General features: G+C 36.3%; 1 long non-coding RNA gene across 2 annotated transcripts; it reads left to right on the forward strand.

The window, feature by feature from the left end:
* Positions 1 to 8,406: 8,406 nt before the first annotated feature.
* Positions 8,407 to 58,412, forward strand: LOC129779911 (uncharacterized). 2 transcript variants are annotated; one of them, XR_008743798.1, is made up of 3 exons: positions 8,407 to 9,342; positions 42,500 to 42,573; positions 58,229 to 58,412. It is a non-coding gene; the product is annotated as an uncharacterized LOC129779911 (long non-coding RNA). The 2 variants fall into 2 exon arrangements; XR_008743797.1 differs by lacking the exon at positions 58,229 to 58,412 and adding an exon at positions 42,724 to 42,880.
* Positions 58,413 to 72,089: the final 13,677 nt, after the last annotated feature.

Consider the following 72,089-nt stretch of genomic DNA (forward strand, 5'->3'; position numbering starts at 1 on the left):
TTGTAATAGGAACATTAATTTCGAGGTATGCTTAAGGCAGTATTCTTGTCTAGAAATTTGAAAAAAAAATAAAAAATTCTTTCCTTCATATTTCTGTAGTTTAGGCACTCAAGAATATACTCCAGAAAGGACATATCGAAAATCTTATTATTTACCGAGTTACAGCCGTTTTAATGATGCAGTATCTAACCTGGTACGGTCATAACAATGAACTTCAAACGCGTTTTTCTCGAAACAAGTTTTTTCAAACTGCCGTACACGATATTTCAAGTTCTACTGAACCGAGTCATGTCGAATTTATATCGATACAATCTGCAGGCATCTCGCTATCGCATGAACCTCTAATATATGATATTTTTTAAGTTTCACAATTTTTTTAAAGATCGAGAAACGTAAGAAAAAAAAACTGCATTTTGTTTTTCAAGCGCCATTTTGTCAAAAAAGATGTTTTTGGTTTCTCCGAGGTTCATGTGATAGCGGCATCTTTACCGATTCAGAATCTGTTCGATTTTTTTTTTTTCAAATAACCAGAAGGGCTGGAATCGTGTACGCCATGGTACAACTTTTTTTTCAACCCTTTCACTTCATGAGCTCTTAACTATTCTAGTTATGAATATTTTTTTCCGTTCAATTTCTGTATTTATGTTTCAATGTTTTAATGTTTTACTGTTTAAATGTTATTATGATATAATGGATACTAAAAGTATTCTTTGTTTTATTTTTACGAGGCTCGACAAAATGTCCGAAATTCGTGACTCTACACTAGAATACCCCCTTAACTATTGAACCTGTAGAGTGATGGAATCAATGTTTATGTAGTCTGCATGTATCCATGATTGGTAGGAAGTAGTTTCCGGGACTTATTTCAGATTTAATAAACGCAGGTTGTGAATAAATGTGTGTTTACAGTCCGATTACAACAAATAGTAAAGTACACTAAGAGAGCAAAATAGCTAATTTACACGCCTCACTGTTGGAGCCCATAAATTGAATATATAAGCTGCATTTTTCATTAAAACACCATTTTCGTTACGTTTTCACAGTGCCAATAAGCAAAGAACGAAATATGACTAGGACCAACGAACGAATGGTTTAAATCAGCCCTCGAAGTCGAAGCCATTAAGATAGGAAGATAAACCAAACAGAGTAAAGCGTTCATGCTGCCAATATCAGCTTTAGTTTTATCTTTCATCTAATCCTTGGATGAATGCCGAAATAATAGTCATATATTGACTTCTAGCAAGCCACTGAAACTACATACAGTAGAACTCCGATTATCCGCGAAAGTGAAATTCGTAGTAATTCTATAGAGCTTCCCGAAATTTGTAGTGAAAGGTAAGCACTTGCGCTTTGGTTCGGTCATGGTATTCAGATTATCTGACCTTTCAGATCTTCTTCTTCTTCTTAAATGGCTCTAACGTTCCTAGAGGAACATCGCCGTCTTAGTACTTAGTTGAGATTTCTATGCCAAACGTATGCACGTCTTGAATGCATTCTGAGTGGCAAGTTCTACAATACGCGTGACCACAGTGCAAGTCGGAGAAAATTCTCCCGACCAGAATTGGAAACGAACCGAACCCCCGGCATGATCATGTGTGACGCTAACCACTCGGCAACGGGAGCACAATAACCTTACAGATGGATAGTTTAATGATTTCTATATTTATAAAACATTGTTTTAATGCTGAAATATTTTTATTTCGTGTTTGCACCTCATTTTTAGTCCTTTATCGCGTTATCCGCGATTTGCGTTAGGTGTGGTGACCTTTGCCAAACTATACCGCGGATAATTGGGGTTCTACTGTACTTCATAGACGTAAATGCAAGAACGAAGCATCCTTCGCCACCCTCCCTTCTACGGAGGGCAGGGTATGACGAAAATACATCATAAATATACCTTGTTATCTTCGATTTTTTTATTACGTTGAAAGGACCCGATCGCCTGTAACCCAACGGTGTGATACAATGTCGTTATCGGCTCCCGGGGGATCCAAAATAGGAGCTACACCCGAAGTGGTACGATTTCATTTTTTTTCTTGGGTTCAGCGAAATTGGGCATGTGGGGATAGAATATTGTCGATTTAGACAAAGATTCATAGTAACAAAAAAAATTCGCTATAGGATCATCATTTTGTAACATGTCGAATGAAGGTACTTCTGATTAGGTCTCTGTACACCATAGATAAAAACATAATACGAAAATGGTTATGGATTTTCAGGTGGATTAACACAATCCTATATCTTAGATCTTCTATATCAGGAGTGGCCAACGCGCCGACTACGGGCGACTGAACGCCTGAGTAGACATTGCCACCTGTCTGACATGTAGTGTTTTTTTCTTCAAATATTCGTATACAACGAGAGCGGCCGCTTTTTTGAAAACATTGTTCTAAAATTGAAAATTTACTGTTTTGGTACATCGCTGTCTATTTTTCAAATTATAGCCCGTGGTGCTGCCAAGTTTGGCCATCTCTTTTTTGTATGAATTAAAATGGCTAAAATGGGAAAATTTGGAAAATTGAATTCCTATATGTCCTGAAGTAACATCGTTAAAGGCGCTGTTCTTCTTGAATGGCGTTAACGTTCCCTGTAGAACTTTTGCCGTCTCAACGTATGCATTAACTAGTGTCATTTATTAATACTCAGTTGAGATTTCTTAAGCCAAATAACACGCCTTGAATGTATTCCGAGGGGCAAGCTCTTGAATTATCGTGATCACAGTGCAAGTTGAAGGTAATTTCTTTGACGAAAAATCCCCCGGCCAGAACGGGAATCGAACCCGAACACCCGGCGTTGAACGCGTTGTTAGTCCCATTGAAATTCGAGTTGACGGAATTGTTTTTCATGTTGCGTTGATGTAAAGCGCAAATGGTGATGGATTGTCAGTAAAAGATGGTGATGGATTGTTAGAGAAAGAGAACATTCTAAAACGGCCAATAAAAAGTCCAATTAATCAACAGTTCTAGGATTGAACACATGTTCGTGCTTTATAAAAAAAATTTCAATGTTCGAATGTTTTCATATAAAAAAATCATTTTAAGCGGGACGAAGTTCGCCAAGTCATCTAGTATTATTATATTATTTTGTTATTTGTTTCTCCATCTTTTAACAACTCACTATTCTTTAAGAACTCAACGAAAAATGTTTTTTTTTTGTTTTTCTAAATAATTTATTATAAAATCCAAATAAACTTATCAATCAGCCGTTTGATCCGTGACACGTTGCTGTAGAACCTCGAACATATGAGAAGCTTAGAAGGGAAGGGATGTAAATGACTTGATCGATTATCTCTTCCTCATCTTTTTCTTTCGTGAATAACTCTGTTGCATAAAACGTTCCAATTTGAATTTAGTCTAGAAACCAATAAAATACCAATTGTCCAAATTGTCACATACAGCTTGGAATGGGTTTGCAGCTAAGTTATGACCAAAACAGAGAGTCGATGTAGAGAAAATCAAGCATGTCACTTAGACATACTATATTTATCAGTGTGATGATCTCACACTGTGATGAACGTTCTTCTTATGGCGCTAACGTTCCCAGTGGAACTTTTGCCTTCCCACGTAAGTATTACTTGCGTCATTTTTATGAGCAGTACTTAGTTAAGATTGTTATGCCGAAAAAACGCCTTGAATGTATTCTGGACAGTGTTTGCCGATTGACCCTTTCACTGAATAATTTGCTTTCGTTTGTTCAAATATGATCTTACAGAAATCATTTCCCCCAGTGGCATTCTTTTGCTTTTACGTGCTACAAATCATGACACAAAAGAGAACGAAGCAACTCTGCTTTGGTTCACACTTCATGATACACGAGCCAGCAAACCAAAACCGTCGGTTTTGGTGCAGAAAGTTTATATTCTTCTTTACCTCTAATGGCGGGTTTACATTCGGGAGATCTATAGCTATAGATCGATTTATTCACCCGAAAATAGATGTAAACGAGTGAGAATATATATGATACACTTCTTGGAGATATATATGTATAGAATAAATTCAGGCATATGTAAACGCAGGTGAATTTCTCACTGGTGAGAAATCACTAAAGTTGGGTGCTGTTCTATTTCGGGTGAATAAATTCTCCGAAAAAAAAAATCTATTAATATTTTTATTATATAAGTTCTCGCGATGATGCGATTTCTATAAATTTCATCATATTTCTTCATTAGCTATTGACATTAACTTAATTGGCAACTATGCAAATCAGTTCTAACATGTAAGTTTAAAAAGGTAGTGGATGTTGGATGCAGAAAATAATTACCTGAATTTATAGACCGCTCTGCCATCGGACATTGCAGAATGGTAACGCTCCTATGGTGAAACATGTACGCGTTGAGGCTAGCCTTTCGTTTCAGCCATTCTAGAAAATACTGGGATAGCAAGTGGAGCATCATAGATCATAGATTTTCATCAAAAAGTACAGACTGGTACAGATTTTTCCCGCGTGTGATATTTGTTACATTTAAAAAAAAGCTATATTAAAGTACATGATGACTATTACGCCGCAGTATCGCTTGGTGCTGCTGATCATAAAAGCATTTACGGTATGCATGCGGTAATGCGATCAATTTCATGAGGACAGAATTCCATACAAGGATCGTCTGAAGGGGTTCGTGTCGGACGGTGGGGCCGTGATGATGGGGGTTTCGGATTCCGTAATGTGCTTGCTAAAAATCGATTGCCCGGTTCTAGTAATCGTCAAATGTACATGTCATTCACTGGCAGAAATTAGACTGTTTGCGATATATTGATTGCCTCCAAAGATTTAATGACAAAACCTCTGTTACTTTTTTGGAGTGTGATTAGCCCCAAATCAACAGATTGAATCATTTCTTCCAGACTGTAAAATCTGAATACTCGATGCTACATGAAGAGCTGAAAGATTTTTATTTGATCATTCTCACTAATATCTGCGAGGAATCTCACGTTATTTCAATGTCCAATACTATTAAATTTGAGGATCATTTAAAAGTATTAAGAATGTTTAGGTTGGAATGGCTGCAGAAGAAACTATCATAACAATGAACAACGGAGTGTAACGTTTCCAGTGTTCTACGATGGTAAATAAACCCTGAAGGTAAAATTGCTCCGTAAGGAAATCTTGGCTTCAAAAAAAATAGATGCCTAAAAAGAATTGACGATTTGCTCGCATTTTCTGCGCTTCGATGACTTGTTTGTAACGTTCTCATTATGCCTCACTCCTCGGCAACTATCGAGCGAATAAGCATCGAAATTGGCTCTGCAAAGATAAGATGAACGCTATTTTGAGATCGAAAGAATTGATTAAACATCGTTGTGGTACCTCGAACATTTTAATGAATGATACTCTGCAATCTAGATTCGCAAAAACTATGTATAAGTACACATGAACGACATGTTAGGTTATACGAGGGTCACTATTTATATTTCGGGAATTGGCAACACTGATGTCATGTGAGTCCATCTGACGGTTCCATCGTAAAGTTTGACATTTTTGACGATACACGTACTCAGAACATTTTGTCATACGGACGCTATTTGTTTATTTTATATTTAGTTGAAAGTTTGGTCTCGGCAAAAAAATGGAACTGAATCGTGAACATTTTCGTGCGATGATTTTTTACGACTTTCGACATGTTTTATCACAACAAGAGTGCGTCAATCAACTTAATTTGACTTTTGGCGATGAAGCTCCATCAAAAACCACTGTGTATCGCTGGTATAGTGAATTCAATCGTGGTCGTAGTTCGCTGTCCGACGAGTTTCGTGAAGGTCGTCCAAAATCGACTGTAGTGCCAGAAAACATCGATGCTGTGCACGAAGTGATTAAGCAAGATCGTCATGTAACCTATTGTGAGATTGAGGCATCCCTAAGCATTAGTTCCACCAACATATATGCGATTTTACATGAAAACTTAGTTGTGCGATAATTATGTTCACGTTGGATCCCACATAATTTGACAATCGCTCAAAAAAAAGGCTCGTGTCGATTGGAATAAATGCTTTGAAAATTGGTTTAAGCACATGCAAAAGTGTATCGTGGCGAGTACTTTGAAAAACAATAAAAATATATTCGCAGCTTAACTATTTGTTTTTGTTCCTATTCCCGAAATATAAATAGTGACCCTCGTATATACGTGAATAGTTGCTTGCATGACATATTGTGTATCATTCAATATTGACAGATATCCAAACACTGATTCTGGAGTGGCAAGCTCTTAGAATACGCGTGACCACAGTGCATATCGGAAGAAATTTCTCGGGAACGGGAATCGAACCCAAATCCATGGCATGATAATGTGTGACACTAACCACAAGGCCACGGGAGCACTGATGAACGTTAGTGTAGCTATTAATCACCATCTCATTTTATAACCCTGAAACCGATGTTCAGAGGTTCAGATTACTATGAGGTCTGCAACATCATTCTCCGTTTGGTGGGCAGAGTGCGATATACTCTTGAAATTTGAGATAGTTAAAATTGTTTTTGAAAATTTGGAGGAGGCATATGCATTTTGAGATGAATAAAAATCTAGATGAACTGTTTACCCAGACTGAGAGTTTACAAGATCAAATGTCTCCATTAGAACGCAGACTTTACGCTTAAGCGATGGTACTCTTGAGTTGAGAATCAATTCAATTCGATCCCAATTGGAGGTTTCTATCGTTTTAGTATAGCATAAAATCGAACATATAATTGTAATTTTCAATGTTTGAATGTATGAATGTTTAAAGGTTCCGACATGCAAAAAATGGACCTCGATATTTAAATTAATACTTTTATCTACAAATTCATTTTAATCTGAAAAAACCAAAATTATTCAATGAATATTTTCTAAATCATTTCAATTTTTAATCAACGTTTATCAATCTTCAATCATTCCATTAGTACGAGCATTCAGAAAATAAATTTCTGCCAAACGTTCTGAAAAGCTTGAACACATTCCCGCAATGGAATAATACGTTTGACAAACCCTTACTTGTCTTACTGCTTCCGTCGCTTCCAACGTTTGAGATGGTATCTAGTTCCTATTGTGCACACAGGAAACGGGATAAAAATAAAACACAGAAAGAAACAGCGGAAATGCATAATGGTGCGGAATCATTCAGCTTCGTGCTCTGATGGACGCTTTTCTTTTTTACCGTCTCCTATCACCTCCGGAAGGATTAACGAATAAGCAGACGCGCGGACAACAATAGACAATTCAAGATGCAAGATGAAATAAGTTTTACCCGTTGGCTCATTGAAAACCGGATAAGTAATATGCAAACCTGCACCAAGTTGCCGGGATAAAGCAGTGAACATGGAAAGTTGTGAAGATAGAATGCATTCCTAGAATTTGTACAGGAATGCAGCTAAGCTTTGCTATACTTTTTCACAGTCAATAGGTTAAGATAATATTGAATGGCTTAAGTCAATATCTGTGAGATATTGTAATAAATCAAGTTTTTTTTTCTGTGAGAAATTTGACGGCAGACTTTTTTCATTTAAGTTTTGAAACCTTTTCTTACACCTTATACAAGACTGGTTTGAGAGCAGGAACCAAATGGTGGAGCAGGACTTGGCAAGAATCGGGGCAGCCGAAAGTTGGAGAAAGCTATGAACCGAGTGCATTCGGTTTTTTACGCGTTTTCTTACGAGGTACGTATCCCCCGCGTGAAAACACCTGGGTGTAATAACAAAATAATTCAACTGTTAAATAAAAGTCACAGTTTCGATTTTCATAAGACAAAGTTGCTGTAAAAATTGAAAACACTAAATCATACAACAACATTCGCCACTTTATAGGTAGTTGAATTCAAAAATGGCCAAGTTATCGAATGAACCGACAGTATATACCTGATCCTGCCACACCACTAGCTACAAAATGCTAGTATCAGCCGAAACGAAGCTAGATGGCAGCACCCATCTCTAAAAATTACACAATTTCTCTACGTTGTATGTCCTTATGTCCATCGTTAGCTGCCGTACGAATTTCCCCTCACAAAGCCCCTATTTATGAAGAAACGAAGTTCAAGAGCAAACATCAAGTTAACGAGATAATGCGCATGTACGGGAAATTTTCCCCGCCTTGTTTCGTTATTGTGAGTCTACCAGAACCACAGCCAATTCCGGGATTGTTACACCACATCCGAACGGCATAGGGATGTCAGTGCACTTGGGCCTGGGTTGAATTGAACACAAAACAACCGACCTACTCATGTGTGATCGCTTCCGAGAAGCTGTGCGAGAGAACCTTAACGTTCAGAGCTTTGGGAGAGGTCAGAATATATATATGTTGCGAGAGGTGGATAAAGGCAAGCGTATACTTATAAGAGACGAAGAGAAGAGATGAAAATTATGATGAGAGAACGAGGACGTTTTCAATGATTGTTGGGAAAATCCGTTGATAATTTTCCGAGATTCTCAGTACTCTCGTATCACTGATTGCGAACGCTCGTTAAAGAGGATGTCGAGCCGCTGATTTCGGCACAATTTTGTGACGCAAAGCGCTCTTCCGTGTTCGTTTGGTTGACGTATTCCAGATGCTTCTTTTGAACCCACGCGGAAATCTATTCGGCATCAAATCTTTCAGGTTGGATTGTGAACTTCATGATAATTGGTGTTCACGTGGACTAATTGATTGATGTACTTCGCTGAAATTTCATTACGAATAGATTCCTAGGACTTTTGACACGTTTTAAGCATTTCCGACGTATAATAAGCAATATATGAAAAGCTATGTTTCGCAGAAGGCCGAGTAAAAAACCGTTTCACGAGTAGCGTTACTCTTCGAATTGGTTTTATCAGCTTTATCAACAGTGAGCATAAATTTGCACACATGAATAAGGCTCACATAGACGTTGTGCAATAAATTGTGGTCTGAAATGTACATATAAAGTGGTACGAATCGTTATGTGAATAGCGAACCGTCATTCCGAGGGTCTCGTGACAATACTCGTAAAGAGACATAAAGTAGATTGTGGGATTCAGTGATGAAACATCGAGAAGTCAGATTCCGTACATAAGGTTTAACGAGTGTACAGATCTTTAGTGCTTGGTATTTATCGTAGTGCTAGTCAGCTGGTGTGGCAAGATGCCATTGATTTGAAACAGTCGAAGGTCAAGCAAAAAAAACAATATTATGCTGATGAAATATTGTAAGTTGTGACCGACAGATAACACAACAAATTTGAGCAGTTGGCTTAGCTGAGGTACAGCTCCGAGATAACAAGAAAGCGATAGACGAGGGTGCAAAAATTAAATACGATTAAATACGCAAACCAATCACCAGTATCTGCCACAAATGGGTTAGGTATAAGCACCGCTGTGCTCTCCCTTCGTTCCTGGAATAAATTCCCGTGAAATGGAAGGATTTTTCAGGTAAGTCTGGCCCGTGTCAATTATCTTTATCACTTCTGTAAACGAATATAATTGAATTTGCAGCTCCATTTCCACCTCGGGCCTTCGTTAGACCGCATCGAGATTTAACATTGCAAGACATCATATTACCTTGCTCCATCGAATGTGATCAAACCTTTATATTTTACGCTATGGGTTTATAACAGTATTTCGACGTAGGACTACGTCTTACAATAAGGGTACCAAATCAGAAAACAGATCACGTTTTTATGAAATAAAGTGAACATTAATAACTATTTTTGCTGCGAACGGATTTTAACGATTTGCATTCCAAAAATCGGAAATTTTCTAAGATTTGTTTGATATGCTATACATTACAATGCCATAGTCTGTATAAGGGTTGAATTGATGAAAATTGGAAGCATTCCCATTTCCCCATACATTTGTTATGTCCATATGTGTGCTTCCTCGAACAGAGCTGTCAATAACGGGCAACTTATACTAGAATAGAAACAACAAGGAAGATAGCGAAAAAAGAATATTTGCGAAGGTAACTCCACCATTACATAGTAAGTAAGTTGTCGCTAGCGTATAAGTATTGCATCTCCTCTTTGGAAAATTCTCAGAAACTTTCTGTGTCCGAAACAACAAAGGTCGCTTATTCTGCTCGTTTTGTCTTTTATGTTTCCCTTTGAACTGTGAACGCTAGCGAATATTTCACTTGAAGTGCATCTGGCATTGCAATAAACAACCATCCGAGCCATGGCAAAGCAGGCGAAACAAGAGAAGAGTGCAAATGATTTTAAGTCGCTTCTAGCCATCAGTGTTTGGCTTTGTGTATGTTGCTTGTTTTCGTTGCGCGAAACTTAGAACTTGTGCATTCCCTGTACATGTGAATAGTACACCTTCGATACTTTTAGTTGCCATTCGTATTTGCTCTCGTGTGCATCGGCTCTGTTCTGATGCAATGAGCTCCTTGCTTTGTTGACGGTTTTGACCGAGAGTCGAGAAACGATTTTTCATAAACGGTCACTCTCGCGATGTTTCATTTTTATCGCTGCAACAGTGTGCATCTATTAGACGCGTGTTTGATGCTTGTTGAATGGCGATGCACGGAAGAAGCCTCTCGTTAAATACTAAGTGCAATGCGTGCAACAAATTTTAAAAAAAAAAGGTTGCGTAGTCCTACGTCTCAAGCAGTCGTGTCTCGGATGCAACCCCTCGATTTTTTTTCCCTTTGGAGGTTTCCGATAATAAAACATGAATGCACTAGGTGTAGAAGTTGAAATTATCCAGTGTTTTCGATAATAATCTATATATATAAAAATGGAGTGATGTCTGTCTGTCTGTCTGATTCTTATAGACTCGGAAACTACTGAACCGATCGACATGAAAATTGGTATGTAGGGGTTTTTGGGGCCGGGGAAGGTTTTCGTGATATTTTGAGACCCCTCCCCCCTCTCTAAGGTGGGGCTGCCATACAAATGAAACACAAATTTCTGCATTACTCGGAAATTAACCAAGCAAACGAAACCAAAGATGGCATGTGAAAGTTTTAGGGTGCAATAAATGTTTCTATGATGGTTAGACAGTCCTTCCCCCACTCAAAGGGGGGGGCTGCCATACAAATGAAACACAAATTTCTGCATTACCCGAGAATTAATCAAGCAAATGAAACCAAATTTGGCATGTGGAGGTTTTAGGATGCAATAAATGTTTCTATGGTGATAAGATACTCCTTCCCCCTCTCTTAGAGGGGGCTGCCATACAAATGAAACACAATGTTTTGCATTACTCGGAAATTAATCAATCAAACGAAACCAAAGTTGGCATGTGAAAGTTTTAGGGTGCAATAAATGTTTCTATGATGGTTAGACAGTCCTTCCCCGACTCAAAGGGGGGGCTGCCATACAAATGAAACACAAATTTCTGCATTACTCGAGAATTAATCAAGCAAATGAAACCAAATTTGGCATGTGGAGGTTTTAGGATGCAATAAATGTTTCTATGGTGTTAAGATACTCCTTCCCCCTCTCTTAGAGGGGGCTGCCGTACAAATGAAACACAAATTTTTGCATTACCCGAGAATTAATCAAGCAAATTAAACCAAATTAGGCATATGGAAACTTTAGGATGCAATGAATGTTTCTATGGTGGTTAGATACCCCTCCCCCCTCTCTTAGGGGTGGCTGCCATACAAATAAAACACAAATTTTTGCATTACTCGAGAATTCCTATTCAAGTAAATGGGCGGGACGAAGTTTGCCGGGTTAGCTAGTGTATAATATTTTACATTTCGCCCATCTATCTCCAAAATTGGGGATTCCTTTCCAAAAAAACCTTTTCTTTATTTTCACGTAAACTATCCACCATCCCATTTTTGGACATCTTTATATCCGCGAAGTGCTGCTCTGCAAGTGCATATTTCATTGAAGCAATAAGGTGATAATCTGACTGGTCAGATCTGGAGAACGTGACGATTGTGGTAACGTTTCCCAGTTAAAGCAGTAGTCTAATCTAGAAATTTGAAAAAAATCATTTTTTTTCCTTCATATTTATTTAGTTTAGGCAATCAAGAATATACCCCAGAAAAGACTTATCAAAAATCCTATTATTTACCGAATTAGATCCATTTTGTGATGCGGTATCTAACCTGTTATTGCCATAACAATGAACTTCAAACTCGTTTTTTTGGAAACTTATTTTTTCAAACTAGCGTACACGATATCTCAAGTTCTACTGAACCGATTCATGTCGAATTTATATGAATACAATCTGCACGCAGTTCTCTATCATATGAACATCTAATAAAAATATTTTTTAAATTTTACTATTTAAAAAAATTGAAACCGTGCGAAAACCCGTTTTAAATCGCACTTTGTTCTTCTAACGGCCGGCATTTTGTCAAAAAAATATTTTTGACTTGTCCGAGGTTCATGCGATAGCGGCATCTTTACTGATTCAGAATCTGTTCAATTTTTCGTTTCAGATAACTAGAAGGGCTGGAATCGTGTACGCCATGGCACAACTTTTTTTTGAACCCCCTCACTTCATCAGTTCTTAGCTATTCTAGTTATGAATATTTTTTCTCCATTCAATTTTTGTTTTATCGTCAAAAGATAGATGAACAAATAATGATACAATGGATAGTAAACATATTATTTGTTTTATTTTTACGGAGCTCGAAAAAATGTCCGAAATTCGTGTCTCTACACTAGAATACCCCTTTAAGGGTTTTTATTACATTCTTTACGGCTTTAGCGGTGTTCGCCGGTGGGTTATCATGCTGTAATATCACCTTACCGTGTGTTCGGACCCATTTTGGTCTTATTTCCATCCATGCAAAGCTTAAATCTATCACTTGTTGTCGGTAGGGATAACAAAATAATGAAAAATAGAGATAACTATTTTCATTGGCACCCTAAACCATACGTTTTGCCTCGTATTCCGAAAAAAAACGATCCCATAGTGTCGATTTTTGACGAATTATTTATTTCGGCTCATAAGCATTTTAGCTGTAACAAAGCCGGGTTTTAATCTTGTACATGTTACATGTTTATGGTTTCTATCAATTGTAAATTAAACAGTAGTAGTAGCCATTCAGGCGTATTTTATCTGTTCCATTACATTATTTCATTGTTCTTCCATTGTTCAGCAGACAGCGGAGACAGTAGATATGATAATTGTTGTGTTGTTTATAGCACAACAGCCCGATGCTTCTTGTCGAGCAGAGTAGTTGTATGAATGAATCGATGTTCCCTTAGTTTTTAACTCACGATCGATCGCTTAGTAAGCGAACGCGCGACCAATGTGGCCCCATTTTAAAACATTTGGCATCAAAAAAAATTGAAAATTTCATGCGGGGGAGAACCTCGAATGATTTCGGTTTTCAAAAAACTCAAACTTTAACGACTGTGCGAAACTAGTAAATGAACTGAAATTTTGCATTTTTGAATCTTTTAAGAAATTCATCCGATATACACCAGGTTTATAGATTTTTACAAGCAAACCTGTTTTTGTGCGACTCTTTTTTGTCCGATATTTTATTTGTGCGATCCTTTTCGTGCGTTTTTATCATCAAATCGAAACTCGAATCACACATACCCATCGAACAAATAATAAAATCACACAAAAAATGCCGCACAAATAAGAAATCTCACAAAAGCGAATCGCCGAAGAACAGGTTTGCCTGTTTGAGAATTTTTTTTTATTTTCACACAGTTTTTCCGATTCACTGAAACGGAGATATAAATTTGCAATAATTGATCAGATTTGAATACTTTGCAAAATCGTAACCATTTAAGAAAATTTATATAGAACTAGCTGACCCGACAAACATTGATCTACCATATGAATTAGTTCTAGCGAATATTTTGGTTCAACGGATTACAGAATGCAAAAATTCGTTTGGGTGATTCTGACTTGATAGGATTTCAAAATACGGGTGAGTAGTTGATCAGTAAACGGATTTGAAATTTCCGAGGCAATTACACTATCGATTTCATCAGGTCGATTTTTTTCCACTAACCGAACTGAAAATGTGTGTATGAAGTAATACTCGCGATTGCCATTTGACCGAATACATTCAGCAACATATAGGACTGAATACGTCTAATGTTGTTATAAAGCTCATGAAAGACTTCATTTTTTGTTTGAACGCGCGTGCTCTAATGTCATGTGCATTGTGTTTCGGCCTGGCAATAGCAAAGGCTGTGTCATCATTGCTCATGATAGCGTCTCGACGACGAAATGTATTCTTCCTCATGCGGCTCCTGTTTATTGTGTCGTAAGATTCGCAGCCACTCGCTCTCTGCCTCTACCTTGGTACTGCTCACGACAATGACGTGGAATGACGTTGTTCTGCCCGCATCGAATAATCATACGATACTTCGAGCTCATTCCAATCTCTTGTTTGTGTCTTCTCCTTCAACCGCATGCTCGTAAATATTAATACAAAATGCGGAACAATACCTGTGGCGGGGTCTCGTTGTGCAATGTTTATGTAATATTCGTTGAGGTCCGTCAGTAAGGCTGGGGGATTTTTCGTCAAAAAACCCTTCTGACTTGCACTATATTCACATGTAGTCTAGAGCTTGCCACTCAGAATATTCAAGGCGTATTGCTTGGTATAAAAATCTCAACTAAGTACTAATAAAATGACTTAAGTAATACTAAGTTAAGAAGGCGAACGTTGAGAACGTTGGCAGCGTTAGTGGCATTGAAGAAGATTATGTAGAGAGTCGTATGAACGGTGTGTGTCAGCGCTGAATTCCAGAATATTGTTTTTTTCTTCAAATCACAATTTCTCGCGTCACTGTGCAATCGTCTTCTAAGATTCCAGCAACGCTTGCGCATTGAATCTCCACACGTACTCTCCAACTGGTGTCTTATCAGGATTGACGACAATAGCCTGTTCCTCATTTTGCAATCCAAGCAAGTGTGATTTGAAGAGCATTAATAATTCATTGTGCTCATTGAAAAAGGCTTCAAGCTCGCCGACGATGCGTCTGGCTTTAGACGAATTGAGGTTACTTGCGCATGTGTGGATGAAAGTTCGATGAGGCGGACGTAGCGCTATCTGTTATTTAACAACAACGTCAATATATTAGTTCTGTATGACGAACGAATGACGCTTGAATTATTTGAATAAAGTTTTACAAACATTCTGAAATCGCGATTAATATTAGGAAAGGGGGGGGGTTCAAATTTGGGGTTATATGTATGGTATGGAGCCTAACTTGAGAAAAATAAAATTATTCAGAATTTTTGTTTTGTTTTTTGTATAGTCCCCTTTATTCGGCGCGGCGAATGACGTGATATGGCAAAGTTTTTCTCTTTATTATGGAAGCCATCTTACTTTTCAGCTTCTGTTTGGTACCCGAGTCGATAACATATGAGGACACGACTTCAAATCCTAAATGACCTAAATGACAAACTATAGTCGCGCCATTCGCCAGTGGGCACATCGTGGCTTGAATCATCTCACGTCACTCACCGCGCGGAATGAAGGGGAGTGCCACCCTAATCAGTATTAAACATATGGTAATCGGTATCCTAGTCAAAATCGATCGAACCGTTTGAGAGGAGTTCGACCACGAACATCGTGACACGGGATATTTATACATTTAGATATTGAATCTATATGCAATTCTTCCTAAAAATCTATCCAGGGGAACTGGAGGAAAACAGACAACAGGCGGAAATTTGTATTTTCCAAAAATTAAATCCAGTTTTTCCAATTCAACATACTGATCTGCGAAATAATCCGTCAAATGTGGCACAAAAAAGTGTTCGATTGTTTTTTACTGAAATAAAAACAGGTAGATTTAACATTTTTTGTGGTTTAGTCCAAACATTTTGGCAATTTGGCAGGGGTAAAACGAACAGGTAATGTAATATACAAATCGTAGAAAGGTTATCGATCGTTATAAGGTTATACCTTCACCCTTCTAGTCGACCGCGAGTAATCGGTTTCCTATTTTATTAACCTTAGAATTAAGGAAACATGTTAATATATGCTAGTATAAATATAGTTAGGAGTTTGGCTCCTTTAAACTTATGTAACTGAGCCTGTAAAAATAAACGATTAAATAAAAAAAAAGGTTATACCTTAGTTCCAACAAAGCTATGAAACCATTTCGAATATTCATGAAATGATGGAAAACTTAATTTGGAGGCGGAACACACTTATTTGTCAGCTGATTCAATCCACTCATCAGTCGCACAAATTATGAAGCATGTTGCTCGTGGAGAGGTTCATAATTAATAAGACTTTGTTGAGCGTGTTAAAAAGTCCGGGGGCACCATTGAACCACAGGTTTGTGAAATGCAACCCTCAGATTTCTTCGAGTGTTCAGTTCAATTTAAAAATCAGATTTGAATAACCTTAAAAATATTTCAAAGATACCTAATATAAATCAAATCATCTTCTCAAAGGCCTCTCTTGAAACGAATTATCTCTGTGATTACATTGAGGTTTTGAAACACTTGAATTGCTTACGAAGAATCAGCTAAAGGAAGTTTCAAAACCTTTACATGACATTCAAAAGTCACGGCAAGATTTCCCGCCGAAACAACCAATCCGGAATATGTAAAAGTGACCATAGTAAATCTATAAACACTTGAAGCGACTGTAAAAGAGCTAATGGAAAATTGCCAAATTTGACATCCATATTATGAATTTTAGGGTTTCTCTTGTATATGACCTCGGAACTTGTTTCAGCAGTTTCTTCGGAACCTGCAGAATTCGATCCCAAAATAATTCAGGACTGTGGGTTATTTATTATACAAAAAACAGTCTGTGAAGTTGAAAATATGGTTAACTCTGACCTTTTTTAAACGAATTTCCATCTGTTAGAAGCGACGTCATTATTGCGTACAATTGGCTGTTACGTAAAAATGTTTTTTTCAATAATTCTCAATTGTTTTCGAACAAACATACTGTTTTTATATGTTTCGCGTATATACCAACATAGTTAAGAATTTGAATCAGTAAAAAAGTGGATTTTGGTCATATTGGCGCTTACGTCAACCATGTATAGTTGGACAGTCGACTAAGGCTTTATTAAGGGGGGCCCCGGTCTGGAAAGTCCGAAAAATCGATTTTTTTTTTCATTTTTGGGAAGCTTATGCCCTCCGATATATTGTCCTAAAAGTATGAGGTCACCTCAACGGATATAGTATTGCTGTTTTTTTTCGAGATTTTTGAAACGCGTTTGTTTTTTCAGCTGTTGGTATCAATATCTCAGGATCCACACGATCGATTTGGCTGAAATTTTTTATCAGCATGTAAAAATGAATTATCGAAAGCGTTAAATAGCCGATTTATGATATCTCTTTCTTTCTATTTTTTTAAGAACAGCGAAATAGCGATCTCCATGAAAAATAACTCATTTTTAGAAAAAATGGCCACCATTTTGGAAATTTTTCGAGTTTTCAACAACCTTATGTAACGCTTAAGGTATTATTCCTAGTTTCAAAATATTCACCCCGTTGCTTCAGAACCGATATCGCGAGCAAGGTACCGATTTTCATACAGCATTTACGCATTCAGCTGTCAACAGCGAAATAATCATTAATCGTGCACTCAAAAAATGGAAAATACATCTTCTAATATACCGCAAACAATAACCAAAATACCCGAACACTTCACTGTATTCCTAAGATCCGAAAAAAAATCACGAAAATTCAATATTTTCCAGACTATCGGAAATTTAATAACTATCCAAGAAAATAACTTCTTTCGGGTACTAGAGAATGTAGATTTAAAGCTCAAAAATTGATGCTTTGATTAATTCCTAAAATGTGGGCATAGTATCCAATAGTTGAGTTCCTATTCGCAGTCAACAAATCGATTCCAGCTGAACAGAGAAACTCACCATGCTTTTGAAATAATGGTGCTTATAGCAATAAGCTAAACGACATTAAAAAAAACCTGAGGCGCTTTCAGTTTCTATACGACTATCCAAAAGCGACATTATAAGCTTCCTCACGGTCACGCTAACTGCGGCTGTTCTTTTTGTGTGCCAAGCATAGGGAGGGAAATTGGTATTGGGAAAAACATCTGTCGGAAACGAGCTGTGCGGACCATTGTGAGTGACGATTATTTTTCGCTGTTGCTTTCTTCACGATACATTTATATGGCTTTCACGAAGGGACGCCGTTATGTTGGTCTGCCACTTCTTGGCACCCGAGCCACTCTTTTCTATAATTGCTGTGATAATGAGCTCTTGTGACGAAGTGTCCCGTCTGTGAGGAAACCGGAAAACTTCCAAAGTAAACAAACTTTCACTTTGTGACAACACCTTTTCCATCATAATGACACTGAGAAATGTTTTGACGCTCGCAACAAGGTGTCCGTTATAAAGTCTTCGTTTTTCTGTCACTAAGAAGATGATAATTGAACACCTTGTTGAAAAAAAAGTAAAAAGTGAGAGGAATAATGCTATAGAGATTGCATAAAACTGAACGATGTTGAAATAAAATCCCAATTAAAAGGAAAACTTTGTCGACAATATGTAAATGCACAATTTTGATTTTTTGTTTCACTTTAACATTCAAATCGTTTTAAATTCAAATTGTTTTCATGACGTTCTGTCTCATATGAAAATACAGGCTTATTCCGAATTTTTTTTTCCAGTCGACTAGAATTGTTTTTATTTTACCTTATTCTCACCGTCTGTATCAAACAGAATAACAAGGTTTGTAAATTTGGGCAATGAACAAATATACTTTCGATTCAGCCCTTCGAAAAAAATGCCCCTCTTCCGTCACAATTGTATCACTTCAATCAAGTTGATGGAACATCAATCCGATTTCCGAGAAGCAAAACTGAAGTTTTCCCAAGCTAATAATATGGCACGTGATATGAAACACACATTCCGAGCAACGCTTCTCAACAATCCCAGGACGAAGACAGTTCCAGAATAGAATAAAAATTAATTAGCCCAAACAAACGCCCAAAATCTCACCCGACTGTCACAAGCCATGCTTTGGTTCGTTGATTTGTAGCGAGCTGCTCCGGATGTTTGTTGTCATATCGTACCAATGACAGTAAATTTTATTCCGGTGGCGTAGGAACTTTTTGCTTACGCCGCTTTCACCTTTGCCCTACGAACCCTCCCCCGAGTCAATTGGCTGGGTTGCTATTTCGGCACGCGTTACGGATAAGCAATGAGAGGTACTTTCCAACAAGTATCCATTTCACCGGTACTGGTAGAAATAAATGGGTTTTCGGAAAATGTTGTGGCGGATAAACAGAACCAAGAGTCGCTCAACGCTTCAGAATACATATATCCGGAAGCGTTGAAGAGCTCCATAAGTAGAGTTTTCTATCCCCAAATTCAATAAAATTTGTACTGGGACTGCTCGATTGTCGGTAGACTTCAGGTTAACGAGAAGGCCACGTAATGGGCAAGAATTTCGAAATATCGAAATAGAGTTTGTAAATTTCCAAGATATTTCAACAGTAGAACGATACAATAACATAGGATTAATTTTGCTGTAACTACGATTCTAAACATACGTTATCAGACAGAATATACCACATCCATCAATCCAGCTAATTCAATGCATGCTTCAAAAATTAGTCGCTAATGGACATTACCTATCCCACAGTTATGCCAGAAGTACCCAAACCCAAGCGTTTGCTCATTACTATCATCCTTATCAAGCAGGATCCAAGCTTCCATATTCAAATTATGTTCAAATAATTTTTAAAAGTCACCAGTATATTTTCTACTTAATTGCCTTGCCCCGTGCGAATTACCAGTTGTATTAGCTGTGGTTAATTATTTATTCTGTACGCAAAGAGGTTTACCTGTACACACCCACACATCGATTGAAGCCAATTAAGTTTCCGCACTCATTAGCTAGAATGTTTACCTACAAACCTCAAAATTCACATATCAAAATAATTACCACGTATAAATTCTACATAGGACGAACGTGACAGACGAATGGGGATCAAAACACTTTCCCTTCTCCATGCTGGATTAGCAGCATACGCAAGATGCGAATAGAGAACGGGGAAATTCAATTTACTACCCGGGTCGGGTCGGTCCGGAGGGATGCTGACCTGGGAAAAACCCTACATCTTCCCATCTACCCGAAGGAAGAAGGTGTTCGTGGAAACATTCCAGATTGTGAATTGTCCTTTTGACGGTAGACTGAAAAGTTTGCTCCTAGCTGGAAAATGTCCCGGAACATTTGCGAAAAAGGATTATGTTGTATAGATGCTACGTCAGCAATCCACATATCTGTTTTATGTTGAAGGGCATAAGGGAATGTTGCAGATGTAAGGTTATCATTGGAATAAAAGGATCGACGGTGGATACATACGTTCATCAATCTTGACCATAAAAGTGGGAAATGGGGATCTTAAGTCCGGAGGGAGCCTATCGGATTAACAGAACTACATGAGTGCCAACTAGCGTATCGAGAAATTTATCGCATCGCTGAGCTCGAATCAATTTGAAAATGAAAGGAAAAATACTGGCTGGATGTTACGACCTTTATGTGCCAGAGTGAACTTTGGAATTACATAAATAGATGTCATGGACAGCACATTAGATGAAATGAAAAATTTCAAAGAAATGAATGTGTTACCTCTCGTTCCGCATTCGCTAGTCATTGATCCTTTGAACTTTCACTTTTCACGGCCGTTGAACTATAGGGTCGCTGTGACTTATGACATGTCTTTCGGGAACATATTTGGGGTAAAAATTGAAAAACTGAAAAGCAATAGCAGCACGAAAATTGTCCAATTTCGAGCACTTATTGATCAGTCATTTCCTGATGGTTTTACTAGAGTTTAGTATCAATCAAATTGGGCACTTCCTAATAATCTAGAGATGAAAAATAAATATTTTGCTGAATTAACTATCGAACAAATGAAAAATGCATTATCTAAACCCGTGTTCTTATTGGTCGATTGGCACAAGCAATCTGTACTCAACTAGTTATTTATTTATTTACCACTGAATATATGCGCTAATACCGGAAGCGTGCATTGGAGATGAAAAGAGTTTACATAACTGTGGTATTCAGGAAACTATGTATCTCTAAACACAAGTAGTAGCACGCAATTATCGACCTCACGTTTGTTAGCTAGTTTTCTCAATCCACAACTGCCCTTCCAGAGCTGACTTGCACTCACCAATGCATATCAGGGTGCCACAATGACATGATTCTAAAATTGATTACTTTGCGAAATTCCATTATAATAACTGATCATGTTCAGTATAAATAAGTGTAGCAGTTTTGCTGGAAATAGTTCCAGAGCTAATACAAATAATTCAAATTTTCATATATTAAAACCAATAGCCATAAATATTTGTTCGCTCATCATTCCAGAACGGATCGTCCGATTTGAGTTATCTGTTTTGTTGTGTTATTAATCCAATATTCGGCCTCTTATATCGTGATATGCACCATCCAATGACTAAACATCTTCTGGCATTAGTGAACAAACAATACAAATAATACCCAACAATCAAGCTAATTTGAACATATATAACTGAGCCCGTAAAAATGAACGAATTTAAAAAACAATCGATCTAAACGGTCCTTTTCAAGGACACCAATGTGTAATAAAAAATCCTACGTCATCCAATACGTCAACTACGCGGTATTGGACGCCATAGTCCTGCATTATTTTTTAATTTTTCTTATAGTATTTTTTTACGTAGGACTACGTTTTTCAGTGTGAGTACCAACTTAGAAACTATTTTTGCTGCGGACGGACTTGGTAATTTTCACACCAATTGAATCGAAATCCTACCTGTTTTGTTTGATATGCTCTATGGTAAGGCGAATTTCGCTTTCACGATGAACCGCAGTATGCGTTACGATTAGTTCTCGTTTATCACGCATTTAAGTAGAACCCGAAGAAATGAGCTGAGCTTGAGCTTGAGCTTGGGTAGAATGTACAATTCGTAGTTGCTCTCCGTGATTGACCTGAACCAACCAAATTGCACAAAGAACACACAGAATGACGCTTGGGACTAGCAAATCGTTCTCGTTGAGCAATTTTCGGTGATTCGAGCTTTAAATGGTCAATAACGACGCCGGCCACGTCCTTACAGTCACCAGGAGAAGGGAAGGAATTTTAGTATGATATTCGCCACCCGAAGGCCAGAAGGGTCGCCTCTATAGCGTGGTTCCCTAGCGTTTATCATGGAAGGGATAGTTGTTAGTGGGAAGAGGTAAGAATCAGGACTCACTGAGGTAAGTGAAGTGATTATGTAAACGCGAACTATCGACTACTCAACAAAACGAAATTCTGAAAATCTCATATCTCAACATGCAGCAGAAATCTTTAGGTATCCTGAGAAGGAAAATCTGTAACATTAATTAGTTTAAGAAACCTGAGAAGGTAACCGAAAGAACTCCTCTCAAACTAATCGGTCCAGCGATTTATTCCATTATTCAATGTGCGTAGTCTGTATTTAACCCCAATCACAGCACCGGATCGTTGTCTTTGGGAAACCTATTAAGTAGAACCCGAAGAAATGACACAAAACTTTAATTTCCATGCTGTCTGGCGTAGAGTGTTTAAGTATTTCTACATCATGTGTACTGTTCAGTTTCTGACGAGAAACGAAACCTGCATCACAAGCTCCAACTCCTTAGTGATTCATTAGGCAGTCACAATACATAAAAATAGTTGCTCCGCAAAGAAGTGGATGAGTTTTTTTTCCAACCGTGAAGCAGTTTTCACCTCATTTTCATTTATTATTTTTTTCAAAGCTCGTAATCTGTAAACTGATCTTACATGTAATTTTATGTAACAAAATTTCATTCAATTTTTTTATGTAGTGTCCAAAAATGTTATTTATTAAAGCGTGTTTTAGTAGCATAAGGTTCTCTTCGTTATCTTCTCATAACTTTTTCTCTCAATATCTCTGAATCAACTTTTTTTCTATACTAAAAATTATAGGAGGTTGTATCCAAGACATGACCGCATTGTTGGCGTTGAATTACCCTGTTATTTTATTCAAGTTCCTTGTTTATAACTTCGGATATTATTTTAGAATGCTACAAAATTTCCATTTCGCTTTTCTCAAAAGAAACGCTTCTGTTAATATTACTGGTCTCGAGAAAAATTGCATTACTTTCTCATCCTCGGGATGAGCGCAGTTGTTATCCTTAGAGGAGAAAGTTTTGCTACTGCTAAACCAAATCACATGCAAAATTCCAGAACGAAATATACTTTCTTGGTGACTAAATTAACGAAATAAACTCTTTCTGTTAATCTCAATAACGATGGACTAGTTTTAAATTACCCAAATAATTATATGGCACACAACCTTAACGCCTGATTCACCGTAGCGTCCGTTAAATGCATTGATGCAATGTCAAAGGCACCGACGAAGATCTTATGATGACGAAATACAAGCGATGTTAACTGCTTCGAATAGTAGAGCAGCAGAAATCCATTATTCATACCACAGCGCAAATATTCCCCTTCCGCTATCTCCCCTCCTTGTTTATATTTATTATCACGGCTTCATCATTGGCACTACCAAACAATCGCTCATCATAGCATCAAAAAATTAGGCGATTGTTGCGATGCACACGGGAGCAGATACCTGAAGGAGCAGGTTTGATGCAAAAACTCATTTATCTCCGTTTTGCGTTCTACTTAACAGAAACCCTTTCTGTTAATATTACCGGTCTCGATTAGTTATTAGCTGTCATATTTATTGAGGAGTTTTGCTACTGTCATGTGAAACCATATCACAAACAAAATTCCAGAACTATGATTTCCTTGCCGAGCCGATGATAGCCTAGCTTGAGTTCGATGTAATGATTGCAATGTATCTGGCATCAGTGAGTGAGTAATTTGATCGCGTCCACAGCTCAATCCGAAACGAACACATGTGATGCCATAAAACAAAGAAGAACAAGAAATATTCCCCGTCCCGTCCAGCAAACGATGTTCACCAGTCGAATGTCCCACGAAGAATGAAAGGTTGCCTCAGCGAGATCCACTTTTTATACTCTAGTCAAATATTCCCCTTCGTTGCTCGTTGATAAGTTGCTCGTTATTGACGGCCCGGGTAGGACAGCTCACAAATGAGCATAACAAATGTATGGGAAAATCGAAATGCTTCTAGTTTTCATGAATTTAAATCATTAACATACCAGGGGGTTGTAATGTATAGCATATCAAACAAATCTTAGTGAATTTAAGGTTTGGTATGTTAATCGTCAAAATCCGTTCGCTGCAAACATAGTTATTAACGTTAACTTTATTTCATAAAATCGTGACCTGTTTTTGATTTGGCACCCTTAATGAAAGACGTGAAGACTGTGGAAACTTTTAAGACCTTCACTTGTACGTGCATAGAAATGTAAATCATCAAGACAATTAACAATATTTACCAGTTGTCTCATGACTATTCTCTCATAACACTTTTGTTTTGCATCCATCAAATATATCTTAAAATTACATCATGATAAGCGCTGTCGGTCCATTCGATGTTTGCGTTATTAAAATTGATCTTTGTTTGAAAGTGGAAATGGATTTTTAGGTGAAATAACGCACTCCTATATCTTCTTTCTTCTATAGCTATATAAATAAAAATGGAAGGCCAAATGTTTTGCTAAGCACAAAACCCGAAGAAAGAATGGTCCGATTTGAGTCGTCTTTATTTTATTGTATTTGTCTTGGCCCATAGATCAATACAGCGGATAGAAAAATCGGGAAATTTTCGGGAAACTCTGAAGGAAGTTCGAAAAATTAGGTAAATTGGATACCCAAATTACATCATGATAAGCGTTGTTAGTCCATTCGATGTTTGCGCTAACGAAATTGATCTTTGTTTGGAGTTGGAAACTGATTTTTAAGCGGAATAACGCATTCCTATCTATATAAATAAAAAAGGTGGCCAAATGTGTTGCCAATCGCAAACTCCGAAGAAGGAAAGGTCCTTTTTGAGCCGTCTTCATTTTGTTGTATTTGTTGTATTCTGCCCATAGAACAATGTTATGATGAAAAAAAGTTTAGAAATTTGTTCTAAACAATTCATATCAAAACAACAATTTTGTGCGGGACGAAGTTCGCCAGGTCAGCTAGTTATGTATAATTTTAGCTGATAAAAAGATAAACCAGTGAAATACTGGAATTGAGCTCTCTTTCTCGAAATAGATTATGTGTTTTTTATCGATAAAGTACAGTACATGCAGATTCAGGAACATATTCCTCAAGCATTCACGATGCTACATTGAACAGTTAGTAAACTACACATAAAGAATCTGCTTATTGTGATGGTCCCACAAAGCCGCAATTCAGCCTGTTCATATAAATAACTCAGACATTATATCGTTGCTTTCATGGAAGATTAGGTTATCACATCGACTGAATGGAATCCACAGAATAATGAACTTTTATTATGGAGCATAATGGAGCTGATACGCTGGAAAGCCTCTCACTAGTCATAGAATCTGATGTTCAGCATCAAACACACGTGGCTTGTACTCTCTCTCTCTCTCTCGACATATGTGCAATTCCAAAACAGCCACAATCGTGTGTTGTCGATAGAAGCCATCATATTCGTGGTATATTGTATCCTTGGGGTTGGCGCGCATACGACTTTCTGAAGAAAATGTACGTACAGCACATTCTACATATTTTCCATGGTGCTGGCTAATCGCAGACGGAAATCACTGCGAAGATCTGTGGGCATATCCCTATGTACGTTTGGTTCAATAACAGCCGCGAACAGTGAATACTACGCTATGCATGGGGTGAACGGTGGATCCCGGATTTCTGAAATAGCAACCATCAGTGGCGTTAAAGGTAAAGGTAAAGAAAGTTATTGTTCCCACATACATTTTTAGATTTTTTTTTATTGAACACAATTCAACGAAAACAGGCAGTACTTTTATGTCTCCCATGGCAACCTGTTTTATTAGACAAGAAAAAACAAAATCATGCAATTAGCATCATACTACCTACTAGCTTCTGTTCCACCTAAAATGCATTCATGATTGGCCTGTTGTTTGCACTTCCCTCTCTGAAGAATATGAAAACGACGGCTACTTACAAGATACAAAGTTAACTTTTTCTGGTTATGAATTTTACATTCTGTTTAAACGAAACCCCCAAGCACCGAGAAGGTGAGAACTTCGGTACGATGGATAAATTTTCGAGAATTTTCCTCCAAGCAAAGCAGTTTTCTCGCGCATTTGGGGCTTACCGAAGAGTAGATGGAGTGGAATGGGAGAACAAAACAAAAAAAAAAGAATTCCTCTCAACTGCAACACCGGATCGCGCCCACTACGGGTACATCATCAGCCTCAAGCAGCTTCAAGCATATCTACTGCTGGCAAGGTGAACAAGCGAAGGCTTTCAAGAAGAAGATTTTACGGCACCCCGCGGGAATCGTAAATACAATTTGTAACAATTTTATTCTTCTCGAGTTTAGCGCTGCCAGAATGGGTCGAAAACTGCCGCTTAATATCCAAGAGCGAAATATCCATCATTCCCGCTAATGCTGGGCCGCATCGGATTTTTGATAAAAGTTAGATTTTTGGCATCTTTTGTTTCCCCGGGATTGCGGTCTGTGTTTTTTTGGGGAGTTTTTGGTTTGGGAATTAGGCGCTACAACATTAATCGTAATGTTGGTGACTCAACCATATGTAACAAACAGCAACATAACTTAACATGGTTTGCATGGTTTGCTTTGGAATGGATTTTTTTGGGGCTTTGTACGTGTTGTTTATGGAAATGGTGCTTCATCTAAATATTGCACCCGTGGCCGAGTGGTTAGCGTCTCACATTATCATGCCAGGTGTTCGGATTCGATTCCCGTTCTGGCCGGGGGATTTTTCGTCAGAGAAATTTTATTCGACTTTCACTGTGATCACGCGTATTCTATAGCTTACCCCTCGGAATACATTCAAGGCGTGTTATTTGGCTTAAGATATCTCAACTAAATATCAATAAATGATGCTAGTTAATGCATACGTAAGGGGGTCTTCGTAGCCACTTGGTTACGCGTTCGCTTACTAAGCGATCGATCGTGGGTTCAAACTCAGGGCCCTCAATTTGACCATCTTTGTGTTGTTATAGAATAACTATGTCCACGCAACCATCATCAGCTATGGAGATCGATCCACGGTGGAACAAAGATCGATTCATCCATACAACTGCTCTGCTCTGCAAGAAACATCGGGCTGCTGTTCTATAAATAACCAAACAATGATCAATATCAACTGTCTCCGCTGTCCGGTCTGCTGAACAATGGAAGAACAGATAGAATATCCTTACGCCTAAATGGCTACTACAGTGTAATTTACCATAATGTAATGGAACAGAGAACCTAACGCCTAAATGGCTACTACTTCTACTGTGTTATTTACAATATATAGAAACATAAACATATGTACATGTACACGATAAAAACCCGGCTCTGTTACAGATAGAATGCTAATGAGCCTGATAAATGAAAAAATGGGATAAAAAAAATGCATACGTTGAGACGGCAAAAGTTCCACGGGGAACGTTAACGCCATTCAAGAAGATGCTTCATCTAAATTGAAGTACGTAGGCGAGAGGAAAACTGCCTGGCATAGTTCATAAATAATATTATTCCATGCAACCTCGATTTGCTATTGGCAGCACAAAAAAACCCACAAAAACATACAAAAATACAAATACATTTTTTACAAATAGACTACTTTTTGAAGAGGGCCAAATTTTTTTTTCAATTTTTTACAAAAAAAATTCTCACTCAAAAACTATTTGACCTACAATATTTTGATCAAAGAATAAAAAGTAGAAAATTGCAAAAAATACAATTTTTGTTAAATATTACGCCGAAAAAAAAATATTTTAAAAATTTATCTTTCTCAAAAACGTATTTATTTTAAAATTCTCAAAAAAAATTATATGCTTAGCCCATGCAATAACCAACATGTCAACCATACATTTGAAGATGGGCACTGTAGCAGTGCCCTTCGCTTCATGTATGAATGATTTATTGCTAATTTTATGGGCTATTCACATGAATTTTTTTTCAGAATATTCATTAATATTTTTTTAAGAAAAATGAATTTTAATTTTGAAAATATTTTTTCCCGATGATTTTTTTTTATTTATTATTATTTTGATTTCCTTTATTCCATTCTTTGTGCAAAATTCACTATAAGTGATATAAACTATTACTTGGTTTAGAATTTGACACAAAAATTAGTATTTATTTTTTTTAAATTAGTAAACTATTTTTTTTCGTAATTCGTCCATTTGTGCCCATTTTTATTCAAATAAAATTTAATTTCACAATAACTTATTTCAAGTTTATTTTATTTATTATTTTTAATTCTTCCTTTGGAATGATAAAACACCTAAAATATGTTTTACTAAAAATATATACATCATTCATCTAAGCGATGTCTATTTCCCACCAATCTAGGTTCATGGGTTTTTTATTCATGTAAATCTGGGGCAAATACCCTACTCGGCTCGGCCGAATGAACGAAAAATCCAAAGTACACAAAGCGAGAGTGTTAGGGCTGAGCCAAGCAAAACAAACCCCTAGCTGAAAAAAAATAAAAAATATACCAACCATTATCAACTGCCAGAGGCGAAGATTGTACGAAAAACGCGAACCATGAAGTCATATTAGACAACAACACAGGCCAAAATTGACCTACTTAGAGGCATATAATCCTGAGCAACCCACGCAGCAGTGAGATGGGAATAGTTCAACTACACGATAGATTACCTGAAACCATCGATGATTACATTTGCGAACCATCGTCAATCATGAGCTACAATAATGATATAATTTCATTAGTTATATTATCCAAGAACCGTGAGAATAAACTGGTAAGAAGTGAAATTACTTCTTTCTTCCCTTTTGGAAAATATTTTCTCGGTAATCATTGCAACTCCTCAGGCTGTTAGACCAACACCCACGCAGAAAAATAAAAATAACCAACAAATCTGCTCTCCATTCCTGCATTCCGTGCCATTCGCGTTGTATGCCCCCTAATTCGGTATGCAAACATGGGTTGAGTTGAGTCGAAATAACGAACAGTTTCTCCCGGAAGATGGCGTGCACGTACAGTGCTGCTTTTAGCACGTTTTATATAAATGATTCCAAATATCATTCCATTGCCTGCGCAAGATATAATCGCGATAATTGAAAGAAATGTAATTTTTTTTATGTTTCTAAATATATGCCGTTTCGATTTCCAGACATAACTGTGGAAAACAGTAATGACCAGTTTGAAATTTATTTTGAAAATAAAACAATGAATGAATATTACAAATAGGGTACAGAGGCAACGTGATTAACTCATTGTGGCAGTTTTAATCCCACAGCTACCTCTAAGAGTTTCACTAGGAGACATGTTTCGTAGGTTTGTCCCTGAGCCCAAAATTTAAACAAAAGCCTAAATATGCCGCTGGATAGCTGGTGAAAGGATTTTTTTGACATTCTAGTTTCCACGTCTCTCGTCGAGTTCGTGATGTTTGTCCCTTGTGGCTCATTTCTGGAAACAGAAAAAAACTTTCAAAACGCGTGTTTGTGGATTTTACAAAACCACGAACACTTACTATCGAACGGTGCAGAACTTTTGAACAATGCAATCAAACGTTCTCCTAATGAACAACAATTCTGGCCTAGTGTTCAAACTATCCCCTTCGCATCAACATTATGTTCCGCTGAATATGTGAACTGCTCTGTGACAGAAGTATCTCGTCTCCTTGTGGTTTGCGATGTGAATTGGTAAATTGTTTTCACCATTCGTCGTACAAGAATTAATTGTTTGTTTAGGCTCTTCAGGGGAATTCGCTCAGCCGAAAATCGTTAAGATGTTCCTATTTGCCTAAAATCATGTCGCAGACATCTTACCATCAATATCATCGAATCATTTTGCCGAGATTACGCAGAACAATTAAGCTCATAATTGAGCAACGTGTGACTAGTAATTTGTCGAAATACTTCAAGATAATTTGCAATTTCAGCCACCTGGCTTGCATTTCCTGGCCTACAAAAATGTGCGATTTCGGTGGCAGACTTTGTGTGAATAATTTGAACATTTGTTGGACTGCCAATTCGTCCTTTTTTACCGGGATAGTGAGTTTATCAATACATTTTCTAAAACTCATTTCTTGCATACGATAATGAGCATTCATATATTTCCCCACCTGAACCTGTAACTGTACCAACGAGTTATAAGATATAAGCGTTCGAAATCTCTCGTTATTCTTTACATGTTCAATGTTTGGATTTTCATTTTACATGTCATGTAATGCCATGACATTCACCCCATCCCACGATCATCTTGGCTAGTTTCACAGTATTATATAAATTTAGAATCAAAACTATTTCTATTGAAGTTTGATAAATCAACAACTTTTTCGGGTATTATTTTTTAACTGTTATTGATGTTTTTTTTGTTTAATTGTCAATACTCGTTTCACTTTTATGAAACCAGAAAACTTGTAGTTGTTTTTTTTATAAAGACATGAAGTGTGGAATAATTTCCTAGTAGTTTTATTATCATAAATGGTTATCTAGCTGGCGATGCTCATCACAGAGTCACAAAATACGAAATTGTTTTATTGTTGAAACTATGAACCATGAGAGTAAACACAATGGCTCATATTGAACTTTTGAAATTTTGAAGTGTCGCTGCAAATAGCGAATTATTTGGAAAAATACTTAATTTGAATATTCGTACAACGTTATGAAACTCAGTATTTTGTTCCAATATTAAGTTTTTTTTTGTAGATTCGTTTATTTTTATAGGCTCAGCTTCATAGGTTTTGAGGAGCCAAACTCTCAACCAGTGTTTTTTCGTTAGTTTTGGTTCAGATTCTGTACGGTACAGAATACAGATTTTCGTCAAAAAGTACAGATTGGTACAGATTTTTTCCACGTGTGAAATTCCTTACATTTCAACAAAGCAACATCAAGGTACATGACGATTTTTACGCCGCAGTGACGCTAGGTGCTGCTTATCACAAAAGCATCTACAATGCAATAATTTATCAGCCTTATAAGGACGACATTCGTTGTGTTAGAGGCGTTCATAGGGTCCTGCGAAGGGAATATACAAGATCTGGAGAATGAATTCCGCACCCTGAAGATAAAATTACCTCGTATGGAAACGATAGTTTCAGTAAACGAGTGGACAAAAATTTGATGTCTAAAAGGAATTGGCGTTTCGATCCCTTGTTTGTAACGCCTCATCTCTCGGTAACAAAGAAAGCTTCGAAATTGACTCAACAACGATACGATGAACACTATTTAAAGATCAAAAGATTTGATTGTGTATACATATACATAGTGGCTATGTATAAGCATCATCAAACACTGCAAATGTAAGTAACTTGCATGTGTAAATGAGTATTTTCTTCATTCTAATAAAATATATTTTTTCTACAACGAAAACATTCGATGGTACAGATTCTTTGAAGAAAAAGTACAGAAGAGGAAGATTTTCAACCCCACTGGTGTGGCAACACTGCTCTCAACTATATTTCTGGAATTATTATATATCGATTACCACGAGCGGTAACATATTTTTTTCAGGAGGCCAATTATTCGGCTTCCTGAAATTATATAATATATATCAGTAATGCATCAATCGACTAATTTTATTGCAATGGTATCATCCGAAGAACGCTGACAGAACCATTCTCGGTACAGAGCTTAAAAATGGTTCATTGAGATACAAATTGGTTAACGCGTATACGCGTGGAAACGAATTGTCTGATTCGTGACAAAAATTTCGCATTCCAGACACATCCATATATATACGACATAACAACATTCCATGGAAACTGTACAACGGGCAAAAAAAATCACCGAAAACTATAAATTGCACATCAGTGATACCCAGGATAAGATTTGCGTTTGGATTAACCGTAGATTTACTCGACCGTTGACTAATACAAATTGCAGTTTGTCGCTTTTTATATGGTTTTCAACCCAGGCTGGAATTATGTCAGCTTTTTTCAGCTCAAAAAATCCGTCCGAAGCTCGTTTTTTTTCTCGTTTGCATATTCACTGCTGGTCGATGACTGCAAGCAGAAGAGTAATACCAATCACTCAAAATGCCACCAGCGCTATGGGTGCAGCCGTCATCAAACACGGAATTGAGCAAGGCTATGGCAGATTTATGTGACATATTGAAAATGTTCTCTTTTGACGTAGGATTACGTCTTTCGGGAACATATTGGGGTACAAATTGAAAATCGAAAATCGAGCACATCGTGAAAATTGCCAACTATTAAACGCTTATTGCTCAGTAATTTCATGATGGATTGATTAGCTCAGTATTAGCAATAGCTTATTGCTCAGTAATTTAATGATGGATTGATGAGATTTTTGCGTCAATCGATTTTGGCACTACATAACAATTTTTTATATTGAAGAAAAAAATATTTGTCATGAAACTAACTATCGAACAATTGAAAAATCTCAATCCCCATCCTAACGGAAATACCCACTTCTGATTGGTCGAAATTGACGAAACATGCGGCGGGTTCCTCACAGAGCCATCCAAATCAAGCTGCCTGTGGGAAATCGGCATTGCAAATACATGAAAGTAGGGGGAGCTTTTTTCCTACCGAAATGTGTTTCCTAACAGAGACATGAAAACCAAGTCGCCAGGGGGAAATCGGCATTGCAAATAAATGCAAGTCGAGGGCATTTTTATATTGCGAGTGATACGATAAATTCTAGCAAATACAATTTTAATTTGGAACTTGAATGTTGATTGATTCATGAATTTTCATATCAATGATCGATCGTGTATTGTGAAAAATTTAGCCCAAGTGTAAGTATAAAATTGTATATGGTAGCAGTTGTTTAAAAAATTACTTGATATAAGAAACGATTTATTTCAATTTTCATAAATAAAAACCAAGCTGTGTTCTCACTCGAGAATGAATTGTTTGGTTTAAGCTGTCTGTTTTGTTGTGTTCATTTTCACCCAAGGAAAGTTTATACGACGACCAAAATTGGAAAAGTGAAGAAATATTAGGCAAAGTGATTTCCCATTTGCTCTACTCTTTTATAATTTTTACACTCAGAAAGTAAAAATTATAAAAGAAAATTACTTTTTTCATTTCAAATATGTTTTCTCTATATTAAAGTAACAAGTTTTTACTGATGAGAAAAATTGATAATTCGGTATTGTTCGGTATTGGTAATTATATCATATTACATTGGTGAGTGTTTTTTTATTTCATCCATTCATAACACAGGAGCCATCTTGTCTAGGATCACAGAGGGCGGTTTTGATCATATCTCGTTCCACTTTTATCTGATACGCACCATCCAACGACTGTTTACCATCCATATGTCATCATCAGTCGTTAAAAACTGGTGGAGGTAACAAACAATACCCAACAACTAAACAAAACTGCCCTTTTCAGGGCCATTAAATCATTATCAAAGAGTTTTACGATGTAATTCTTCAAACATATCCAAAATCAATAGATAGCATAACGGAATCCTACGTCAACTATGTGGTCGTGTCTCGGACACAACCCTCCTGTGACTTTTTTCCCTCGAAACACGAAGGGGGAAAGACTTCGCAGTGAACGAAACCGACTACAAATTAAAACACGAGCAACATAGATGACATCCATCAAAGCGATTCGGGTTAGAGTTGGGGAAATATCTCGGATCGGGGTCAAGCGAAAAATGAACGAGTTCACGAGACCGCTTCAAAATGAAATATTTAATGAAAAGTTGAGCTGCTCATCTAACACCTACAGAGTAAACACTCTCGCAATGTAAATCTCTAGTTACAACTTGGAATGGATATTATAATATAACTTTAAAATTACAACATTTAAAAAACCGGGAACCGAAAATGGGGACGTAAATTCTGTCCTTCATACTGAACACCATTTTAAATACCATTCTTAGAGGCGAATGAACTGCAAAGTTTAAAGCCTCTTAAAAACAAAGAAACAAACAATACCATTCAAATACTTTGAAATTGTTATGAAAAAATTCGAGGGGTTGTATCCGAGACACGACCGCTTAGGACGCAGGACTACGTAATCTTTTTTATTAAATTTGTTAGTTTATCATTTCGGATATTATTTGCGAATACGTCCAAATTTCATAAATAACTCTTTAGTAAAAAGTTCCGGGCACCCTGAAAAGGTTTAATGGCTTGCGTGGTTTTATGTAGAATCATTTCGAGAAGCAACGATTCTTTCCAGCCTTTGCGAGAACAATACACTAATTGGTCATATGTCGCAATTTGTTTCTTTATATCAATGCACGCATTGCACAAAGCTAGGAGCTTGTTGAATCAAAACAGAGCCGATGCGCACGAGAGCAAATACCAATGGTGAAATATTCGCTAGTGTTCACAGCTCGAGGGGAAGCATAAAACACAAAACGAGCAGAATAAGCGACATTTGTTGTTTCGGGCACAGAAAGGTTCTGAGAATTTTCCTCAGAGGAGATGCAATACTTATATGTTAGCCTTCGTTGTTCTAGCGGCTACATAAGTTGCCCGTTATTGACAGCTCTGTTCGGGAAAGCACACAAATGGACAGAACAAATGTATGGGGAAATGAGAGTGCTTCCAATTTTCATCAATTTAAACCATATACAGACTATGGAATTGTAATGTATAGCATATCAAACAAATCTTAGAAAATTTCAGATTCGATTGGTATGTAAATCGTTAAAATCAGTTCGCAGTAAAAATACTTATTAACGTTAACTTTATTTCATAAAAATGTGACCTGTTTTCTAATTTGGCACCCTTAATGTAAGACGTAGTCCTACGTCAAAAAAAGCGAAAAAACGCTGCACTCGTGCTTATAGAACACCATTGCATTGGCACTATACCGCAGTGAACTCTAAGTATTTTTCACAATTGTCGCAATCAAATTTACGTTTGTGCTTTCGATCGCGTTTCGATCTCTTTTTTTTTTGTTTTGGTCTCGTTTTGTTTGCTTCAATCAGTACAAGAACAACGTTTTGTGGAATCATTTTCAGCTCTTGAGCATCAAGCGTGAGATTGGCAGTTTTCAGTTGGTCGGTTGATTTGCGTAGACAAATCCAAATCTAACGACACAGTAAATTAACATGAAGTTCTGTGGGAAAATTTGAATTAAAAAAGGAAATACAAGTTCAAAGTTGGGAAGGATTTTTTCGGCTGTATTCTTGTGATTTACACCTGTGGAGATAAAGCCTCATCTTACTAAGCAAGCCACATTGTGCACGATTTAGTCCTTCGTCGTAAATAGAAACGCATGCAGCCTTTTAGAATCTGTACAATTACTGCCTCCATCCTGGGGCAAAAATTTGTTTTATTGCAAAATTTATAGGTGCATAAAAAAACGCTGAAAACGCAACCGAAATATTGCGTTTTCAGCGTTTTTTTATGCGTCGAATGGTGTGTCACTCTCGAGATCATGCCTTCGGCAGGCGACATCACTCATCGTCGTCGACGGCCTGAAGTGAATTTAAGCTCGGAATTCATTAAAACTTTTGCAATAGCGCAACTTGTGTGTGAAGGACGGCAAAAGCTATGAAAGGGTAGTTACTGGAAACCGTATCATCTCAGTTCTCGTTTTCACAGTCGTTTAAGTGAGCTACGTTAAATCAGTTTTCACCAACGACCAGCCATGTTAAAGAGTACTCGATAGGAGAAAAAACAGATCCAACAGAATTAACCTACGTTAGAAAATGAAGAAACTATGATATTAGAGCGAACAAAGAAAAAGTTTTTGTTTTCATTTTTGTAGTATAATTATAGGAAGAGAAGGAGTTCTCGTGATCATTTTTCTACAAAATGTTTTAGCATGGCATTTGCAGTTTTAACTTGTGCTTGTTTTTTCCGTGACTTTCTGCTGAAAAATTCAGGAGTGTATGTGGTGCGCTTGTGGAGAAAAAAAGTCGTAGGAGGATTGTGTCTGAGACACGACCGCATAATTGACGTACGATTCCGTTAGAATATCTGTTGATTTTGGATATGTTTGGAGAATTACATCGTTAAACTGTTTGATTATGATTTGGTGGCTCTGAAAAGGGCAATTTTGTTTGGTTGTTAGGTATTGTTTGTTCACTACACCATTGTTTACCGAGTAATGATGGGTATGGTGAACAGTCGTTGGGTGGTGCTTATCAGATAGAGGATGCTGAAGTGGAATGAGATATGATGAAAACCGCTCTCTGTGACCTTAGACGAAATGCCTCTTGTGTTATGTATGGATGAAATAAAGAAGAAAGAACTCGCCAATGTAATATAAGATAATTACCAATACCGAACACAATTATCAATTTTTCTCATCAGTAAAAACATGTTACTTTAATATAGAGAAAACATATTTGAAATGGAAAAGATAATCTTGTTATATAATTTTTACTTTTTGAGTGTTTATTCAACCCAATACGAATTTTAATTTGATTAACAACACTTAATACTATATGTAGAGCATATGGGAAATCACTTTTTCGAATATTTCTTCATTTTTCCTATTTTTCTCGCCGTATAAACTTTCCTTGGGTGAAAATGAACACAACAAAACATACAGCTTAAACCGAACGACCCGTTCTCGAGCGGGAACACACCTTGGTTTTTATTTATGAAAATTGAAATAAATCGTTTCGTATATCAAGTCATTTCTAACATAACTGCTACCACTTGTGCTAAATTTTTCACAATACACGATCGGACATTGAAATGACATTTCACGAAGCAACCAACATTAAATTTCCAAATTTAAATTCCATTTGCTAGAATTAATCGTATCCTTCATCCTTATGGCAAAAAAATGCCCCCGACTTGCATATATTTGCAATGCCGATTTCCCTCGGGCACCTTGATTTTAATTTCTCTGTTAGGGAACACATTTCGGTGGGAACAAAAGCTCCCCCTACTTTCATGTATTTGCAATGCCGATTTCCTCCAGGCAGCTAAGTTTTGATGTCTCTGTTAGGGAACACATTTTGGTAGGAACAAAAGTTCCGCCTACTTTCATGCATTTGCAATGTTGAATTCCCCCAGGCAGCTTGGTTTATATGTCTCTGTTAGGTAACACATTTCGGTGGGAACAAAAGCTCCCTCTAATTTCATGTATTTGCAATGCCGATTTCCACCAGACAGCTTAGTTTTGATGTCTCTGTTAGGAAACCGCCGCATGTGTCGTCAATTCCGACCAATTAAAAGTGGATGTTTCCGTTAGGATAGGGGTTGAGATTCATCAATTGTTCGATAGTTGGTTTCATGACATATATTATTTTATTCAATATAAAAAAGTGTTATGGAGTGCCGAAATCGATTGACGCAAAAATTTCATCAATCCATCATGAAATGACTGAAATGACTGAAATTGGACAATTTTTTCGATGTTCTGGATTTTCGATTTTCAATTTGTACCCCAATATGTTCCCGAAAGACGTAATCCTACATCAAAATAAATCAAATCCAATTTAGGGCTGAACATCGTTCATGATTCTTCGTTTCCATTTCCTGTCCCTATCGGTAGAACCAAATCAAATGTCGTTTACACATTTTCACACATCCTAATCAAACATCTGGTGGTGAATTTGAAATTCTAGATCCGGAAGGGAGAGAGGGACGAATGACTTTCGACCTAGAGGCCCTTATGAGGGAGCAGAGCGGAGAGCCACTTTTTTCATCTCCTGCCCTGATTATCAGGGAAAATGTATGTAAATATGAGTTGCAAACACAGCTGACACCCGCTTCCTGGAATTGGTTTAAGGTGACTTTTGAGTTTTGTTCCCATCGCTTCTGAACTCTCCAAAAGTCGAGCTATACTTTCAGCTGACCCATATGTTGACAGACCTTTCTGAAGTTGCTAGAGGATTGTAGTTTGTTTGTAGAAGAACTTTGCTTTCAATCCTAGTGGCAAAACAAAGAAAACAAACGATGGGCTAGGTAAGCGGATCTAGGTTAAAAATACGGACAATATCAGCAAACCAACCAAAACCAGTCACGAGTTCGTTTAAAATAGAGGTGAATATTGTTTTGCGTCTTATTGGAGTTTGTTACCAAAGAAAAAGATTCCATCTCTGACCAAAATATGATTCCATATAGGAATATGAATCATTAAGGGGATATTTCGTAATTCAAACGAGCTCTGAGTAAATAAAACAAACAATATTCCTACTATCGGTTATTTTATTATTATTTTATTATTTTATTAAGAATACAAAACTAATTTACAAAAAAGTCTATGTTGAAAAAGTTACAAACTGGTAATGTGGGAGGGTCCAAAAAAATAACAATGTCCTTGCGTTCAGTCCTTATGGTTATCTGAATCAACAACAATATCCAATTGATTCTTAGTTAGTAAAGATGTCGTCATTGTACGAACAGCGGATTAACCAAAACGAACGATCTCAGAAAAAATGGCGGTCGTTTGAAAAAGAATAAATTGCTTCTCGGCACATTTTTATGATTAGAATCGACCGGAAATTATTATTGCAAATAATAAAATTATAATATGCTATTTTTTCATTGGCTCTTGCAATAGAGACATGGACAAAGAATATTTACAACGAATTTACAATAAGTAGGATCAGCAGAACTTGAGATATCGTGCATTCCAACTTGGAAAAAGTACTTTCCCGAGTTCGCGTTCGAAGTTTCGAGTCAATGCTGATTTTATTTATTTTATTTCAACTTCGTACAAGATTAGATACTGTATCTTTAAAATATAGGGCCTAATTCTCGAATACACTTCGAATACACTTCACGGTGGAAACGGAATGAAACGTATCCGCGATGACAACGGTACGGTGTCGACATCTGGATACACGATTAGTTTCCCACTAAACTTATCATTATAATATCAAATTATCTTCAGATGAAATTTTTATATGAGATTATTATATCACATGAAGAAAACAAAGTTTTCCACTCACATTGAATTCCAGTTTGATACGAAGAAGTTAATTTTCATAGATGATTTTTAATTTGAAAAGTGCTCATTCTGCCTGAAAACTCATTATTATCTTCCACACTTCACTAACTCGTAAAACGTAGTTCAATTGCGTGCCGTTTATTTCGTTTCCACCGTGAAGTGTATTCGAGAATCAGGCCCATCTACAACTCGATGAATAATAACAATTTCGAGAAATACTTCCAAGGGAATATACTTGAATATACAGTTGCAGAAATATAAAGATAAAAATCCAAATTTTCCAATTTTTTAGACTTCAATACCATTCTAAACGCATTTGACGATTCATGTGTTATTGTTATAAATTAAAAATAAAACAATGTATTTAATAATTATTTTTGTTCCTTAACTTTTTGCGTTTATCTTATACAAAATAGTAGTTTCATGAGATAGCTCACTTGTCTAGTAGCTAGCTCCGTCAGAGATAATCACGAGTAGAGAATAGATAAAAAGAATAAGACCGGGCGTTATCGTAAAGGAGAGTCTGTTGCTCGCCATTCCTGGTATTTTTCGGAACAGCTCATCATTTAGTTTGTTCATTTTCCATTGATAGACATCATCAGTAACAGTTTCGCTCGGTATTAGATATCCTAGTATCATTCAAGAATAATACGAACGACTTGAATTTGGGTTAAAAATTTATAGTTTTTTAGAGCACCACTCAAGACAATATATTGTTTTTTATGGTAAATTTTGTCAAAATCTTATACAGCAATTTGAAAACAAAACAATCCAACAGATAATGTGTTTATTAAATTTTAATTTTAAAAACATTTTCGATATTTTAAATTATTTGAACGTTTAGAATATTTATAAATAAAAATAGAACTCATCGAGGCAACAAAAAACTATGGATGGGTTATATCTAAAATATAACCGTAGGGTTGACGTAGGACTAGCGTTGGCCTAGTAATCATTTGAGTGTATTGATTAAATTATTGATTAAACCAGTGATTAAATGAAACAATTTCCAATTTCAATTGCCAACAAAATCCCAATTCATGCATTGTAATAGCTTGGTTCTTCGTTGCAAATATGGCATATGATATGATTTCTTGTTCATTTCACTCACTTATGGGGACTTCCAATATATGTGAACGGAAGAATGACTAAACGATGAATGTATTTTACATTTCCCTCTGGGTACAAAAGTACCCGCACCTTGCATAGATTTGCAATGCTGATTTGCTCAGACGCATTGGTTTTGAAGTCTCTGTTGAGGAAACTCTTTCCGTTTTGCAGAAATGCATGCGAATACAAAAGTACCCGCATCATACATCTATTTTTCCCCAGGTTCATTAGTTTTGGATTCTTTGTTAGATTAACACATTACGGTCTGCAGAAATGCATGCGAGTACACAAATATATGCATCTTGCACCTATTTTGCAACGCCGATTTACCTTGGCTGTTTGGCTTTGAAATCTGTGTTAGGGATACACACAGATTCCAGCGATCGTACATCAACCGCCACGCCTGTTTTCAATCATATCACTCACTCCGTTCAGCCGGCAAAGAGGTATTAACGTTCAAAACCTTGCGCCCCAACGTCACTCTCTCATCTTCGAAACTTTGAACGTACACCCTGGTACAGAATAAAATTAAGAAATAATGGAAATCTCAAACCTCAAAACCACACTCCAACGACCCAATCATTCGTTGATAACAAATTCGAAACGAAGTGAAAATTGACAACATTGAGGAAGTGCTGTATCGTCCATCGCAAAAGTTTTGTGGAATCATCATGGGGACGCATTATTATGATTTGCAAATGCACCATCATTACAAAACACCGACCATTGGATGACGTTTAAGTGTCAATATTTTTTTCCTACTAAGCCAATCAAAGTAGTGATGTTCGAAACCGTAAGAAAACAAATTTTTGTTTTTTCCGAATTAAATTACCGTTCTGAATCATATTTGGGACGCTTAAGGCATATGATGCAGAAAACAGATCTAAACTTTATGCACAGGTATTATTTGGTTGATACTTTCAATAAATTAGTTCAATATGCATTTAAGCTTTCAACTTTGGTACCTATTTGATTGAAACATAAAAAAATCACCGAATAAAATGCTTTTCAAATGAAACGAATAAAAATCAAACTTCGGACACCATTTATAAAATAATCAAATTTCGGACACTTTATTTTGTAATTTTTTGAACGAAAATTACATCACGCTTGATTATATTTTAAAATCAACTGCGAGACACTTACCAAGCAATTACAGTAACCTGATAACGATGATGAGAACTGATGAAACACGAGGAACTGTGCAAATGAATGAATTCAGTCGACGAGTTTTTTTTTTTCTTTTATGCGCTGCTTTGTAATGGTTGATCACAAGCATTAGCTTTGTCATATTTTTTTTTATTTAGGAGAGATATCGAAATGTTTTGGAAACTCAGGATTGGCGTAAGAGTCATATTTTCTTTAATTTAGGAGAGATATCTAAATGTTTTGGAAACTCAGGATTGGCATAAGAGTCTCGCTTATACTTCAGATAGTTTTGAGTAACTTGAAGCGCTCCTCTAATCTCTTCATATATTATTGTTGAGGTGCTTGCAGCTAAATCATTCCTCATTTTTCATTGTATCACACTTAACCTTTGTCATCAAGTTCCGCAAGAGTATCCATCTTGTCCAAAGTGAAAAAAAAACTCTTCGATTACATTTTTATTTACCAATCTGCAAGTCTTTTTTTATATGAACTTTGCTTTGATATTTCTGCGAGTGAAACAAAGCTCAAGTTCCCACTCGGTCAATTGCGTCCATTTCAACCTCCCCGGGACATTTTTTGAGTTCTCGTCGGTTAATTATTAATTATTTATATGTATTATTTATATTTTTATGACACAATGTTTAGTAATACAAACTGATCCTTTTGCACCCTTGTCAACAATATGACTGAACAAGAACCTAATAGATAAAATAAATCATAATGTAATTATTGGTCATCTAAACTTCATGGAGCGTTATTTTCCGGATCTGATGCAAGAAGATGCTGCATTTGTCACATTCCGATTACTATATCCCTGGTTATTATATCGTTCCCAATGCATATTTGGACATAAACATGTTACATCGGCTCTTAGTTTGTTCGATGAATACGATTTGAAACGGTTTTGGCTCAAATTTAATTTCAAATAGCAACCAAAACCCAACTTTATCTTGAAATTGCTTTGTCTGACATTTTTCTCCCCTCTATTTTAAAAAATAGTGAAAATTCCACCTTCAGTTCTCAGCCCTTTAGTCCTAATCGTACCCTTTTTTACAAAAACTGTTCCAAACTTTTTTACGATATTGAAGTTATTGTTAAGGTTTTATAGCTCTGTACAATAGAGATCCATCATTTGAAGTTTAGAACGTAAGTCTTCTAAGTGGTCATGAGATGAATATCTGATGACATCTATCCGGAAAATAATCCAATACTTGAACACTTCATGATTTTTTTGCCTCGTGCATGTATTTAATTTACCTCATGAGTATTACACTCATAATGGTGACTCACACTCAATTGCGATTCTAAACAAGACTACTATAAACAATCCTAACACTCATTCTGAAATGATGTGAAAAACGAAAACGAAAAGATGAATTGGACGCAACTGACCGAGTGAAAACTTGATTTTTTTTAACTCACAGAAATACCCAAATATAGGTCAATTAAAAAAAATACTCACTTTGTAAATAAACCTTTATTCACAAATTAGTGAATCAAGGAAGTGTTTTTTTTCACCATTCATTTCAGAACATGGATCCTTGTCACACCCAGAAACAGCAGCACATATATAGATTGTGATAATTATCATAAATTCAAATATGGTAAGTCGATAATAGCAAACAACATTTTCTTTAATACACAGTTATTTCGAAAATCAATTCAAATCATTTCATTTACCTCACACTTCTATTTTTGTATTTATTTTGATTCCCGTCGGGGACACGGCCTGTCTCAACCGATGGGTATGGAAGCTCTGCAATCGAACTGTGGGTAATTATGTTACCGTGAAGTTAATTTAAATCAGATTGTCTAGGTTCCACTATTCTTCAATTTCATTAATCGTATCAATCGCAGGTTTTGTGAATCCCATATCGTAACGATCGATAAGGTCACCTGTACATCGAACCAGAGGATCACAGCAGACATAATGGATACTGAAGGTATTTGTAAATCCTCTCCTTAACTGAATTGCGGAAGAGAAATTCTCCGGGACCTTGTCATTCCTACTGGTATTTTTTTTTTGTCAAATGAGAGCCCTAGCGTTGGCAACAAAGGAATTAATTTACCCGAAATAGACTCCATCCGATGTCGTTTCATCTATAAAGTTGACCATTTTCATGATTAAATTTTTTTTTGTGGCGTTAGCTACAGCTTCCGGCCCAATGACCGTGTAACGCGTTGCCACATAATAATAAAACTACTCTTCCATAAAACCGAAATCAAGGAGAAAAATATAGACATCTGCTAGCAGCTCACAGTTATTAATCGCAAAAATAATGAGCCCAAATTTCCACCAAACTAACACTGTTTATTGATTCGTTCTTTATTATTCGTGGACAGTTTTTGAATATTGGTATTTTTACGGTGTGTTCTAGCGAAGATCAGAAATATAATACACTGTTTAATGCTGGAACGAATCACCTCGTTAACTGCTAACCATTAATTTCACCAGAATTGCAGTGATACCAGTTGGTTAATTTATTTGATTGTCACACGATTTAAGTTTTTTTTTTCTGAATTGCATTAGCGTTTTGATAGTAAAGACTTTAAGCGTTGTAATTAATTTCTCACAATACATAAGCCATGTATACGAAATCTCAAACGAATAAAACCAATATTTGTATCGAATCAACATTGGTGTTATCGCCGACATTGCAGCGAATGCTAATTTCTTTACAAATCTCTACTCTGAAATCATTCCGAAAGTCAATCCTGCAGTTCTCTAATACCGTGCATCGTACAAGATATTATCGATGTTATTAATGGGAGATTAACTGCAAAAATTGGCTGCTCTCACGATAACGCTCGATCTAGGACTTAGAATATGTGTCATTTATTTACCGAATCCGTCACGTGGTCTGCTTGTGTTTTCCTTGAACAGTAGAGCAGTTTTCATCACGACAGCATAACGGAAAGCGTAAATTTAACGAACACAAACATTATTTTTCGATTGGGATTCTAGAAAATGAAGTAGGGTAAATGATCTTGGTTTGTCCAGTCGAAAATATGATCATGGTTTGCCCACTTTTTTGAATGCTCTAATTCAGCGCTCCTGTGTCAAATAAGGCCTTCGAATGTTTCGAAACATATAAATGAAATTGCCTTTTACATGATTTATAGTAGTTTGATAGTATATTTTTACGAAATCACATGTTTTAAAGGATTATAAAATACACCTTCTATTTGTGTCAATGCGCCCCTCATTCGAGCTAACTTTTAATCGATCACCAGATGATTATTTGGCACGTATTCAGACCTTTTCTGGATTACAACACTTATAAATATTGTAAACATCATGCTTGCTCACCATTTGTATCGGATTTACATAGCTAAACCATTAAATTAACGCATTTTGATGAACTCAATTCTGATCATGAGTTGTCCAATTCAATAATGTTGTTTTGTCCACATTATTTCTATGGCAACCGCTTGGCGCGCCGCAGTTTGTTTATGTTTGTTTATGGTGTGCTTCGCGCATAGCAAAAGTATGGTTTTTCTGTGTTGATTGTGTTGAGGTGAACACTTCTAAAATGCCCAAGAAAAGGCAATATTCTGAAGAAAGCCTAAATTATGAAATAATCAATATGATGACAGTAAACTCAAGCAATGATAAAAGCAACATCTAATTGTGAATTCGAATGTTTTCATTCAAAAATTGAGATTTCTAAAACCGGACAAACCATGATCAATTTTTTTGGGCAAACCATGATCAGAGGTGGTCAAACCATGATCATAATTCTTCTTTAAGGAAAATCGTTAAAAAACATAAAAATTTGAATAATTTCAACACCTTATGGTAGTATTAGCAACTAGAGCTTTTCAACAAACTCAAACTCGTATCGATTTTGCGTGATTTTCATGAAGAAAAATCGATTTGCATTTACTAGTTGCGTAAAAACACCCCAAATTGGACAAACCAAGATCATTTACCCTATCAATTTATAGCAAACGAAAGCACACCAAGTGTAATAACCGGTGTCGCATCGCCGAGTAAACGGGAAATAAAGTGAAGCGCTAGCTTCATGAGGAAGCTTGCAAATACGTATTGTTTCCGGTCCTCATCGACCGCAGGCGGAATTGCATTATTTTTTGTTGGTGCTACTCGTGGCTAAAAATCGTGAAAAATTCGCAAAAGAAAACTACAATCTTGGGGAAACGATTTGTCCCACAGGGACAAAGAGTTGCTTTGTACTTTGCAATGTTTCCATCAGAGATCATGATATGATAAGTTCGTTATCGTTGTGGGACAGGAAGCTCATACGGCACGATTGGTTTAGGGAGCAGTAAAATCCGGTCGTCGTTTTTATTACAGCTTTGTATTGACATAATTAAAAACAATTTCAATTGAGACGTTTTATATTGATGAAATTGCATTTAAACTAAATAGAAATCTCATTTTAACAGAGTACATTCCGAGTTTGGTTGAGCAACTTATTTAATGAACGCTGTACAATTCGATTTTATGTATACAACCGAGATCAATGTCGTTATTTCAATCCTACAGTCATAATCTAAAATTGTACAATGGAATTTAGCATAAAGCTTTATAATTATTTAATATATTTAAAATTATAATTCCATTCAAACCAAACATATGACCCCGAACGATGTGCGCCATCGGGGCAAGATTATTTCAAATGGAAATTGATTCTCGCTAACATGAATCAATTTCATTCCAATTGCTCTCAGAACGACATGATTGTTTTTTCTCTCATATTTCTCGGGAGGCGAACCCGAGTAGTTCAATATCTTCAAATATTTCATTTTAATCTACATTCACTGTGGTTGAATTTTTCAATCTGTGCTATCACTTGATTCTGTCCGCTGAGGCTACTTCTAAAACCCGCATTACGCCTTAAAATGGAAATTGAAGCCATCCTACTCTGAGTTTACAGATCAACATGCATATGCCCACTGACCTGAAAACTTAGAGTTGGATGGCAACAATTTCCCTTTGGGGTCGAAATGAAGATCGTTTATTGGAATCGCACACTGAACTTAATCCTATCATTTTTGTATAATTCAGCTGAAAGTTCCCGTAGTTGGTGATTTCAAAATATTTCTCTGTAGATGGTCTGGATGGCAAGTAAAAAGTGCCCCAAACCAGTTCACCAGCTCTCAGGAAAATGAGCTATAGAAAGAAAATGTTGGTAACTTTCTTGAATCCCTTGCTGGTACACCATAAGACTTCCATTCTCAATAGCATTGGAATAGAAAATTAATTTTCTGAGACATTTTGATAACAGCGATGCAATTACAATCAAAATATACTTGTACATCGTTAGCAAAAAATATTAATGTTTCATTACATCTGGGAGGTTTTTTAAGTGCAGAGTAAACAAAATAGGTCCCAAAATAGAGCTTTGAGGAACACTAGATGATAAAAGAAAAAACAGGGATGAAATTCCATAGCTAAATACATACTGTATTCGATCGCTCAAATAAGATTTGTTCAAATTAGACGCATGAATAGAGAACAGAAAATTACATATCAGTTTCTGACATAAAATTTCATGCGGTATACCGCTTTAGAGCTTTAGAGAAATCTAATAAAATAAGAACAACTGAGCGATCCCCATCTAGTAAAAGACCAATATCGTCATTAATCTCGAGCAATGTTTTCAACATATTGTTTTGGTTTATGTCTTTACAATTGTTCTAACTATTTTCTCAAACTTCCAATAAAGCCATAGCATATTAGTATAATAAGCACAAATGGCCCGGTGTGTCCAATCTAGATTGTTTTCTTTTTTTTTTATCTTCGCTTATTTTTCGTCGGCCTATTTCCGCCACTTTAGTGCCAATCACCGACATCAGGGAGGCGACTCCACCTGTTCCTACCTATCAGACTCAACAACTCATGAGCCGGGCCAACTTCTTTTACTTCCGCTCCGAAGGAAGACGTAACCAGAGATTTTTCGCCTCAGAAAATCCCAACGACGCCAGCTGGGATTGAACCCAGGCCGATCGGATTGTGAGGCTGTTACGCTAACCATACAACCACTGGCGCCGTCATTGTTTTCTTAATTGGTGAAACTTTTTAATTTTTTCTAGGTATCCGGAAGGACGCTAGTTGTAAAAATAGAAATAAACAGATGTGTTGAAGGATCAACTATAATACTAGAGATCGTCTTGAAATAAGTACATAGGAGTGATAACGTCAATTTGATTATCTCTATCAAAAGAAAAAGTATCATGATTAGGCTCATTTGAACCCGTTTAATCAGAAATCGGATTTTGATTTGCAAAAGAATTATTACAGAACTTTTGGAGTTTTTTTCATTTGAGAAGAGTGGCAAAATTTCGAAACGAACGAACACATTTTAATAAACATTAAAGTAGTACTTGGTATCAAAATTTGAAAAAAAAGCCAAATCATTATTGAGAATTACGGGAAAAAAGAAAAAAGCACGTTTTTCACCATACCATTTATTAAGAATATATAGATTAAATAAAATACTTTATTTCTTAATGCGCATCATATACGAAATTTTCAATAGAGATTAACAAAACAAAATTTAACAAAATAATAAAAAATAAAAAATTGTTTTTTTTCAAGATTTCGAAATGTCAGAAAATAACAATTGATTTTTTCAATCACTTAATGCTCTTAAAATTCATAAAAAATAACATATATCTAAAAGGACTTGCGACAATATTCAAATGAAAAATAGATTAGTCAATCAATATGAACATAACAAATCAATATATAAGAAAAAAAATGTCTGATGTAATATATATATATATATATATATATATATATATATATATATATATATATATATATATATATATATATATATATATATGCCGTGAAAAAAAACCGTACGTTTTCAATCATAGGCCCAATGGTGAAACACATAGGGATTCAAAAAAGTTACCAAAATTTTGTTATTCGATATCCTAAACAATAGTTTCCACAGAGCTTTTTTTGATTTGGGGATACCTTTCACTTGCGTCCCTAGTTAGTAGTTTTGACCCAGATTTCGCGCCGGATGAATTTTAATACTTTAGTTACAAAAATAATGTTTTTTTCTTATTTTTTATTTCAATTATCGTTCTAAATTTTCTCAACTAAAATCACTTTCTGAATTTTTATCACGTTTGATAGTTTCATCTACACACCCGTAGGATTCAGTACATCCACTAAACAATACCTCCATTCTCTTTGCTTGCCTTTTGGGTGTTGTACTGAAACCCACGAAACTCTAGAATGTACGAGTGTAAAATATCCACCACGCCCTCGGTAGAATACCATGATATTGTCCTTTGCGGGTGAGTATCTCCAACCGTTTTCCCACAGCACACACAAACACTGTTCATCCATGTTATCATGCCTTCGGCAATGTCTAAATAAGATGGATGAATCAACGACACGAAAGCAAGAAATATATGTCCAAGGGACACACTTTTCCGCGCTGTGTTTTTCATAAGTCAATGTTTGCTTTTTGACATAGGACACACTTTTGCGATTTCTCGCCGTCCAAGAGCATGAGAGGATGTGTACCACAACGAAATGCCGTTTCCTTGTACTACCTCCAGCGGATTGCTATTCAGATGAGCTTAGAAAAATTGATGGGAGAAGGTCACAGTGGTGACGAGTTTTGCCTCTGCCTTTTATGTTTTTATTTTTCTTGTTCGGGACACGCCGGTCATTTCTTGTTTGGTTCCACACCGGGCTTGTTGAATGTATGAATACAGCGGAGATGAACGTAATCAATCTACATATAGATTGTGTCTTATATCTGAATGTTCATGTACTTCGAAAACACAGATTAGTCGAATATGCGATAGTTATTCTCTACAGAAATTTCGTAAAACTCTCTTATTGGAGAAGCTTGCATACAAACAAATGCAATGTGTTTAGTGTACGTAATCTTCATCTGGCGCAAAATTTATCTCTGAAAGTTGAAGACGAACCAATTCAACCAATCAAAGTGATACAGCAGAAAACATTGCGTCGTAACACAGAATTAACTGATTCAACGTTTTTCTCCCCGTGTCTCTCTATTTATAATCTAAATCAGGATGCTCAATAGTGTAAATGAGATTTTTCAAAGTGTACCCCATAGAAGAACTTGTATTTAATTAATGTCTTTGGTACGGCAACTCGTTGTTAGGGCGAACGAGAGTCGATCGTAAATGAAATGATCCGTTATCTTCTTCTATTCTCAAAACGGAAATTATAGCTTGCATCGGCACAAATGATATACAGCCAAATTCCCACCCACGATCAAGTTCATATTTTCAAACGATGAAGAATTTTTTTGTTGTTCTCAAAACACATTCCAAGGTGTTACGTGTTGTATGTGCAATACTGATAGTTATTGACTGCACGCTAAATGTGCAATTTTTACATTTCAACGTGTTTCAAAAAATAATAACGATAATTCTCAGTTTCCGATGTACGATCGGATTTCACTTGAGAACAACAGAAAACTTTTGCATGGCTAAGCGAGAACCGTTGGATTGAATTTTCTTTTTTCTCTGAGCGTACATCATGGGGATCGAATACAATTAAATTGTCATCCGAAAATCTTCCACGGTGAGCAATTTCGAGTCTCGGAGCCTCGTTTCGCAAACACGTCGAACCGTTATTGCGAGTGACATTACCGTTTAGGAGCAATCTCGGCTTTTGGTGCTCGAGCTTTCGAAGGAAGCAAACTTTCAAATGAGAAAGATACTTGAACTACTTTTTAACAAGAACATTGTTGTGGAGTTATGCCGAAATGGCAAGTGAAATGTCGTTACATTCATTCATCCCATCTCTGATTGGTCAGTGCAAACGGAAAACGGCAAAATTTCAACCCAACAGCACAAATCTTGATTGTTTTTTATATGCCAAGTCCCGGAGTGTAATGAGCAGAAGTCGCAAATTACGTTGTCGTTCGTACATCACCGCCACACCATCAGCTGCATCAATGCCAGGAGGGCTGACCAACGCAGCACTCGAGAAGCTACAAAGTTTCTTATGGGAGATCTTGTTGGGATACACGGGGAGCTATTAATTAGCCACAAAGCTGCGCTAAATAGAGATTTATTGTCCAGCCACTCGTTTCATTATGTGGACAGCCAGTGGTAAAGTTATATATGTATTTACACGCTCACTCGTCCTGTGCGTCCTTTATCTGGTGACTGTCCACCGCATAGTGAGTTGTGTGCTTTATCGCCCCGAACTGTCGTCCGGTGGTCTATCTGGGGAAAATTTTTTGACAGCAATCCACTCGATTCACTGCAATGCATTACCCACGTTATGTTTTGTTTTGTTCTACCACCCAGCTCCATGAAGCCGGGAGTTTGCATAAATTTCTATCCAAACGGAGTGTTTTACGACACGTTCAGTATTTTATATCCGCTGGCATCTTGGCAACCCTGAAAGAAATTTTGAACAGTTTGGGAAACAAACATGTAAACCGTCAATGCAATTTTGAAGTGTCTCTTCGGACGGAGTGTTATTAATCGTAAAGAACGAAGTGTGCATACAGGGCGTTAGGTCGACATTCTATCATGTGCATAATAGGATATTTTTCATCTAATATTATTCTCTATCACTTCCTGGAGGATTCCAGGTCAACTACCCAAACATAGCTACTCATATTTCAAGAAAATTGAAAGCCTTTTCGAAGTATTTCTTTTTTGGGTATTTTAAACTACGAAAAGTATCCCGACCCTTCGATGAAAATATATCCCCGTTTGTAGTTATGACGAACGATGTTTGATCATTTGAATATTTGGATATTTGGATCAAGGAATCGCATCCTCTTTATTAGCACTTAGATAGTACTTGTACGGTAGCGTAACCAATCGGTCTCGATTTCTAAAGATTGTTAAAGTCATATCAAATTTTGTTTTGTTTTTTTTTTTTGCAAACAATTCTCAAGTATTTTTTTTTAATTTTCAATTTTTTTTAATTTCGCCGGGTATACGGAAACATTACGAAAAATGATTTATTGAAATTGCGGAATTCACTGTTTATATTATGTCAAAATTTGAACTCAAATACTCGTCAATCGTTTGCAGAAGAAACACGATGCATCTAGAAAAAGAACATCTGATTGACAATCACCAAAAAAAAACCAAGTAACTCTTAGAAAAACCGCCTTAAAACGGTTTTCAAGGAAATATTCTACGATAGAGAAAAGTCAGAGAAAAATATATTGAAGGTCAGCTTTTAGTGCAATTTTCAAATCTAATCTGTTTCAATAATACGTTATCGGAAACCGTTTTTGAGATATTTCTAATTTGAACTATACCTTTTTCATAAGTTATTGAGTTATTGAGTTATTTATTGAAGTTATTGATGATTGAGCTAAAATATATTTTCATACAAGCACACGATTACAGACTATATGTGTGTTCTTCTACCACCATTATTCCACATTTATAATGAAACATTCAAACCACCAAATGGTAACCATTTCAATCTACCTTTGGGAATTGATTGTGGAAATTAATTTCTAGAGTTTTTCATCGAGAAGGACTAGACTTCTATGAGAGAGGCGTTATGAGACTACCTTCAAAATGGTGCATTTTTGACCCAAATCAGACAATTATTAAATATTATATTAATATTATATAAATAGTATATCAAATAATGTTTTGAATTTCATCCAAGAATAATGGATTTATTTTTCCCCAAACCTAATATAATCGAGCCCTGTATAAGGGAATAAAAGGATCGGCTCAGGACTCAAATTTTGTTTTGTTTTTTTTTTTTTGCAAACAATTCTCAAGTATTTTTTTTTAATTTTCAATTTTTTTTACTTTCGCCGGGTATACGGAAACATTACGAAAAATGATTTATTGAAATTGCGGAATTCACTGTTTATATTATGTCAAAATTTGAACTCAAATACTCGTCAATCGTTTGCAGAAGAAACACGATGCATCTAGAAAAAGAACATCTGATTGACAATCACCAAATAAAAACCAAGTAACTCTTAGAAAAACCGCCTTAAAACGGTTTTCAGGGAAATATTCTACGATAGAGAAAAGTCAGAGAAAAATATATTGAAGGTCAGCTTTTAGTGCAATTTTCAAATCTAATCTGTTTCAATAATACGTTATCGGAAACCGTTTTTGAGATATTTCTAATTTGAACTATACCTTTTTCATAAGTTATTGAGTTATTGAGTTATTTATTGAAGTTATTGATGATTGAGCTAAAATATATTTTCATACAAGCACACGATTACAGACTATATGTGTGTTCTTCTACCACCATTATTCCACATTTATAATGAAACATTCAAACCACCGAATGGTAACCATTTCAATCTACCTTTGGGAATTGATTGTGGAAATTAATTTCTAGAGTTTTTCATCGAGAAGGACTAGACTTCTATGAGAGAGGCGTTATGAGACTACCTTCAAAATGGTGCATTTTTGACCCAAATCAGACAATTATTAAATATTATATTAATATTATATAAATAGTATATCAAATAATGTTTTGAATTTCATCCAAGAATAATGGATTTATTTCTCCCCAAACCTAATATAATCGAGCCCTGTATAAGGGAATAAAAGGATCGGCTCAGGACTCAAATTTTGTTTTGTTTTTTTTTTTTTTTGCAAACAATTCTCAAGTATTTTTTTTTAATTTTCAATTTTTTTTACTTTCGCCGGGTATACGGAAACATTACGAAAAATGATTTATTGAAATTGCGGAATTCACTGTTTATATTATGTCAAAATTTGAACTCAAATACTCGTCAATCGTTTGCAGAAGAAACACGATGCATCTAGAAAAAGAACATCTGATTGACAATCACCAAATAAAAACCAAGTAACTCTTAGAAAAACCGCCTTAAAACGGTTTTCAAGGAAATATTCTACGATAGAGAAAAGTCAGAGAAAAATATATTGAAGGTCAGCTTTTAGTGCAATTTTCAAATCTAATCTGTTTCAATAATACGTTATCGGAAACCGTTTTTGAGATATTTCTAATTTGAACTATACCTTTTTCATAAGTTATTGAGTTATTGAGTTATTTATTGAAGTTATTGATGATTGAGCTAAAATATATTTTCATACAAGCACACGATTACAGACTATATGTGTGTTCTTCTACCACCATTATTCCACATTTATAATGAAACATTCAAACCACCGAATGGTAACCATTTCAATCTACCTTTGGGAATTGATTGTGGAAATTAATTTCTAGAGTTTTTCATCGAGAAGGACTAGACTTCTATGAGAGAGGCGTTATGAGACTACCTTCAAAATGGTGCATTTTTGACCCAAATCAGACAATTATTAAATATTATATTAATATTATATAAATAGTATATCAAATAATGTTTTGAATTTCATCCAAGAATAATGGATTTATTTCTCCCCAAACCTAATATAATCGAGCCCTGTATAAGGGAATAAAAAGATCGGCTCAGGACTACTTTTCGCATAAGCATGACACTAATTTCTTCAAACTGTGTTCCACTGAAGCATATCCATGCTCCACGAAAGTATATCTAGATGAGATATCAGCCAAAGACGTCCGCATTATCAAATGAAGGTCAAACTTTGTTTGTAGACAACTTCTACACGATCATAATCAATACATTTTTTTAAAAAAATGATAATGCGAGGACTAATCCATCGAATCATATCAATTTGAACGAGGAAAGTGTTACCCATCTTCCGATTACAAATCCATTCAAGATTCTGATCCGATTAGTGGCCCGGATTTAACACTGGAATCACAGTGAATTTAACCGTGGTGGCCGCGGTCTATTCAGTGAACGCAAAAGGAAGAGATGAGTCCTTCCGATAACAAACTGTCGATGGACAGCACCGGGATTGTATGTACACCAGTCTTCGCCAGCAATGTCCTTGGTGAATTAATTTCACGCTAATCAATTCCAATTTCCATGTTAATTGCAGTTGATCAGCAGATTAATTTATCACCGTTGGGATGGATCACTCATAGGCGCGACAGCAGCGGTTATTCAGAAACCCGCTTTTCCATCCCCTAAACCATATCAATATACATCGGTGAAACAAACTCTATCATCTGGACGTACCACTGGTCTAGTTATATTGAAGCGACATAAATTTCACGAATTAATCGTGTTGACCAAGCGCAAAATTTGGAAAGTTTCCGCACAAATCGGTGCTGCTCACCACTTGAAGCTCCAAAAAGTATCGGTTGGAATGTATTCGATAAATTCGATGTTGGTTCATGTAAGAACGGATACGTCCCGTATTCAAACCAATATCCAGGAATACAGGGTTCGTATGTCGATATCTGCACACATAATTAACGTAAGTTAAGCCGTGAGATAATGTTTGCTCATGTGCTTACGATCCCAGAGCCAACACGACAGAGGCCGGACGATGGTCTGGCCCTCGAGAGACAAAAAGAGATTCGCAATTGAACGGGCGAATAAAAAGTCACGTTTTATTGAATCACCTGACGGTAACCGGTGGCGCCATTATCTCATGTAATCCCACCGAATGTGAATACATCGGCACTAGTCCGTTCTGTCCGAGAAACGTGAGAATGAGCAAACATTTATTGCAAATGGGTCATTCAAGGAGTAAGTTGTTTGTGCCAGAGTAGAGTGTTTCCGGTGGCAGGAAAACATTTAATTAGATGTTCATTAAGTGAAACCATTATTTCCATGATAGAAGTTGTTTTGCTTGACTTCCCCCATCATCTTTACCACCAGTTGATTGGTGGGATTACCGAATATCTACAAGGTGGTTTATTTTAATGATTTTCTGCGAAGCAGTTCCGAACAACTTTTCAATGTGTCAGAATGCGCTTCCGACGTAAAATCAATCTCAACTTGTTTATGTGCCGTAATCGGCGAATCCAATCAATAAATGTTTTCAGTTTGTGCTGAATAAACCATTATAGTTGTCTTTGAGTGCACACCGCTCAAAACCACCTGTACCACCGTAATCTTTTGAGGATGGGGGAAGAATTTTCGATTCAGCCGTTAAAGTATGAGCCATCGGAGAATCACTGCGAGGACATACTTTTCCACGTTGATAAAGTAAGCAATGAGCCATATAATGGATTACAAAAGTGAAAAGCAGTAGTTGGTGATTTCAAAATATTTCTCTGTAGATGGTATGGATGGCAAGTAAAAAGTGCCCCAAACCAGTTCACCAGCTCTCAGGAAAATGAGCTATAGAAAGAAAATGTTGGTAACTTTCTTGAATCCCTTGCTGGTACACCATAAGACTTCCATTCTCAATAGCATTGGAATAGAAAATTAATTTTCTGAGACATTTTGATAACAGCGATGCAACTACAATCAAAATATACTTGTACATCGTTAGCAAAAAATATTAATGTTTCATTACATCTGGGAGGTTTTTTAAGTGCAGAGTAAACAAAATAGGTCCCAAAATAGAGCTTTGAGGAACCCTAGATGATAAAAGAAAAAACAGGGATGAAATTCCATAGCTAAATACATACTGTATTCGATCGCTCAAATAAGATTTGTTCAAATTAGACGCATGAATAGAGAACAGAAAATTACATATCAGTTTCTGACATAAAATTTCATGCGGTATTCCGCTTTAGAGCTTTAGAGAAATCTAATAAAATAAGAACAACTGAGCGATCCCCATCTAGTAAAAGACCAATATCGTCATTAATCTCGAGCAATGTTTTCAACATATTGTTTTGGTTTATGTCTTTACAATTGTTCTAACTATTTTCTCAACTTCCAATAAAGCCATAGCATATTAGTATAATAAGCACAAATGGCCCGGTGTGTCCAATCTAGATTGTTTTCTTAATTGGTGAAACTTTTTAATTTTTTCTAGGTATCCGGAAGGACGCTAGTTGTAAAAATAGAAATAAACAGATGTGTTGAAGGATCAACTATAATACTAGAGATCGTCTTGAAATAAGTACATAGGACTGATAACGTCAATTTGATTATCTCTATCAAAAGAAAAAGTATCATGATTAGGCTCATTTGAACCCGTTTAATCAGAAATCGGATTTTGATTTGCAAAAGAATTATTACAGAACTTTTGGAGTTTTTTTATTTGAGAAGAGTGGCAAAATTTCGAAACGAACGAACACATTTTAATAAACATTAAAGTAGTACTTGGTATCAAAATTTGAAAAAAAGCCAAATCATTATTGAGAATTACGGGAAAAAAAGAAAAAAGCACGTTTTTCACCATACCATTTATTAAGAATATATAGATTAAATAAAATACTTTATTTCTTAATGCGCATCATATACGAAATTTTCAATAGAGATTAACAAAACAAAATTTAACAAAATAATAAAAAATAAAAAATAGATTTTTCAAGATTTCGAAATTTCAGAAAAAAACAATTGATTTTTTCAATCACTTAATGCTCTTAAAATTCATAAAAAATAACATATAAAAAGTGAAAAGTGAAAAGTGAAAAGCAGAGCGCGTTATTCTGTTCATCATATGAAAAAAGACCAAGATTTCGTTATTATACATCTCTGTTTCACCATTCTAATATAGGCAGCGCAAATTTGCGCGATGATAAATTCCACCGAATGAAACTTTGCAGGTTTATTTCTTTGCAAGCTTTATTCCGGCTATGGTTTCTCCGAATGTTTAGGCCAAGTTTCAGTTGTGGAACTCACGATTACCTTGGCACGTGTTTATAAAGTTTGACATGAGATGATTTCATTCGCATGCGACTGAAGTAGCTGTAATTGGTAAAAACTTTAGAAGGAACGTTTTAGGCAACACATAACAAACTTGTTATCACTTTTCGCTAACAGTAAATTTCAATTTTCAAATTCTCCGAGCGAAAACAACTACCACTCGCCTATGTTTGCATAATGCTAAACATGTCCAGTTTTGTATCACAAAAACAAATTACGGGGATTTTCACTGTAATTTTTCATAAATTAAAATAATGGTAGAAAATTAAAAAAGGACAGCTAGCGATAGATAACACTTTCAGCGATTATTTCAACATTAATGTTCCTTTTTTAACAATAACATTAACGACATTCATAATTTGTATGGCTTTGGAAAGAAACTATTTATTGAAGTTATGACATAAAATAATAACTTTGTTTTTAAGCTACCACTTACCATAAATTTCATTCAATTTTGTGTAGTTTTATTGGGTAATAAAATCGAGCTAAAGTAAGTATATGTGGAAGGTTTTTTCAATTTCAATTAAAAAAACCTAAAAAAACAAAAATTCTGGAGGAAATTATCAGTGCGTGGAACGATGATTCTAATGAAATTGCTGGTGCAAATATTTTTTGAGCGATTTCACCGATAAATGCTGATTTTATTCAACTTAAATTCGTGACCTTTAGAATTTCTCCTTTGCCAACAATTCAAATAACAGCAATTATTTCCGTTCGAAAGAAAAAAGTTTGCCGGTAATGAGTTAAAATTACCTGAATTAAGAAAGGTCACTTCTAATCATAGGTGAATGAATTCAGGTTTTTTCTTGGAGACTTTCATCTTCCTGTGCTTGTTCGTCTCTCAATGTAGAATTAATGCATTTATGAATGCCGTATTTTTATTTGCTAATTGAAATGACTTTTCGTTTGCAGTGTGTTTGTACATGCAAAAAAAAAGTTTCGGCCAATGCTCAATTTTCGAACGGTTAATTCCCGAAAAATGGAAGATACTGAAAAATATAATTCTTGAACATTGAGGTTTCTCTAGCGCAAAAAAACAAAATTAAACCAATGGCTTTCGTAAAAAAAATCATCTTTCTCGTTAATGGGTTAAGCATCAACATTCACATAAACCAGAAAGACATTTTTATAGTAACAACATAACAATATAGCTAAAAATCCATTATATACCAGTGAAGGCCAGACTTGGTTGCTTTTGGCGATACTGTTTTTGATGCGACGGCGGATGCTCTCTTTTGTTGCACGACCAAATAAAGCTAAATTCGTTTGTATTTATTCTGGAAACGTGATGGGTTGGAGATAATTGATTGTCACCGCAAAAAGAAACACTTATTTCAACGAAGCCGTTACAAAAATATTCTGTATTCAGGCAGAGAGGCCAATGGATCTGATGCAGAAAACAGTTATTGCAGCACGATAGCGCTAATGGTATCGTCGGTCAGAACAGTTCTCCCACAATTTAAATAAAATGTAACAACAGGAAACTTATTACTCATTAGTTTTGCGTAGCCATCCCGCGATCGCCACTCTGTCTTCTCAAATGGAATAAAATCGCTCATTCATTTCTTCAAATTCTGAATTTTTATCATACTTTCTCACGATCGGTTCACTGTTTTTTTTTCTGTCTTTTCAGGGGACCATATTCTGATCGAGTGCTACAATCTGGTTCTCCTACTAGAAAAGCATAGAAAAGTACCTGGGACCTGAATCGAACCGGGCGGCATCTCTGCTAGAGGTGATGCTGTTGAAAACTATAGCGACGACAGCGATGGTAATCAAGAAATCAGCATAACGAAATTGAAAGGAAAAATACACTATTGAACAACAAATCCAACTCGACCATCATGGCGTTTTTGTTAGCAATGTTACTTTGAAAGAAATTCCTTGCTCTCCCCACACTCTCGTTTCGTTGTTATTGGTCAAGGATATACAGCCATTCCATGACAAACCGGTTCTCAAATTTTCGTGAAAATTAATAATTTTGTTGCTTTTCGCAAAATATTAGACCCGTATTACTGATTTTTTCATTAGGGTCCCCATTTCTATTTTAGTGTGGTCCTCAATGTTTCCCCTTTGTTTCTAATACGACTTTTCTCAAAGATTTATAACATTTCAATTAGTGGACTAGTTCAAATGATCGACGTATCAAATTAGAACTTATGAGTAGTTTTCTTATTAAATATTACACTCGCAAAAAAGGATTTTGTTTTCGGAATATTTGATTGTATTTGTTTTTTTATAGATTACGTGGTTTAGAGGGTTCGATTCCCGTTCTGGCCGGGATATTTTTCGTCAAAGAAATCTCTTCCGACTTGCACTGTGCGTATTCTAGAGCTTGTTCAAATGCAAAGGGGGACATCCATATATAATTGCGAATTTTTTGATTTTGATAGATTTTGATAGACTCTTTTAAATGATTCGTTCAATATTATTTTATCTTGAAATGTGATTCATTTGTATTTCTAACTATTACAACTTGAAAATTATAATTACAACAAATTCAGAATGATCGATTTTTAGGGCAGTCTTTCGATAAGGTCGTAGTACAAGTAGCGTAATACAACAGGTCTTAAATGAAAAACTAGAATCTGTGAGTGTTCATTATTTGTATAGTTTTTAGATGGACCTAAAATAAGTGGGAAGGTAAAATCTTGAATTTGTCAAATTTTTCATTTCTGTTCGTTACGAAAAAACAATTTAGGAAGGGTGAATGGTACCAGAAACACTTAAAATTTTCGGTTTTAGACGACTTCATCATTAAATTTTATGGTAAGACACTTTTACTATGTTTTTTTATCAATTAGTGCGATTCGGGAGTGTAATATAAGAAAAATACTGGTGGCATAAATTACAACTATTTGTAGACGGATTATACCACACGGAAGGGGTAAACAATAGCTTGCAGGTAAATTTCAGTTGAATGCAATGACTCACTCCTTCATTATACGAGCGAATGGTTAGTGGGTTCACCAAGTATTACGGAGCACAGTGGGCTCCGCAACAGTATCGTTCTATACAGGGAACAATCAACAGTACATGTTAATACTGAGCCTAAGATTTAATTAGAAAAAAACAGCCTCGCTGCCTTAGGAATGGTTTGCGCCGTTCAGTGAAAGGCTTTAGTTTGCTTTAATTAAATTACAACTTTTCAACAAATCGCAAAATATACGATATAAGATTGTAAGCAAATTAAAAAGAAGAATAATAAAAGAAGAAGTAGAATATAATCTCCAAATTTTTTACCTCTGGATACCATCCAATTTTAGTGTTCATAACCATAAGCAGGGCCCGAAATCATCGAAATTGAAAAATAAAAATCTCCTCTCAGTGGCTTCGCTTCAACTGGGAGTACTTCGGCATTCGTTGTCAACATGATTTGAATTGACTAGAAAATGAATTGACGAGCGTTGAGAGTGAGGATGACTGATGAACTAACCAGCCAATGGTTATTTTAATTGATGTGACTAATGAATACAAATCTGCCTCTTCATTCAACTGACTTCAATTCACACATCTACTCCCTCTAACACGAATCTCGCTACCCGCGTACTTATCTATCTTATTTCTACGTCCATATAAAGTGAAACGCAAACTTGATTTCTGATGCAAAAAAGTAGTTACACCATTAATAAACGGTTTATTGTATACCCACTCAAACCAAGGAACTTAGACAGTTTTCAGGTATGCTATAAAGGTCCTCGCGTTAGTTCACTTTGTCTACGAGTTCAATTTCGTGAAAAGAAAACATACAGAAAAACGGCTTCATATCAACAAAATTCACAAATTTGTCAGTGTTTCTTAACACAACACTGTACGCTATTTTATATGTGTGAGTAATTTTCAAACAAAACAAAACAATATCTAGCTCACCTGTAGTATATAACCACGTTAAACTCAAACATTGATACATGAGAGAGAGAAACGAATTCATTTTGGTTGGAACACCTTCAAAATGCATTGAAGTCCATTTGACGGGGAAGAATAAAATGAAACACTCGAGTCGTAGTGTGAGATAGCAACTACACACTCGAATGACTGTTGAGTCATATTGACGGAGAAACTGCTGGAAGAAGCCATTTCCATTTCCAATTGAATACGGAGGCGAATTTCTTCATAATCCGCAAACAATCCTCAATTGAATATGACTTCGCCGAACCTTGACCATAAGAAACATCACCGCTTGAATGTTCAACGAGTTTATTTAAATTTTCCAACATATCTTTGATAAGACTATCAAGACATTACTGATCAATCTATTCTCCACCGTGATTGCCGTACCATCTAATAAAAGTGACAGGTTAGAGCCTTCCGGTAAGGTTTGAATGTCAAGAGTGTAGAGTTATATAATATCGAACGTAGCTGGCTACTTTACGGAACTACTACTAGGTTCAGAAAGATGCTCCATTCCTCAGGGACATCCGGAAAGTCGTATGCTGTAAACAAAAATTGGCTTTCTCAAATCCTACAAGAAAACAGCGAGAAAACAGCGAGGAAACCACGGAAAATATCGGCCCTTTTCAGGGCCACCAGCATTATCTACTAAAGAGTTGATCGCTGAATTTGGTTTCATTCTACTGTAGCGTCCGAAGTAATAAACAGGCAAATTGAATATTTATTACAATAATGTTTTTTGATGATATGTTCGTTTTATTTCTCCAAAAAATGTTATGCAATTTTTCGTAACGCCTGTAAGAATATTACGCAGTTTTCCATTTGAGTCGGTATTTCAGAAACGGAGGTTGAATTCGACGCCCAATCACGTAGCTGACGAAAATTTCCAACCAGTCAGTAAACTGACTGAGAAGATGAGAAGCTGTTTAGTGTAATTTATTGAGATATTTTCTAAGCCCCAAAAGACATATTTAAAAAAAAATCTTTATGTCAAAGTGTATAAGATATACAAAATTTCGCATTAATTAAAGGAATTCCTCTCGAACGCAAATGATTAATTTTGAGAGAAGATAAAACACATAATTTATTGGAAGAAATGGATGGAAATGGACAAAGCCATCAACTAGAAAAGAGATCTTAATATCAAAAAACCATGACAGTCGAAACTGTGCGGCATTTTTGGTGCAGTATAGTGTAAGGAACATATTTGAGATATCAGTTTTGAACCATTTAGTTTTTTTTCGAACCTCGATATGTATTCCATCGCACTACATGCGTATTGTGTCAGCCAATCACTAGTTTCTAGGATCTCAAAATGGTACAAGTTTGACTATGTCACAAAGATGATGTTTCTGCGAAGCTTATGGTTCTCGGATGCTCTTGTCTAAAAAAATACAATTCCAATCACGATACAATGCCCGGAGAATCCATCTGCGCAGAGCTTATCGTTTTCAAAATCTCTAATGAAGGGCCAAGGCGTGAACCCATTCATTTGCTTCCATATTTGCCAGTCGAGAAATATTGGGCGCAATATGAACAGATTGTGCTCCCGTGGCCGAGTGGTTAGCGTCACACCTAACATGCCGACGGTTCGGAGACCGTTCTGGTTGAGAGAATTTTTCGTCAAAGAAATTTCCTTACCACAGTACAAGGTCACGCGTATTCTAGAGCTTGCCACTCAGAATGCATTTAAGGCGAATTATTTGGCATAGAAACCTCAACTAAGTACTATTCAAAATGACGCAAGTAAAATACTACGTTGAGACGGCGAAGTTCCTCTAGGAACGTTAGTGCCATTTAAGAAGAAGAATATATGAATAGATAATGAAATAAAATACCCAGCCGGGTTGATCATCGAAATATACAAAAACATGCAAAGTATTTGAAGAATAGTTCGCGATGTGATCCAAATTTAATCGGAATTATTTTTTATTTTTTTCTGAGAATTCAGCCAAAAAAATTTATTTTGGGTCTACAAAACTTTTATTCTATCGAAACTGTCCCGAGATAGAGTAAATTCCTTGTATGCAGATTCTTAATGAAGCATGCTTCATTGAATGGTTCTTATCTGTTTCTAAATGATTATACATGATTATACACTTCAAATTAAACCGTAGAAAAAGTCATTCGAAAAAGCTATTCATATCTTTTTTTTTTTCAAATAATAATTAGTTTAGCTCCACAAAATAAGCGTTAGAAAATCGAGTTAGCTATCCATCGTGACCCAAACCGATACCGCAGCTTAAAATTTAATTAACTTTCATGCAATGGCCGTTCGGTGTCCTTCTCGGAATGGAACTCATAATAATTCCACCAATATTCCACCACTGGCCGTCATTTGCGTATGCTCGGATCGCCCCGGTTCACCCGAGCATGAATCGGGTCGAGCTCAGTGTTTGTCTCCAGAATGCGGGGTGAATTTATTAGCCAGTTGTATTTTCTCGGTCGTTCTTCGCTAGAGACCCTCTCGAACCTCAGCTAGAGGGCACTCCAGTCAATCGAGAATGACGAGGGCAATTAGAGGTTAAATATTAGCCATCGATGCTTACACAATTTTCACTGAGCTAACAGGCGCTGCGGCACTGTGGGCAAGCACTGAAGCAAATATGAAAATGGATCTTTATGAACTCGTCTATGATGGTTCATTATAATTCAGTGGGTGTTTCAGACTAGTTTGAGGGTGTAGCAAAATGTTTTGTTTCAACTTCAGTTCAACTCGATCAATGTTTGCAATTATTAATTGGAAAAGAAACAAGCTTCAATCAGCGCTGGCATTCGTAGCAGAGTGTTTCGGAGATAATTTTTCTCAACAGTGCTAGAAGCAACTCGTGCTGTTTGTTTCCATCTCAAACACAAGGCAGTTGAAAAATATATTCCAACCGAAATGTAGCTAAACAATGCACTGAATATCAAATAGTGCACCTAGTGAAAGTGGAAGGTAACTAAACAAAGGTTTATGAAATACTTCCGCTAGCAGCGGAAAAGATCTAAAAACTATGAATAATTTTCATAGTGAATTTCCCACAATGCATTCCAGATGAATGTACCTGACGGGAGCAAAAGTTTGAATTGAATCAGTTGGTACATGAAACAAATAGTCGCCAAATAGGACAAGAGAAAGTTGAAGTGCAAGAACCAGAACAAACAATTGCAAAAGTATTCCTATCCGGATTTCTGTTACCTCTTTTTTTTCGAAAATAGTCCAACTGCAAAACTAATTTGAATAAGGTATCTTCTACGATAGAATATATGAAGTTGAAAAAAACAATATATATACACATATATGAAAATCTCGTGTCACGGTGTTCGTTACCGAACTCCTCCGAAACGGCTCGACCGATTTTGATGAAATTATTCTCAAAATACTTGGTAGGTATTAGAATAGGTTGTAAACTATATATGATACCGGTAGGATACCGATAACCATACATTTAATACCGAATAGGGTGGCTCTATGCAGAAAAAAAGATCTGGATATTTTTTTCTAAAATTTGACTTCATACCATACATATAACCTTTAATTTTGACCCCAATTCACTATTTTTAATTGCGATTTTATTATTTTTGTGTCAAAAATATTCTAATAATTTAACCGTTGTTCGTTTTTTCAACAGAACGAATTTATTTAAGTTGATCAATGACTGATGGCGAAACGCCCGCTTCATTGAACATCCATCTACAAATACAAAAGTAACATCAATTCATCTAAAGCAGGGAGCATCTCCGACGAGCTGGAAGCCTTTTTGAATGAGCACAATGAGTTATCGAAATTCTTCAAATCACATTTGCTCGGATTATAAAATGACAATCACGCTATTGCCATCAACCCTGATAAAACATCAGCTGGAGAGCACGTGTGTAGATCCAAAGCACAAGCGCTGCTGGAATCATGATAGCACGGTGACACGAGAAATTTAATGCGAAGAAAAAACAATAATCTGGAATTCATCGTTGACACACACCGTTCATACGACCCTCGCTATGTGCTTCTTCAATGGCACTAACGTTCCCAAGGTTTGCCTTCTCAACGTAGAGATTTCTATGACGAACAATACGCCTTGAATGTATTCTGGAGTGACAAGCTCAAGAATACGCGTGACTACAGTGCAAGTCAGAAGGGTTTCTTTAAAGAAAAATCTCTTACATTAGACCAACGAGACCCCGTCACAGATACTTAATTCATTATGAACATCATTTCTCATTTTGATTTAATATTTATTGAACATGCGACGAAACAAACAGAGGGCGCGCTCGAAGGATTTTTATGTTTATCATATGGTGATTTGACATGGTCAAGAAACGCCAATTCAAGATATCGTAAGCTGTGCCAACAATTTATGGTCGACATATACGCGAAGGTAGAGATTGAACGACTGCAATTCTTACTGCACAATCAACAAAAGCGGCGCGAGGAATAATACGTTCACTTGCGAGACACTATCATGAGCAACGCCGACACAGCTTTAGTTATAGCCAGGCCAAGCCCAATGCATTGTCATGACATTGCGCGTATGTTCAAACACAAAATGAAGTTCGATCGTATTCGTCCCCACATATTGTTGGTTGTATTCTGTTGAATGGAAAAAGCGCAATTTTGCATTCTGTTCAAGCTCAAGTCCAATCGAGTTGAGCAAATGTGACAACCTTGCCACGCAATTCGACGTAAACAACATTGGTCTCCATGTTCCATTTCTATGAAGCAAACATAGTAATGGTTTTTCGGGTGGAATAAACACGCAAAATTAAGCATTCAAACACATTCAAAACAAATTTAGCATCCAAACGAAATCGAATAATAATTTTCATTCAAATTTCAACAATTTAGAATTATTTCCGGGAGCCGATCTGGCGTAGTGGTAACATCCATGCCTCTCACGCTAAAGGTCACGAGTTCAATTCTCACTCCAGACATTCTTCCAAAAATGGAAGTAAAAAAGTGACGAACCAGCCAAATGAGTTGAAAGTCACTATAATACAGATAAAAAAAAATATTTCCGGAATTATGCCGATCAGATAGAGAGTAAATTGAACCACAAATACGGAAGACTTATTTTGACAATTGTTTCGCGACAAGGCGAACGAATTTAAGAGTGTAAAAGTCGATTTCGATTGAATTGTAAAATCCGATCACTCATATGCATATATGAATATTTAGTTCTACAAATCGGTGAAGAGTAATAAAAACATCCATGAATAAAGGAAGCTATATGGCTGTGTTTCAAACTTAGATTACCGATGTGAATAATCCTCGATTGAATGACAACGATAAAATAACGCGATTCCAAACAGGCCGATTAATTAGCTCCATTGAAGATAGCTGGCGTATCGCTGTTTTCCAATTTATGAACGAGACCAAGCTGCTATGAACTAAGCCATGTTGAAAATCACATGCACGTATTTTCTAACAAGGAGACAGCAATAAATATTGATTTTTTATATTTCATTTTTTCTACTTTACGACAAACTTATATTACTTTTTTCAGTTGACGTTTAACTTTTAAGAGATCAAACATGTTAGTTACGTTAATTAAATACACCAAGAAACATCATATAACCTTCCGTTCAAATCATTTAATTCGTTTTTTTATCGGTCACATTCGATTTATTTTAAAGATCGTTAAAATATTCAAACACACTTACAATACATTAGTGTGTTTTATTCAACACCCAAAATATTCACTAGAAATAATTTATTTGGCAGAACAACGTTTGCCTGGTCAGCTAGTAATAGTATGAAAACAACTAATCCGTTTCGGCAAAGTAACGGGAATCACTAATAGTCCACAGAATTTCTCCATATGCAAAATTTCAGAACGAATTACTGTTGTAAACGAAAACACGAATAATTTTCCTAGTTTATAAGGCAGCGTACATGCTGATTTATCGGCTTCTAATTCAAGTGGATTTTTATTTGTTCTTTGTAGTTTTTATGTATAATAATCGAACGGCGGAACTCAGAGAAATCCATAAAGAAAATGACTCTAATTGTGTCAAATACACTCGTCAAAGAAATTAAAGGAACAGAGTGCGAAGTCGGAAAGTTTAAGTGATATTTGACATGGTGTAACTTCGTGAAAAATCAACGCATATCGATGGGATGCGCATCATTTTGAAGTTACAACGTTCAGGTTTGAGAATATTTTACGTACATATTTTCATCTTGGTGTGTGTAGGTTAGGGTGCCAATGGATGTATGGGAAAAAAATCGACCTTAAAAATTTCAAAAAGTTACCCTATACAAAATGTTTACCACCTCGAAAAAACACTGTATGCCAAATATTAGCTCAATCGGACTTAAGGGAGAGTGGCGAAAAGCCGTCAAAGTTGAAGTTTTTTGAAAATCGAAAAATCTGCCAAGGGGTTTCGAAAAAAAAATTTGATGTCTTAAATGTCTTAAAATTGCATGAAAAGTCGAGATTTAGTGTCATCTCGAAAAAATTTTTTTTCTCAAAAATCGATACTCTGGGACTGGTTTTTTTTTGGAATGTGAAACGTTCCGGGTACCAATAAAGATTTTTCATTTGGAACTTGCTGCGAAATGTTGATTCGCATAATATACCCTTTGCAAAATATTAGCTCATTCGCACTTCGTTTACTGGTGTCGCAGACGTTAAAATTTAAGTTTTTTTAAAACCGAAAAATCACTGGAAATCGGGTTTTTTTCTAAAAAAAAAAAAGATGACAGATGTATTAAAATTTCATGACACGTCGAGATTCACAATTATTTAAAAAAAATGTCAAAAATCGTTTTTTCAGGCGAAAAATATTAGCTCATTCGGACTTCAGTAAATGAAGTCCGAATGAGCTAATATTTTGCATAGGGTATATTATCGTGCAAATCAATATTTCGTGACAAGTTCCGAATGAAAATTCGAGATAACTAATTTTATTGGCACCCAATACTATGCTTTTCGTTTCGTACTCCGAAAGTCCCAGAATGCCGATTTTTGGCAATTTTGTTTTCTCGAAATAACACTAGATCTTGAAGTTTCATGCAATTTCAAGACAATTGGGTTTAACATTTTTTTCGAAAACCCCGATTTCCTTTGCTCCCCCCTTGGGTGATTTTTCGATTATCAAAACACTCAAACATTGACCGCTTTGCGCCACTCTCCCTTAAGTCCGATTGAGCTGATATTTTGCATAGGGTGTTTTTTTGAGGTGGTGAACATTTTTTATGGGGTAACTTTTTGAAATTCGAGATGATCATTTTCATTGGCACCCTGGTGTATATAGATCCACTGTATAGTTGAACTAACATTTCACGAAATCATCAATGGATGTTTGGAATTAGTAGAATTATACATCGGAGAAATACTGAAAGCACACGCGAAATGAATCTTAAACCAATGCGAGTACCGATTCCCGAAATGCCGAATATAGTGCGGTCAAAATAAACGCCCCAGGCTTCATATTGTGAATCATATTTGTTTTACGTCGAACATTCCGTTGAAAATTCAATGATGTTAACGTGCATTTCGATATGATTAACATATTGCACATTAACTATCCTGCGATCGTTAGCCCCGGATGCAACGTCGCATTGGCACTGCTTCACGGTTTATCAGCGCAAATATTGGGAAACCGATTGTGCATACCATCGGATCGAAACGATTGCGCGAGCTGGAATCGCAAATGTGGGGGAGGAGTGATGTGCACGTGATGATGTAGACACTGCTTCACGCTCCCACCACGTGTTGTTCTGGAACTGAATTGGCTAATGCAATTGGAATCGATTGCATCCCCGTGCACGAAGATTCATTCGACTCCAAACATCAATAATACGTTGTGGTGTTTCACTTGCTGAGTTTTCGATTACTCTCCCAGGGATTTTCGCTCGTGATGACTATGGAGCGCGGGTTTGATTGGATTTCTGTTTGCGCGGTTTGTTATTCGGGCGGTTGCTTTCCAGCGGAGCTTTCCCAAAATTGTTCAATAAATGGTGCTCATGTTCAGTGCACAGCTGGACGTACATGTTTGTTCAATGTGTTTTGATTGCATTATATTCACATCGCTGTTTTCCAAAACGCACGTTGTTTATTTACATTATGATTAAACGGATTTTACCTAATGTTGAAATGTGTATAGGCAATATTCAATGCAGAATTGTACGCATGAATCGCAAATTTTTTTTAGTTCCAAGTTAACCAGAATTTTGCCTACTCACTTATTTACTTATATGTTCAAGATTTAGGAGCTTAGGCTTGGATGCTGTGAAAGCTGCTGACGGACCCCAGTCTTTGCTGGATATTACAGCTCGATTACAGAAGATGACTTACATGTACATTAGCCTACCCTCTGCGTTGTATTAGGGATAAAACCCAACCCCTATTATTCTTCCGGATTTACGTTATCAACGGGCTCTAGTAACAGCTGGGAATTCACGTTTTGCGTTATTTAGACTACCAAACAATCATAATGTTACAGCGATTAATGGACTTCTATTATGGAAATTGCTTTTTCCTCCAGGATAATGAAATATTTGAGCACTTTAATCGTTCAATCCAACTATTCAACGATTCAACGTTTCTGGTTACTGAAAAGCTTTAAGGAATAGCCGCCTGCAAAGTACAGAGTGAATACAGCTGTATTATCGTGTCGAGTGGCTTTTGCTGGTGGCTTGACTGTTTGTTATAAAAAATTAAATAAGAAATGCAATAATTGACAATCAGACTGTGAATGGATTTAATTTTATACACATCGAGTTGTCTATAAATGGTCAGTTATTTGAAATCCTAAGCGTATACCGTCCTCCTCCCTTTGATTTAAACATATTAGGCTGTCAAAAAAGTCCTGCGGTATCTTTTTGGAATTTTCATTTGCTCATAAAATTAGTTACAATCATCTGTTTAAAGTCAAATATGCGCCGTTTTGTTCGATGACTTGTTCCCAACGAGATGCCAACTTCATAATACACCTGTTATAGAAGCTCGCTTCTTTATTGGCAAAAAACTCGGATAGCCAATTTTCACAGGCCTCTTTTGTGGCTAACATCAGACTACCTAGCTCGTTCGCCATGTACAAAAACAGGTGGTAGTCACTTGGTGCAAGGTTCGTACTATACGGCGAATGCAAAAGAACCTCCCATACGAGCTCCCGGAGCTTCTGATGCGTCACCAAAGAAGTGTGTGTGGCCTGGCGTTGTCCTGATGGAAGACAATGCGGCCTCTATTTATCAAAGATGGCCTCTTCTTCATGAGTGCTACCTTCAAGCGGTCCAGTTGTTGGCAGTACAGGTCCGAAATGAGCGTTTGGCCATAGGGAAGCAGCTCATAATAGATTATTCCTTGACAATCCCACCAAACACACAGCAGAACCTTCCTGGCCGTTAATGAGGGCTTGGCCACCGTCTGAGCCGCTTCAGCGGGCTTCGACCACGACCGTTCGCGCTTCACGTTGTCGTAAGCGACCCACTTTTCATCACCAGTCACCATCCGCTTCAGAAACGGGTCGATTTTGTTGCGATTCAGCAGCGATTCACATGCGTCGATACGGTCAAAGATGTTTTTTTGCGTCAACGTGTGTGGCACCCATACATCGAGCTTCTTTGTGAATCCAAGCTTCTTCAAATGGTTAATAACGGTTTGATGACTTATCCCCAGCTCTTGGTCGATGTTACGGCTGCTACTATGCGGGTCTTTTTCGGCTAATTCAGCGATTTTGTCGCAATTTTCGACGACAGGCCTTCCGGAGCGTGGCGCATCTCCGACGACCTCTACACCAGAACGAAAACGTTGAAACCATCGTTGTGCGGTGGAAATGCAAACTTTATCGGGTCCATAAACTGCACAAATTTTATTGGCAGCTTGAGATGCATTTTTGCCTTTGTCATAGTAGTACTGTAAAATATGTCGGATTTTCTCTTTATTTTGCTCCATATTTGCGACACTATAACTCACGAACGACTTAACCAAACAAAACACTGTCAAGGACTATATTATAGCGCGCAAAAATACCTTTCAACAAGCTATAGTATGACTCGATACAATGAACACAACTAGAACTACGCGCTTACAACGACACCTCGCGGAAATACCGCAGGACTTTTTTGACAGCCTAATATTTCATGACATTTTTAAAAATATACTAAGAGCATCAAAGTCAGATCCCTATTCGTTGTTGATGATATACTGTTCATATTTCGGACAAAATCATATTTCGGACACTTTGTTCTAATATCTTGATATGCTTAATGCACTGATGATACAACTATAAAATTAATATCACAATTGATTCTTTAGAGTAATACCTTGGTTTCACTATCATTTCATATGAGAACTACATTTGAATTAGAACATAATCGGGGAAAATCTATCAACACTACTCATTAACGTTTGTGTTTGACGTTTGCTCAACGTGAGCACGTAGAATTTACCCGTTCATCAATATTTAAATTTCTTCCGTTTTTCATCAGTTCTCATCATCGTTAACAGTTTACTGTGATTGCTTGGTAAGTGTTTCGCAGTTTACTCTAAAATATAATCAAGTCTAATGTAATTTTCGTTCAAAAAATTACAAAATAAAGTGTCCGAAAGTTGAATTCAATCGGTCCAAAATTTGATTTAGTGTCCGAAGTTTGATTTTTATTCGCTTCATTTGAAGAGCATTTTATCCGATGTTTTTCATGTTTTCTATCAAATAGGTACCAAAGTAGAAAGTTTAAAAGCATATTGAACTAATTTATTAAAAATATCTACCAAATAATACCGGTGCATAAAGTTTAGACCTGTTTTCTGCATCCTATGTCTGAAGCGTCCGAAATATGATTCAGAACGGAAAATGTTCATGTGAATCTGTCAAATAATAAAATTGAGCCTCCTACAATCACTGGGATTCGTGTGTTCAAATACGTATGTAACACGTACAGTAAGCAATAAGATTTTTGATTATGTTATGTGTAGACTTGAAGATGTGTCATATCTTTGTAACGACACGTTTTTTTCAAACTTGAGTGATCATTTGTTAATAATTTCCTAATATGAATTACATGGGAAAAAGAAAATTTAGAATGAAAACTAAACTGACAAAAACTATTGTAGATCGTACAAATCTTAACGTCTGTTCCAAAGATTTCCTGAAGACGGTTGTTGGCGAAGAGAGCGTCGAGTTGTGTTTGACTAATATTATGTCAACGTGCAATTCAATGTATTCTCAATTATCTAAAACAATTTCAGTGGAGATGAAATCGAAAGGAAAATACTGTCCTTGGATGACCCTTGTAAATTTATAAAAATTAAAAGTAAAATTCTGACTCGACCAAATGACTCGCACTTGAATGAGATGTTAACACACATAACACAAAGTTCTCTCTGAAAAACGAAGATGTAATAGAATATTTCCAACAAGTGTTGAACAACTCAAGTCACTCAAAATGTGGAAGATGATTATGTGTTTGCTTGGACGCTCTACCCAGAAATCAGAAATAATACTGACTCACAACGCACGGTGGGGCCGTTCTGAAAAAAGACGGCCAAAAACCTTTTCTCGCTTAACCTTACATTCTAACCTCATTCTTAACCTCTTACTAAGTTAGAATAAAACTTAGAAAAACTAACCTTTTGTACTTGCGAGATAGGTGAGTTTTGTCTTCAGAAAGATTATAG

This window comes from Toxorhynchites rutilus, chromosome 3 (genome assembly GCF_029784135.1).
Source record: "Toxorhynchites rutilus septentrionalis strain SRP chromosome 3, ASM2978413v1, whole genome shotgun sequence".
Lineage (NCBI taxonomy): Eukaryota > Metazoa > Arthropoda > Insecta > Diptera > Culicidae > Toxorhynchites > Toxorhynchites rutilus.